This window comes from Triturus cristatus, chromosome 8, assembly GCF_964204655.1.
Source record: "Triturus cristatus chromosome 8, aTriCri1.1, whole genome shotgun sequence".
Lineage (NCBI taxonomy): Eukaryota > Metazoa > Chordata > Amphibia > Caudata > Salamandridae > Triturus > Triturus cristatus.
Window position 1 is genome coordinate 1,107,509,757 of NC_140591.1, and position 68,120 is coordinate 1,107,577,876.

Sequence of the window (68,120 nt, forward strand, 5' to 3'; positions counted from 1 at the left end):
TGGACTACACCAAGGATTTACCAGAAAGTCAGAGGTGGCCCGCAGCTGGGACCTGGGATGCAGATTGCATCATGAGAGTAGAAGAAGAGTTATGGAAAAAGACAGCCAGACAGTCACAGAAATATGCCATTGAATTATGGCGTAAAGAATTGCATAGACGCACAGAGAAAGCGCTCAGAAAAGAAGAGAAAAGTAGGGAGGATTCAGACAAAGCCCGAGAAAACGTATTAGTTGAGGAAGGTATCCGAGTAAAAGCAGAACAAGTAGACAGACAACGAAACACTCTCATGAAAGAGAAAATGTAGACCAGCTCGGAAGGATGCCATTGAGTTTTGGCGCAAGGAGTCACATAGGAGGACAGAGTAAGTGTTTCACGAAGCAGAGAGAAGTAGACAGGAGTCTGGAAAAGCCAAGGAAAAGATGTTACAGGAGGAAGTGGAGCTGGTAAAATGAGCGCAGGCTGACAGAAAAAGAAATACTGACGTTGCTGGAATTTATCCCGTCCTTTCAGAGGACCTAGCAAGAGTGGCCCCAGTAGAAAGACCAGTTAGAGTGCCACCGCAAGTACCACGATACATATAATAATGATATAGTAGCCCAAAGGTTCTTGAGCCACCCACCAAATGAACAGCGCATAGCTGGTGTTTACATGGTCCAACATTTGACTACGTTGTCAATAGGAAATTGAGAGGGGTGTAGCTAGAGAAGGAGCAACACCTGTGATTTGATGACACCCCTAATGTACAAAGTGTTAACGAAAAAATAATTAGTGAAAAGTTTAGCTTGAAAAAAGAATTGTGGGTATTTCGAATTTGCAAATTGTTCAAGAATACAGGTTTGTGTTCTTGGTGGTCCAGTGAGCCAATGTGCTGGGTCAAGTCGGTAAGATTATGACCCCCTGAGTGCAAATTGTATGTAAAAATAATTTTTCAATTGGGCGAATTATTGCAGTTTTTATGGAATTGAGTAGTCTTTTTGTCTTTGACAGCTTCAGAGTGAGGAGAAGGTGGGGGCTGTGTAGAGCAGAATGTGATACAGAAATCGGAGACAGATTCTGACCTTGTAGCCAGTGTAGGTGGGGGCCGGTGAGAGGAGCAGAACAGAGGCACTGCTTAGAAAGCTTCTCTGACATCGCATCTGTGTAATGCCTGCAGCCGGAGAGCCTTGGGGGCCAGGAGTAGGAAAAACAAAAAAAGATGGCTGGCAGCCCAGGCTCAGGCCGCGCTGAGGGGCTATTTTTAGCTTCTCTGATAAGACAAGGGAGCTGAGAAATGTAAGTCGAGAAAGATTCCCTTGTTCTATTCTATGCAAAACCAGTGCCCCGAGGAAATGTCTATGGAGAAGATTTGTTTTATTTTTTAGCAAATGTTATATTGCTTCTGGCCAGAAAGTAAAATGTTGCTCTTGCTTGGAATTTTAAGGGCTATATGCCTATATAAAAACGATTTTCAAATTCAGACATTTTTGAATTGTGGCCACAAGCTGCCACCAGTTGCATTGGATAAATGATCCAGTGGTTACGGGTCTGTGAGGAAAGATGGGAGATGCATCTTCGACTAGGACATGAGGGTACATTGTGTACAAAGATGCATAGCTCATTTTTATAAAAAAAAAAGACAGGTTCGTGTGTTCTTCATTTTTGATTATTGTTGCTGATCCTGTGTGTCAGACTTGACACGGTGATTTCAGCTGCCAGCTGGTCATCATTGGGATGACCCACTGTCAGTTGGGGGTGTATAGGGCAGGTAAATCAATTATTGGTTATAAGCCTGACAAATTAAGCAGGCCAGAATGTTCGCCTCTGAGCTGTAGGTACTGTAATTGCGCATCGCTGCTCATTTATATATGTTCGTGTAATTGTCTATGCTTTCTGTGCTTGGTATACTGATGGCTTGGCATATGTATTTTATATATGTTTTGTTTTTGTGTTGTATTGACCAGTATGTTTGGCATTGATACAAGTTCTCCTGGGCGTTACAGAGATGGACGTGACGACGTAAATCTTTGCGCAGCGCTTGGCTGGAACTTGTTCACAATTACTAAATTTCACAGACATGATATTTCCTTTATCATGCTGTCAAAATAGCAGACAACACGTTATCAGTGTATGTCTAATTGGTATTGGAGATGAATGAAAGAAGAAAAAAGTTATGCAAGACTAAAATATGTATCACATGCCTGCCTTTCTCTTATAGACAGGCAGCCTCGGTCATATGTTTCCAGATTGGACATTAAGGAACCATTATGATCTATGCACTCGCATCTTAACTCTTGAAAGGCCTGTTTTAAATAAGGACTGCCACCCCAGAGTGACAAATGAGGCTCGGTATTTAGGGTAATGAGAAAATATCTGACAGGATTTCCTTTTTAAAGTTTGCTTTAGTAAGCTCATTCTTGTAAGTGGTGGCCCCAAAAGTTGACTTGTTTTTAAATTAGGCTATTTATTGTATAGGTGGAAATTATTGCAAAATGACTGATTTCTTTAGCAGATAAATTATTAATTATCAACATTAACAACTGTTCTTAAACTTGGTTTTCCGAATATTTAGGTAATTTAGCATTCCTATTAGGGCCTCCTAGCATTAATATTGACTTCAGGTTGGTGTAGGTTCATGTAATAGGGACATTTGCATATGAGATGTCATTTGGCCAGCTTATGAGCTAACACAATGAGGTTTGTACATTAATTTGAAGGATTTCTCGCCGTTTCAAATACGCTGTGTATCTCCTATAATTTTGCTTACGCCCAGTAGCTACACACAGGGATTAATAGTGTTGACAAGACACAGGGTTTGATAGTGTTTGACAGCAGTGAAATCTGTTTCAGATTTCCTCCTGTCAAAAAGGGGGGAAGGAGGAGAATATTGGCTTTCTGCTGGCCCCTGAGGAGGTTCGCTTCCCGCTAGCCCCTTAAGAAATTAAGCCCCTTAGAAATTAGCCCCCTTAGAAATTAAGCAGAGGAAATAGGTATGGTGCTTTCCCCTTTTTCTCATGTTTTATTGTGATCTTTCAGGGGAATTAGTTGTGGGCACCGGAACGTATTCAATTGATTTCTGGTTTTTCACAGCCCAAGACACAAAAGGAGGTACGTGCATTCATTGGCCTCACTTCATATTGCAGGGAGTGGATTCCCCAGTATGCTTACATAGCCAAGCCCCTAATACAGTTGACGACACAGGAGGCAGTTTCTACTAAAGTCCTCTCTTGGAAACAAGAACACACTGTGGCATTTGAAGAATTAAAGAGAGCTTTATGTCAAGCACCAGTTTTAGCAAACCCTGATTACAACAAATCGTTTATGATTTTTGTGACAGAGCGGGATGGAACAGCACTATCTGTCCTAACACAAGATCATGCAGGAAAACACAAGCCCTGTGCTTATTTTTCTAGTACATTAGACCCAGTAGCACAGGCTTTGCCTGCGTGCCTAAAATCAGTTGCAGCAACGGCCTTAGCCATAAGACAAAGTGACTCGATAGTGCTGGGCCACCCTCTGACAGTACAAGTACCACACGCAGTAGAGGTTCTCTTGAACCGGACACAAACACAACACCTGACTGTAGCTAGACTGACAGGTTATGAGTTAACGTTATTTCAAACACACATAAAGATCAGACGATGCAACATACTGAATCCCGCTACCCTTTTGCCCTCCAGTACAGAAAGCGTTTCACCACACGACTGTGTTGAAGTAATACATACCGTGACTAAACCAAGACAAGACTTGACAGACGTTGCACTCCCAGACCCCGACCTAACACTATAAGTTGACGGCTCATGCATGAGGACAGGGGCGGGAGAATTAGTGGCAGCATATGCAGTGACTACTGATACTGTAATAATAGAGACTAAAAGAATAGACATATTGTCAGCACAAGCAGCAGAGCTCATCGCCCTGACACAAGCGTGCATAAGAGCTAAGCACCTGAGAGTAAACATTTACACCGATTCTGTGGCGAGAAAGAGGTTTCTTGACCTCTCATGGGGCCCAGATACAGCATGGCCCCCTTATTCAAGCCCTACTGGAAGCAATACATTTACCAACAGCCATAGCTATCCTAAAATGTAAAGCACATACTAGAGCCACAGATACCATTTCCCAAGGCAATGATCTGGCAGACCGAACAGCTAAACAGACAGCTCAGACCCCACTAGACATGACAAAATCACAGATACTATCACTGTCCAAAGCCATGACAGTTAGGGATCCTTCCAGGGATGTATAAGACATTCAGACACATGCTACTCTAGACGAATTAAAGAAATGGTCGGAACAAGGAGGGGTACTGACTGATCAGGGTTGGATGAATAAGGGCAAATCCACATGGTTTCTTCCTGATTCGATGGTACAAGTGATTATAAATACCGCACATAGTCCTGCACACTTAGGAGAGAAAGCAATGATAGATAGCTTACAGAATATATGGTTCAACAAGCACCTGCGTGCAGCAGCGAAACAAAAGGTCAGAACATGTATGATCTGTTGCCAATTCAATCCAGGTAAAGGCATTCCGATGGAACAAGGTGGATTCCATCCACCTGACCACCCTTTTGAAGTGCTCCAAATGGATTATATCCAAATAAACAGATGTAGAGGTTACAAATATGTCCTGGTACTAATGAAGCAGGTGTCCCTTGTGTTAGGGTATACCTGGAAATTCCATTGTGTGCGACATCCTGAAGCAGCAGGCCTTGTAGAAAGACATAATCAGACATTAAAAATTTGCGCAGACAAAGGTGTAGATTGGATGGTAGCCCTGCCGGTTGCCCTCTTTTACATGCGAATGGTAGCCCATTCTAGAACAGGCTTATCTCCCTATGAAGTGGTCTTTGGTAGACTACCAAATTTGTGGGGCACTCCAATGCCTAAAAGATTACTGATGTTGATAGTAACATGCTGACAGATTACCTGGCTTCCTTGATGTCTGCACTACTCTCTTGTTGTTCGCAGGTTGCTGCCGCCTTCCCTGACAACACCCAGGTCAAGGGACACTCCATCGCTGATCCGGAACTTTGATAGATCAAGCCCTATTAAGCCGAGGTGGGACGGAAAGGATGGATACATCATTGCAAACGTTACTTTGGGAATAACTGTACTTTCCAAAAGAACACTGACTGCTTGGACTTTGAGCCCCCTTTTCTAGAGGAGACTCCCCAGCAGGAGTTAAACTCAGATCTAAAAAGTCAGAACCCGTTTGATCAATTAAGTCCACTAGGTGGTGAAGCGGTTGAACATGTATTCTGGCTTGCATAAGATCTTGGACAATAACATTGATAAAAAGAGCAAGATAAAAAGCAAATACTGTAAAATATTACGTGGTAGATGTATAGTGACTGTAATTTTTCTATCTCTTCTGTGCATCACGATAATATGTATCAGCTTAATACTACATGCTATTTTTCCTCCTATTGCCTCACTCTTATGCTCCTCCACTAATGATACCATAAAGCACACATTTAGTGATCTGCCATCCCATGAGCTATCATATCGACTTGCCTTACGCAACAATACCTTTATTCAGATGCTGCACCATTCACATCAGACTAGCAATGCTACAGACTGCTGGGTCTGTGGCCGATTTCCCCCGTATCAGAAGGTAAAGGGAGTGTTGCCTCTTTTTCCTTTTCCGTTCTCCCATAATGGTTCTTGCGGAGCATGGTTTGCCTTAATGACATCCATCAACGGTGATACCATCTGTATACAAAGCAATAACAAGGCTCCACAAAGCATTGAAAATGGAAAAATAATGCTGCAAGAACAGATCGACTGTCTCATGAAAATAGACGTTACATAGGGGGTTCACTAGGGTACAAGGAGGGAATGAGGAAAATAAAAATCTATGAGGCCTATGTGTCCCCATGTGCCCCCCCCCAACGCTTATGTGCACATACATGTAACCTATGTATTTCCCCTCCATGGCCTTTCTATCATGATGCCTATGCTATAACGTGGCCTGCCATCATCCAGTCTCCCATGAGAGAAACGACAAATCTGTATTGAGGCCTACACGTTTTTCATCATGTTTTCCTGCATTTTCATGAAGCCCATGTTTATGGCTCAGCCAGAGCCGAAAAGAGGTTTCATGCCTCAGAACGCTCTGAAAGCTGCAGCTACGTATCCTTGGCCTCGCACACTTGGGCCTCAGCCAAAGGGGCCCTGTCACAAGGTACCGAGACAGTATTGAGCACGGTTATCTGCTTACTCCTACAGAGCCGCATTCTTGCCTGGTGAAGGAGGAATGAACGCGACCCATCTGCAAGGAGGGAGCCCAGCCTTACTGTCTCTCTTTGTGAGATTGCAAAGCTCACGTCAGTAAAAAGCCCATAGCCCCCATGTAAGGCCTCTGCAGTAAATGAAGTAAATGAAGAAATAGATGCCACATCGGCTCTTGGTGATGAGCAACCTATGTCACAAATCAGTCCCTGCTCCAGACATCGGATATCAGATAATACAAGATGTGCTGGTCGTTCTGACACTGAAGGCCTCACTCACTGAAGGCCTCACTTCCAGACTTGTCCGGTTGCATAGCAACCCTCCCCACGTCAGTTACACGTCATGCTTGAGTTGAGCACAAGTAAGGCAAAGTTCCAGTACAATTCCAGCAGATCACGCAACCCCCTCCAGGTATCCACCCACACATGGCAAATTACCCATTATCATCAAGTGGACGCCCACATGGACGCCCACCTTCACGCCTACTTACACGCCCACATGCTCTTATCTCATTCTCTCTTGCTCTTTTGCTTACGTACAATTGAGAGATGTATATATACTGTACTCTGTGAATAATGTTTTGAGAATATTGAGAATACTTTTGAGTCCCCTTCCAGATCCTTTTTGGTGATGGTAATATTCTCCCTTTGACTCGAGTTATTGGAATAAAGCCCTTTATGAACCTGATACCACAGACTCAGCCTCTTGCTTTATGCATGATCTTATTTATATACTAAAAATTCTGAGAGCGTAATATTTTATTTACCACAGGGTAGTGTAGTGGGTCATGTGGGGGGTAGTGTTTTAGGGTTTAGGGTAGCGCTGTGGTGTTTGGGTAGGTTACGGGGTCGTGCTGGGGGTAGTGTTTTAGGGTTTAGGGTAGTGCAGGGGTGTTTGGGTAGTGTAGAGGGTACTGCTGGGGGTAGGGTCTTAGGGTTACGGGTAGCACTGTGGTATTTGGATAGTGTAGGGGGTCGTACTGGGCATAGTGTTTTAGGGTTTAGGGTAGTGCAGTGGTGTTTGTGTAGTGTAGTGGGTCGAGCTGGGGGAGAGTTTTAGGGTTTAGGGTAGTGCAGCAGTGTTTGTGTAGTATAGGGGGTCGCAATTTAGGGTTTAGGGTAGTGCAGTGGTCTTTGGGTAGTGTAGTGGGTCGTGTGGGGGGTAGTGTTTTAGGGTTTAGGGTAGTACAGTGGTCTTTGGGTAGTGTAGGGGGTCGTGCTGGGGGTAGTGTTTTAGGGTTTAGGGTAGTTCAGTGGTGTGTGGGTAGTGTAGGGGGTCAAGCTGGGGGTAGTGTTTTAGGGTTTAGGATTGTGCAGCAGTGTTTGTGTAGTGTAGGGGTCGTGTTTTAGGGTTTAGGGTAGTGCAGTGGTCTTTGGGTAGTGTAGAGGGTCGTGTGGGGGTAGCGTTTTTGGGTTTAGGGTTTAGGGTAGTGCAGTTGTCTTTGGGTAGTGTAGGGTGTCGTGCTGGGTGTAGTGTTTTAGGGTTTAGGGTAGTGCAGTGGTGTTTGGGTAGTGTAGGGGTCGTGCTGGCGGTAGTGTTTTAGGGTTTAGCGTAGTGCAGCTGTGTTTGTGTGGTGTAGGGGGTCATGTGGGGACAGTGTTTTATGGTTTAGGGTAGGGGAGTGGTCTTTGGGTAGTGTAGGGATAGTGCTGGTGGTAGTGTTTTATTGTTTAGGGTAGTGCAGTGGTCCTTAGGTAGTGTAGGGGTAGTGCTGGGGGTAGTGTTTTAGGGTTTAGGGTAGTGCAGTGGTGTTTGGGTAGGTTACAGGGTCGTGCTGGGGATAGTGTTTTAGGGTTTAGGGTAGTGCAGTGGTGTTTGGGTAGTGTAAAGGGTACTGCTGGGGGTAGTGTTTTAGGGTTTTGGGAAGCGCTGTGGTGTTTGAATAGTGTAGGGGTCGTACTGGGCGTAGTGTTTTAGATGTTAGGGTTTAGGGTCGTGCAGTGGTGTTTGTGTAGTGTAGGGGGTCGTGCTGGGGAAGTGTTTTAGGGTTTAGGGTAGTGCAGCAGTGTTTGTGTAGTGTAGGGGGTCACGATTTAGGGTTTAGGGTAGTGCAGTGGTCTTTGGGTAGTGTAGGTTGTCATATGGAGGGTAGTGCTTTAGGGTTTAGTGTAGTACAGTGGTCTGTGGGTAGTGTAGGGAGTCGTTCTGGGGTAGTGTATTAGGGTTTAGGTTAGTGCAATGGTGTTTGGGTAGTGTAGGGGGTCGTGCTGGGGGTAGTGTTTTAGGGTTTAGGGTAGTGCAGTGATGTTTGGGTAGTGTAGGGGGTCGTGCTGGTGGTAGTGTTTTATGGTTTAGGGCAGTGCAGTGGTGTTTATTTAGTGTAGGGGGACGTGCTAGGGAAGTGATTTCGGGTTTAGGGCAGTGCAGTGGTGTTTGTGTAGTGTAGGGGGTCATGCTGGGGGTAGAATTTTAGGGTTTAGGGTAGAGCAGTTTTGTTTGGGTATTGTAGGGACCGTGCTGGGGGTAGTGTTTTAGGATTTAGGGTAGTGCAGTGGTGTTAGGGTAGTGTAGTGGGTCGTGCTGGGGTAGTGTTTTAGGGTTTAGGGTAGTGCAGTGGTGTTTGGGTAGTGCAGGGGGTCATGCTGGGGATAGATTTAGGGTTTAGGGTAGTGCAGTGGTGTTTGGGTAGTGTAGGGGGTCATGCTGGGAGTAGTGTTTTGGGGTTCACGGTAGTGCAGTGGTGTTTGGGCAGTGTAGGGGGTCATGCTGGGATTAGTGTTTTAGGGTTTAGGGTAGTGCAGTGGTGTTTGGGTAGTGTAGGGGGTCATACTGGGGGTAGGTTTAGGGTTTAGGTAGTGCAGTAGTGTTTGGGTAATGTAGGGAGTGGTGCTGGGGAGTGTTTTAGGGTTTAGGGTAGTGCAGTGGTGTTTGTGTAGTGTAGGGGGTCGTGTTTTAGGGTTTAGGATAGTGCAGTGGTCTCTGGGTAGTGTAGGGGGTCATCTGTGGGATAGTGTTTTAGGTTTTATAGTAGTGCAGTGGTCGTTTGGTAGTGTAGGGGGTCATGCTGGGGGTAGTGTTTTGGGGTTTAGGATAGTGCAGTGGTGTTCTGGTAGTATAGGGGGTCGTGCTGTGGGTAGTGTTTTAGGTTTTGCAGTAGTACAGTGGTGTTAGGGTCATGTAGGGGGTCGTGCTGGGGTTAGTGTTTTAGGGTGTAGGGTAGTGCATTGGTGTTTGGGTAGTGTAGGGGGTCATGCGGGGGGTAGATTTAGGGTTTAGGGTAGTGCAGTGGTATTTGGATAGTGTAGGGGGTCATTCTGGGGATAGTGTTTTAGGGCTTAGGGTAGTGCAGTGGTGTTTGGGTAGTGTAGGGGTAGTGCTGGGGTTAGATTTAGGGATTAGGGTAGTGCAGTGGTGTTTGGGAAATGTAGGGAGTGGTGCTGGGGTAATATATTTGGGTTTAGGGTAGTGCAGTGGTGTTTGTGTAGTGTAGGGGGTCATGCTGGGGGTAGTGTTTTAGAGATTAGGGTAGTGCAGTGCTATTTGTGTAGTGTAGCGGGTCGTGTTTTAGGGTAGTGCAGTGGTCTTTGGGTAGTGTAGAGGGTCATGCTGGGGGTAGTGTTCTAGGGTTTAGGGTAGTCCAGTGGTGTTTGGGTAGTGTAGGGGGTCATGCTGGGGTAGTGTTTTAGGGTTTAGGTTTGTGCAGCAGTGTTTGTGTAGTATAGGGGGTCGTGTTTTAGGGTTTAGGATAGTGCAGTGGTCTTTGGATAGTGTAGGGGTCATGTGGAGGTAGTGTTTTAGGGTTTAGGGTAGTGCAGTGGTGTTTTGGTAGTATACGGGGTCGTGCTGTGGGTAGTGTTTTAGGGTTTACGGTAGTACAGTGGTGTTAGGGTAGTGTAGGGGTTCGTGCTGGGGGTAGTGTTTTAGGGTTTAGGGTAGTGTAGTGGTGTTTGGGTAGTGTAGGCGTTCGTGCGGGGGGAGATTTACGGTTTAGGGTAGTGCAGTGGTATTTGGATAGTGTACGGGTCGTGCTGGGGGTAGTGTTTTAGGGTTTAGGGTAGTGCAGTGGTGTTTGTGTAGTGTAGGGGGTCACGATTTAGGGTTTAGGGTTGTGCAGTGGTCTTTGGGTAGTGTAGGTGGTCGTGTGGAGGGTAGTGTTTTAGGGTTTAGTGTAGTACAGTGGTCTTTGGGTAGTGTAGGGAGTCGTTCTGGGAAAGTGTATTAGGGTTTAGGTTAGTGCAATGGTGTTTGGGTAGTGTAGGGGGTCGTGCTGGGGGTAGTGTTTTAGGGTTTAGGGCAGAGGTCTTCAATCTATGGGGCGCGACCCCCAGGGGGGCCGTGGAGTCATGGGATGGGGGTCGCGCTCTTCCTTTGCTAAAAGAGAACGTTCCAGACAGGGTCGTTAAAATGCCTTCCCTGGAGCGGTATTCAGGGACTCTGCCATGCTGGGAAACAGAAACCAGGCAGACAGTTAAACTCACCTTTCTGCCAGTGTACTGCTGGCCTGAAAGAAATGCAAATGTGCACAACGAGTTAATCTGCAAATCCTTTACATTTGCAGATTAACTCGTTGTGCACATTTGCATTTCTTTCAGGCCAGCAGTACACTGGCAGAAAGCTGTGTTTAACTGTCTGCCTGGCTTTGATTTCTCAGAAAAGGAGAGTGCTGTTGAAGTTCATTTATTGAATCACGTGAAACTTTTTGAGTGGTGGTGCACAGAGTTAACTGAGCTGTGAAGTGCTTGCTTTTAATTGTCATTGTATTTAGATAGCTTTTACTATCCCTGAGAATGTGTTGAAGGGACAGTTATGTTAAAAAAAAAATGCATTACATAGGGTCTAGATGTTACTAAAATCTATGGGCCTCATTTACAATGAAATGGTGTAGGGCAGTTCCACAAGTATTTTTGCTGCGCTGCCCTATGCCAATTCAAAAGGGCAGGATTGGACTGTATTTATAAAATACAGTGCATACCTTTCCTTTCTGGCTGCACACAATTTGGTGCCTAGCGCCAACGCAGGCAGCCTTGCACCATGGTGCAAGGGTGTCTGCATTGTTTGCAGGATTGTTTTTGCCTTTCTGCGCAAAATAAACTCATGGAGGCTTTTTCCTCTTTCTATATGGTCCACACAAAGAAAGAGGAAACAATTGAGGAGAAATAGATATTTCTCCTCATTACGCATCTTCGGGGGCAGCGTACAGTTTTGATGCATCCTCAGGTGTACAGATGCTTGTAAATGTAGGAATGTGTCAAAACCCATGGGAAAACACCGCAACGCCCATGGAACGCCCCCACCCCCCTGTAAGGCAACACATCAACTTGCGCAGCATTGCCTTACACCATATGTAGGAGTCCATGAAATGCCACACAAAATGACTTTGCGTGGCCTCATAGATATGGGTCTGCGAAACCAGAGCGACATAAAAAATTATTCATCGCAAGGGGCTCATAAATAAGCCCCTATATTTTGAAAGCAGCCCATATATTTTGGAAGCACCATTTTATCAAAAAACATTTTGCGCATTTTGTAGCAGTCTATCTTATACTGTGTGCAATGCAAGTATAAAATAAAGGCATTTCCCACTGAGTAACAATTTTTTAAAATGTATCTATTATTCATTGAAGCTGCCTGTTATTTTATATGTAGCTACCGGATGGTGAAAGACCTGAAAAATATATGTATGTTTTAAATATGATGAATGATGTTCAGCCACCTCCAGTTACATGCAGCTGTAAATGCCAAGCTGTCAGCATCCCATGAAATATAATATGCTTTTCCTCTAATGCCGTGCAATAAAGTTGCAGCCCATGCATTACAGCTATTATACCAAGGGCCACTGGAATTATGTGATTGTGAGGCCGCAGAGATTTTAGCATGATTATAGATTTGTCGCATTTGCCATATAATCCATCATCTGCCACATAATCTGCTGATTTTAACCAAAAAAAACGTATTTATTCAAAAGGTTCAAAAGTTAATAACAAGCAGCAACAGGTGTTGACGCTTAGTAGAAGGCCATTTGTAGAGCTGTGCTGGTCACCTTTTTGTTGCTTATTGCTATATTTGGGTGATAAACTGGTACTAAAGAGGTGAAACCATAGATTGACTGTTTCTCTGGTAAACATTTATGGTTATCAATGATACAGAGTACCAGGTTTTAGAAATTTTTGTTGGGTCCTTATGCCTAAAAAATGTTGATGGGGGGTCTCGGCATTAAAAAGTTTGAAGACCACTGGTTTAGGGTTTAGGGTAGTGCAGTGGTGTTTGGGTAGTGTAGGGGGTCGTGCTGGTGGTAGTGTTTTATGGTTTAGGGCAGTGCAGTGGTGTTTATTTAGTGTAGGGGGACGTGCTAGGGAAGTGATTTAGGGTTTAGGGCAGTGCAGTGGTGTTTGTGTAGTGTAGGGGGTCATGCTGGGGGTAGTGTTTTAGGGTAGAGCTGTTTTGTTTGGGTATTGTAAGGGACCATGCTGGGGGTAGTGTTTTAGGATTTAGGGTAGTGCAGTGGTGTTAGGGTAGTGTAGTGGGTCGTGCTGGGGTAGTGTTTTAGGGTTTAGGGTAGTGCAGTGGTGTTTGGGTAGTGCAGGGGGTCATGCTGGGGATAGATTTAGGGTTTAGGGTAGTGCAGTGGTGTTTGGGTAGTGTAGGGGGTCATGCTGGGGGTAGTGTTTTGGGGTTCACGGTAGTGCAGTGGTGTTTGGGGAGTGTAGGGGGTCATGCTGGGATTAGTGTTTTAGTGTTTAGGGTAGTGCAGTGGTGCTTGGGTAGTGTAAGGGGTCATACTGGGTGTAGGTTTAGGGTTTAGGTAGTGCAGTAGTGTTTGGGTAATGTACGGAGTGGTGCTGGGGAGTGTTTTAGGGTTTAGGGTAGTGCAGTGGTGTTTGTGTAGTGTAGGGGGTCGTGTTTTAGGGTTTAGGATAGTGCAGTGGTCTTTGGGTAGTGTAGGGGGTCATCTGTGGGATAGTGTTTTAGGGTTTAGGGTAGTGCAGTGGTCTTTAGGTAGTGTAGGGGTAGTGCTGGGGGTAGTGTTTTATGGTTTAGGGTAGTGCAGTGGTCTTTAGGTAGTGTAGGGGTAGTGCTGGGGGTAGTGTTTTAGGGTTTAGGGTAGTGCAGTGGTGTTTGGGTAGGTTACGGAGTCGGGCTGCGGGTAATGTTTTAGGGTTTAGGGTAGTGCAGTGGTGTTTGGGTAGTGTAGAGGGTACTGCTGAGGATAGTGTTTTAGGGTTTCGGGTAGCACAGTGGTGTTTGGGTAGTGTAGGGGGTCGTGCTGGGTGTAGTGTTTTAGGGTTTAGGGTAGTGCTGTGGTGTTTGGGTAGTGTAGGGGGTCGTGCTGGGGGTAGTGTTTTAGGGTTTAGCGTAGTGCAGTGGTGTTTGTGTAGTGTAGGGGGTCATGTGGGGGCAGTGTTTTATGGTTTAGGGTAGTGCAGTTGTCTTTGGGTAGTGTATGGATAGTGCTGGTGGTAGTGTTTTATTGTTTAGGGTAGTGCAGTTGTCTTTAGATAGTGTACGGGTAGTGCTGGGGGTAGTGTTTTATGGTTTAGGGTAGTGCAGTGGTCTTTGGGTAGGTTACATGGTCGTGCTGGGGGTAGTGTTTTAGGGTTTAGGGTATAGCAGTTGTGTTTGGGTAGTGAAGGGGGTCGTACTGGGGGCATTCTTTTTGGGTTTAGGGTAGTGCAGTGGTGTTTTGGTAGTGTATGGGGTCATGCAGGGGTAGATTTAGGGTTTAGGGTAGTGCAGTGGTGTTTGGGTAATGTTGGGAGTGGTGCTGGGGGGAGTGTTTTGGGGTTTAGGGTAGTGCACTGGTGTTTTGGCAGTATAGGGGGTCGTGCTGTGGGTAGTGTTTTAGGGTTTACGGTAGTATAGTGGTGTTAGGGTAGTGTAGGGCGTCATGCTGGGGTTAGTGTTTTAGGGTTTAGGGTAGAGCAGTGGTGCTTGGGTAGTGTAGGGGGTCATACTGGGGGTAGGTTTAGGGTTTAGGTAGTGCAGTAGTGTTTGGGTAATGTAGGGAGTGGTGCTGGGGGAGTGTTTTAGGGTTTAGAGTAATGCAGTGGTGTTTGGGTAGTATAGGGGATCGTGCTGGGGGTAGTGTTTTAGGGTTTAGGGTTGTGCAACAATGTTTGTGTAGTGTAGGGGGTTGTGTTTTAGGGTTTAGGATAGTGCAGTGGTCTTTGGGTAGTGTAGGGGGTCATCTGTGGCATAGTGTTTTAGAGTTTAGGGTAGTGCAGTGGTCATTTGGTAGTGTAGGGGGTCATGCTGGGGGTAGTGTTTTGGGGTTTAGGGTAGTGAATTAGTGTTTTGGTTGTATAGGGGGTCGTGCTGTGGGTAGTGTTTTAGGTTTTACAGTAGTACAGTGGTGTTAGGGTAGTGTAGGGTGTCGTGCTGGGGTTAGTGTTTTAGGGTTTAGGGTAGTGCAGTGGTGTTTGGGTGGTGTAGGGGGTCGTGCTGGGGGTAGTGTTTTAGGGTTTAGGGTAGTGCAGTGGTGTTTGGGTAGTGTAGGGGGTCATGCAGGGGTAGATTTAGGGTTTAGGGTAGTGCAGTAGTATTTGGATAGTGTAGGGGGTCATGCTGGGGGTGGTGTTTTAGGGTTTAGGGTAGTGCAGTGGTGTTTGGGTAGGTTACGGGGTCTTGCTGGGGGTAGTGTTTTAGCGTTTAGGGTAGTGCAGTGGTGTTTGGGTAGTGTAGGGGGTAATGCTGGGGTTAGATTTAGGGATTGGGGTAGTGCAGTGCTGTTTAGGTAATGGGGAGTGGTGCAGGGGGAAAATTTTCGGTTTTAAGGTAGTGCAGTGGTGTTTGTGTAGTGTAGGGGGGTCTCGCTGGGGGTAGTGTTTTAGGGATTAGGGTAGTGCAGTGCTGTTTGTGTAGTGTAGGGGGTCGTGTTTTAGGGTAGCGCAGTGGTCTTTGTGTAGTGTAGAGGGTCATGCTGGGGGTAGTGTTTTAGGGTTTAGGGTAGTGCAGTGGTGTTTGGGTAGTGTAGGGGGGTCATGCTGGGGGTAGTGTTTTAGGGTTTAGGGTAGTGCAGTGGTGTTTGTGTAGTGTAGAGGATAGTGTTTTAGGGTTTAGGTTAGTGCACTGGTGTTTGTGTAGTGTAGGGGTTGTGTTTTAGGGTAGTGCAGTGGTCTTTGGGTAGTGTAGTGTGTTGTGTGGGGGTAGTGTTTTAGGGTTTAGGAGAGTACAGTGGTCTTTGGGTAGTGTAGAGGGTTGTGCTGGGGATAGTGTTTTAGGGTTTAGGGTAGTGCAGTGGTGTTTGGGTAATGGAGGGAGTGGTGCTGGGGTAGTGTTTTAGTGTTTACGGTAGTGCAGTGGTGTTTGGGTAGTGTATGGGGTCATGCTGGGGGTAGTGTTTTAGGGTTTAGGGTAGTGCAGTGGTGTTTGTGTAGTGTAGAGGATAGTGTTTTAGGGTTTAGGTTAGTGCACTGGTGTTTGTGTAGTGTAGGGGTTGTGTTTTAGGGTAGTGGAGTGGTCTTTGGGTAGTGTAGTGTGTCGTGTGGGGGTAGTGTTTTAGGGTTTAGGAGAGTACAGTGGTCTTTGGGTAGTGTAGAGGGTTGTGCTGGGGATAGTGTTTTAGGGTTTAGGGTAGTGCAGTGGTGTTTGGGTAGTGTAGGTGGTCATACTGGGGGTAGTGTTTTAGGGTTTAGGGTTGTGCAGCGGTGTTTGTGTAGTGTAGGGAGTAGTGTTTTACGGTTTAGGGTAGTGCAGTGGTCTTTGGGTAGTGTAGTGGATCGTGTGGGTAGTAGTGTTTTAGGGTTTAGGGTTTAGGGTAGTGCAGTTGTCTTTGGGTAGTGTAGGGTGTCGTGCTGGTGTAGTGTTTTAGAGATTAGGGTAGTGCAGTGGTGTTTGGGTAGTGTAGGGGGGCATGCTGGGGGTAGTGTTTTAGGGTTTAGGGTAGTGCAGTGGTGTTTTTGTAGTGTAGGGGTCGAGTGGGGGGTAGTGTTTTATGGTTTAGGGTAGTGCAGTGGTCTTTGGGTCGTGTAGGGGTAGTGCTGGGGGTGGTGTTTTATGGTTTAGGGAAGTGCAGTGGTCTTTTGGAAGTGTAGGGGTAGTGCTGGGAGTAGTGTTTTAGGGTTTAGGGTAGTGCAGTGGTGTTTGGGTAGTGTAGAGGGTACTGCTGGGGGTAGTGTTTTAGAGTTTTGGGGAGCACTGTGGTATTTGGGTAGTGTAGGGGGTCGTACTGGGCATAGTGTTTTAGGGTTTAGGGTAGTGCAGTGGTGTTTGTGTAGTGTAGGGGGTCATGCTGGGGGAGTGTTTTAGGGTTTAGGGTAGTGCAGCAGTGTTTGTGTAGTGTAGGGGGTTGCAATTAAGGGTTTAGGGTAGTGCAGTGGTCTTTGGGTAGTGTAGTGGGTCGTGTGGGGGGTAGTGTTTTAGGGTTTAGGGTAGTACAGTGACCTTTGGGTAGTGTAGGGGTCGTGCTGGGGGTAGTGTTTTAGGGATTAGGGTAGTTCAGTGGTGTGTGGGTAATGTAGGGGTCAAGCTGGGGGTAGTGTTTTAGGGTCTCGGGTAGCACTGTGGTGTTTGGGTAGTGTAAGGGGTCGTACTGGGTGTAGTGTTTTAGGGTTTAGGGTAGTACAGTGGTGTTTGTGTAGTGTGGGGGGTCATGCTGGGGGAGTGTTTTAGGGTTTAGGGTAGTGCAGCAGTGTTTGTGTAGTGTAGGGGGTCGCAATTTAGGGTTTAGGGTAGTGCAGTGCTCTGTGGGTAGTGTAGTGGGTCGTGTGGGAGTAGTGTTTTAGGGTTTAGGGTTGTGCAGTGGTGTTTGAGTAGGTTACGGGGTCATGCTGGGGGTAGTGTTAAAGGGTTTAGGGTAGTGCAGTGGTGTTTGGGTAGTGTAGAGGGTACTGCTGGGGGTAGTGTCTTAGGGTAACGGGTAGCACTGTGGTATTTGGATAGTGTAGGGGGTCGTACTGGGTGTAGTGTTTTAGGGTTTAGGGTAGTGCAGTGGTGTTTGTGTAGTGTAGGGGGTTGTGCTGGAGGAGAGTATTAGGGTTTAGGGTAGTGCAGCAGTGTTTGTGTAGTGTAGGGGGTCGCAATTTAGGGTTTAGGGTAGTGCAGTGGTCTTTGGGTAGTGTAGTGGGTCGTGCTGAGGGTAGTGTTTTAGGGTTTAGGATTTTGCAGCGGTGTTTGTGTAGTGTAGGGGTCGTGTTTTAGGGTTTAGGGTAGTGCACTGGTCTTTGGGTAGTGTAGAGGGTCGTGTGGGGGTAGTGTTGTTGGGTTTAGGGTTTAGGGTAGTGCAGTTGTCTTTGGGTAGTGTAGGGTATTGTGCTGGGTGTAGTGTTTTAGGGTTTAGGGTAGTGCAGTGGTGTTTGGGTAGTGTAGGGGGTTGTGCTGGCGGTAGTGTTTTAGGGTTTAGCGTAGTGCAGTAGTGTTTGTGTGGTGTAGGGGGTCATGTGGGGACAGTGTTTTATGGTTTAGGGTAGTGCAGTGGTCTTTGGGTAGTGTAGGGATAGTGCTGGTGGTAGTGTTTTATTGTTTAGGGTAGTGCAGTGGTCTTTAGGTAGTGTAGGGGTAGTGCTGGGGGTAGTGTTTTAGGGTTTAGGGTAGTGCAGTGGTGTTTGGGTAGTGTAGGGGGACGTGCTAGGGAAGTGATTTAGGGTTTAGGGCAGTGCAGTGGTGTTTGTGTAGTGTAGGGGGTCATGCTGGGGGTAGTGTTTTAGGGTTTAGGGTAGAGCAGTTTTGTTTGGGTATTGTAGGGGACCGTGCTGGGGGGGTAGTGTTTTAGGATTTAGGGTAGTGCAGTGGTGTTTGTGTAGTGTAGGAGGTCGTGCTGGAGGAGAGTATTAGGGTTTAGGGTAGTGCAGCAGTGTTTGTGTAGTGTAGGGGGTCGCAATTTGGGGTTTAGGGTAGTGCAGTGGTCTTTGGGTAGTGTAGTGGGTCGTGCTGGGGGTAGTGTTTTAGGGTTTAGGATTGTGCAGCGGTTTTTGTGTAGTGTAGGGGTCGTGTTTTAGGGTTTACGGTAGTGCAGTGGTCTTTGGGTAGTGTAGAGGGTCGTGTGGGGGTAGTGTTTTGGGGTTTAGGGTTTAGGGTAGTGCAGTTGTCTTTGGGTAGTGTAGGGTGTTGTGCTGGGTGTAGTGTTTTAGGGTTTAGGGTAGTGCAGTGGTGTTTGGGTAGTGTAGGGTGTCGTGCTGGCGGTAGTGTTTTAGGGTTTAGCGTAGTGCAGTGGTGTTTGTGTGGTGTAGGGGGTCATGTGGGGACAGTGTTTTAGGGTTTAGGGTAGTGCAGTGGTCTTTGGGTAGTGTAGTGATAGTGCTGGTGGTAGTGTTTTATTGTTTAGGGTAGTGCAGTGGTCTTTAGGTAGTGTAGGGGTAGTGCTGGGGGTAGTGTTTTAGGGTTTAGGGTAGTGCAGTGGTGTTTGGGTAGGTTACAGGGTTGTGCTGGGGATAGTGTTTTAGGGTTTAGGGTGGTGCAGTGGTGTTTGGGTAGTGTAAAGGGTACTGCTGGGAGGAGTGTTTTAGGGTTTTGGGAAGTGCTGTGGTGTTTGGGTAGTGTAGGGGTCGTACTGGGCGTAGTGTTTTAGATTTTAGGGTTTAGGGTAGTGCAGTGGTGTTTGTGTAGTGTAGGGGGTCGTGCTGGGGGAGTGTTTTATGGTTTAGGGTAGTGCAGCAGTGTTTGTGTAGTGTAGGGGGTCACGATTTAGGGTTTAGAGTAGTGCAGTGGTCTTTGGGTAGTGTAGGTGGTCGTGTGGAGGGTAGTGTTTTAGGGTTTACTGTAGTACAGTGGTCTTTGGGTAGTGTAGGGAGTCGTTCTAGGGTAGTGTATTAGGGATTAGGTCAGTGCAATGGTGTTTGGGTAGTGTAGGGGGTCGTGCTGGGGTAGTGTTTTAGGGTTTAGGGATTAGGGTAGTGCAGTGGTGTTTGGGTAGTGTAGGGGGTTGTGCTGGTGGTAGTGTTTTATGGTTTAGGGTAGTACAGTGGTGTTTATTTAGTGTAGGGGGACGTGCTAGGGAAGTGATTTAGGGTTTAGGGCAATGCAGTGGTGTTTTGTGTAGTATAGGGGGTCATGCTGGGGGTAGTGTTTTAGGGTTTATGGTAGAACAGTTTTTTTTGGGTATTGTAGGGGACCGTGCTGGGGGTAGTGTTTTAGGATTTAGGGTAGTGCAGTGGTGTTAGGGTAGTATAGTGGGTCATGCTGGGGTAGTGTTTTAGGGTTTAGGGTACTGCAGTGGTGTTTGGGTAGTGCAGGGGGTCGTGCTGGGGATAGATTTAGGGTTTAGGGTAGTGCAGTGATGTGTGGGTAGTGTAGGGGGTCATGCTGGGATTAGTGTTTTAGGGTTTAGGGTTGTGCAGCGGTGTTTGTGTAGTGTAGGGAGTCGTGTTTTAGGGTTTAGGGTAGTGCAGTGGTCTTTGGGTAGTGTAGTGGATCGTGTGGGTAATATTGTTTTAGGGTTTAGGGTTTAGGGTAGTGCAGTTGTCTTTGGGTAGTGTAGGGTATCGTGCTGGTGTAGTGTTTTAGGGATTAGGGTAGTGCAGTGGTGTTTGGGTAGTATAGGGGGTCATGCAGGGGGTAGTGTTTTAGGGTTTAGGGTGGTGCAGTGGTGTTTTTGTAGTGTAGGGGGTCGAGTGGGGGGGTAGTGTTTTATGGTTTAGGGTAGTGCACTGGTCTTTGGGTAGTATAGGGGTAGTGCTGGGGGTAGTGTTTTATGGTTTAGGGAAGTGCAGTGCTCTTTTGGTAGTGATGGGGTAGTGCTGGGGGTAGTGTTTTAGGGTTTAGGGTAGTGCAGTGGTGTTTGGGTAGTGTAGGGGGTCATCTGTGGGATAGTGTTTTAGGGTTTAGGGTAGTGCAGTGGTCTTTAGGTAGTGTAGGGGTAGTGCTGGGGGTAGTGTTTTATGGTTTAGGGTAGTGCAGTGGTCTTTAGGTAGTGTAGGGGTAGTGCTGGGGGTAGTGTTTTAGGGTTTAGGGTAGTGCAGTGGTGTTTGGGCAGGTTACGGAGTCGGGCTGCGGGTAATGTTTTAGGGTTTAGGGTAGTGCAGTGGTGTTTGGGTAGTGTAGAGGGTACTGCTGAGGATAGTGTTTTAGGGTTTCGGGTAGCACAGTGGTGTTTGGGTAGTGTAGGGGGTCGTGCTGGGTGTAGTGTTTTAGGGTTTAGGGTAGTGCTGTGGTGTTTGGGTAGTGTAGGTGGTCGTGCTGGGGGTAGTGTCTTAGGGTTTAGCGTAGTGCAGTGGTGTTTGTGTAGTGTAGGGGGTCATGTGGGGGCAGTGTTTTATGGTTTAGGGTAGTGCAGTTGTCTTTGGGTAGTGTATGGATAGTGCTGGTGGAAGTGTTTTATTGTTTATGGTAGTGCAGTTGTCTTTAGGTAGTGTACGGGTAGTGCTGGGGGTAGTGTTTTATGGTTTAGGGTAGTGCAGTGGTCTTTGGGTAGGTTACAGGGTCGTGCTGGGGGTAGTGTTTTAGGGTTTAGGGTATAGCAGTTGTGTTTGGGTAGTGAAGGGGGTCGTGCTGGGGGCATTCTTTTTGGGTTTAGGGTAGTGCAGTGGTGTTTTGGTAGTGTATGGGGTCATGCAGGGGTAGATTTAGGGTTTAGGGTAGTGCAGTGGTGTTTGGGTAATGTTGGGAGTGGTGCTGGGGGGAGTGTTTTGGGGTTTAGGGTAGTGCACTGGTGTTTTGACAGTATAGGGGGTCGTGCTGTGGGTAGTGTTTTAGGGTTTACGGTAGTATAGTGGTGTTAGGGTAGTGTAGGGCGTCATGCTGGGGTTAGTGTTTTAGGGTTTAGGGTAGAGCAGTGGTGCTTGGGTAGTGTAGGGGGTCATACTGGGGGTAGGTTTAGGGTTTAGGTAGTGCAGTAGTGTTTGGGTAATGTAGGGAGTGGTGCTGGGGGAGTGTTTTAGGGTTTAGAGTAATGCAGTGGTGTTTGGGTAGTATAGGGGATCGTGCTGGGGGTAGTGTTTTAGGGTTTAGGGTTGTACAACAGTGTTTGTGTAGTGTAGGGGGTTGTGTTTTAGGGTTTAGGATAGTGCAGTGGTCTTGGGTAGTGTAGGGGGTCATCTGTGGCATAGTGTTTTAGAGTTTAGGGTTTAGGGTAGTGCAGTGGTCATTTGGTAGTGTAGGGGGTGTGAGAAGTTGGCCTGGTATATGCTGTTCACTAGTTCTAGTGACCACCTTGTACCATGCCAAGCAACCCTTATGGTGTGGTTGTAAGTCAACCTTTTCGGACTAGCTGCCCTAGTGGTAGCGTAGGCTAAGCAGTCTTTGAGGCTAAACTCGTGATGCGTGTTAAGCAAGCTGTTTTACCAATAGTAACCCCCTTTTATACCAATGAAAGGACACCACACAGATATATATTCAAAATATATATGTATTTATTTCTCAAAGTAACCCCTAGTCTCTTTATGAGCACAGGAGCACAAATCGTCAAACAAGATTACAGTAGAATACACAGAAGTTGCACTTTATATGGATAGGCCCTGGTGGCCACTCAAACCATATACTAAAATAGTGGTATAAGTACCACGAACAGAAAAGGGAAAAGGCCTAGGGCCTCTAGAATCGCTGGGCCTACAAGGAGCTAACGTCAGTTAGTGACCAGGAGGTCCACGGGTGGCGTGTGCAGAGCAAATAGTCACACGCGGGCTCCCATAGGTTTCAATGGGTGCGTAAAAAGTACAAAGTTACTGCAAAAGGAATCTTCCGGATGACCTAGGAACTTAAGATTTGGAACACAGGCACTAGAGATGTATTACTACACATGGGCACCGGAGTACCAGCTTTACCTCACCCACAGGAAGCGGGTGCATAGGCCTCAAAGTGCGTCGGGTTTCTTCTATCTGTTCCGTTGAGCCTGGGACAAAGATGCTGCAGGCGGTCGGTCGGGAAGAGATGCAGTGGATCCAAGAGTGGATCGGAGATGTTGAAGACCTGTAAGCAGAGGGGACAGTGTTCACAGTCACTAGCCAGTGACCAGCGTGGCACCAGGTGGGTACCAGGCGATGTCGGGTGCAAACAGGTGATGAGGGGTAGCTTGTCTCCGCAGCCACGTGGTCCCTGAAGGTCGACGACGTCCAGGAGTCGGCTCACGAGCTGTCCCACGCAGGCTCTCGCTGTCGGCGGTGTCGGCGACTTGATCGAAGCAAACAAGCCTTGGCAAAAGCAATTGCAGGAGGATTCGGAAATCAGCTGTTGGTTCTGACCAGCAAGGTCAGAGGGATTGCTCCTTTGGAGGGGAGCAAGGGCCAGTCTGGAGCAACCAGACCAGCGGTGTTTGTCGTAGATTTCGTCGCCAAGATGGCCACTAGCCAGCGGGCCAGCAACCGGTTAGGCGCGTCGAGTGGCAAAATGCAGAAGGGCCCCACGCAGATCGTGGAGATGCTGGAGGGCTCACCTTTGGTGCAGATGCTGCTCGAGGGTTGGGCTTCTCAGGACCCAAAGCACAACTTGGAGGGAGCCTCGGTTGTTGCACTGGTCAGCTTGTCGTAGTCGTTCCAAGATGGCTGGCTCCACGTGTCTCGGTGCCTCCACGGGTCTCCTCTTTTCAGGGACTGTGGATCGGGCAGTGAGAGGTCTGGAGGTCCAGGTCTTGTCAGTCTCTGGGCTCGGGCTCCGGCGGGAGGCGGCGGCAAAGCAGACGGTGATTCGCTGGATGGTGCTTGCGTTAGCAAGGTGGTCACTCCCTGACCACAGGGGAGATTTTCTTCAGTCTTCTGTGCAGCAGAATGTCGAAGTTCCCGTCTTCTTCTTAGTTTCAAGTTGATTCCAGGATGTCTGAAGTCTTAGGACACAGCTCCTACCTTTAAGCGGATTCTAGGGGCCGGACTACCTGCTAGGTCCCTCCCTATGGGTGGGACCAGGAAGGGGGGTGGTTACACCCCCAATCCTTTGTCCAGCTCGCCCCAGGCCCGGGACTGGTGTGCCCCAGGACCGGTTTGAACTGGCATATGCACCGAGGCTCCTTGTGAGCCACAGGCATGTCTGGTTTCTTTCAAGCCCTACCTGACCAATACACAAAATCCTGTCTGGGGTGGTGCACGCCCCTCCCCTGGCAGGAAACCCTTTGTCCACACCTCCCAAGCGGGAAGGACTCCCAGCAGCAGGAGGGCAGACTTGTGTCTGTGGTGGCAGCATCCATTTTGTGGAGCTGAGGCTATGTCTGATTTTACCCGGGTTTCAGGTACTGTACATGTCGTGTCCCTCTAGAAGGGTGGAATGCTAACCCCGTCGCCAGAATTGGCGAGGGGTTAGTATTCCAATTCGTATGACACCTTACTCGACATGTTTTGATAAAGCCAAACCAAAGATAGCATTTAACCGCGAGGTTCATAATGCACTTAAGAGTATATGGTATGACGATATCTGGAAACAGTAGAAGGAAGTTGTTCCGACCACTGCAGACAGGCTCAGCTCATGCCAGAGCACCATCTCACATGGAACCAAGCACTCTGCCTTCAGGATTGTTAAGGCCTGCCATAGGAGTGACTCATAGGTTACCAGGTGTCCCATTTAAGGTTAGGTATAGGTATACTACACCTAAGTAAGAGGTGATTACACCAACTTACCCCAGCTGAGTGATCAGCCAGTTGTGTCAGATTGTTAGGCCAAGCCTGGGGTGGCATAATACATGCTGCAGCCCCTGGCAGGCCTTGGGTACACCAATGCCCTGGGTACCTAGTGTACACTGGTACAGGGGCTGACAGGGTGATCCACTTCCAATTGGTTATGCACCTAGGGTGCATAGTTTTAATTTAGTAGAGAGAACAGCAGGCTGGGGGTCTGATTGGCAGGCCCACAGCCTCAATATGTCAAAAACCAGTGAAGCAAAAAGCAAAAATTTGGGGTGACCATAGGATAGCAGACCCTACTCTCCTACACAACCCCCCCCCAAACGCTGGGACATTAAACTAGCCTTGACCAGTCTCGTCTTCATGTCCTAAGTGGAAGTACCTGGAGAGACCATCTGCATTCCCATGGTCAGTACCTGGCCGGTGCTCCACTGTAAAGTCCATCCCCTGTAGGGAAATGGACCACCTAAGCAGTTTGGGGTTTTCACCCTTCATCTGATTTAGCCACAAGAGGGGCTTATGGTCGGTCTGAATCTTGAAGTGAGTGCCAAACAAGTATGGCCTCAGCTTCTTCAGGGCCCACACCACAGCAAAGGCCTCCCTCTCAATAGCTGACCAATTCTTCTCTCTGGGGGTCAACCTTCTGCTAATAAAAGCAATGGGTTGGTCTTGACCATCTACATTAAGTTGTGACAGCACAGCTCCCACACCCAACTCAGAAGCATCTGTTTGGACAATAAACTCTTTGGAGTAGTCAGGACTTTTCAGGATAGGTGCAGAGCACATGGCCTCCTTCAGGTCATCAAATGCCTTTTGACAGCTTACTGTCCACTGAACCTTTTTGGGCATCTTCTTGGATGTCAGATCATTAAGAGGAGTCACAATGGACCCATAGTTCTTAACAAACTTCCTGTAATACCCAGTCAAGCCCAAGAAAGCTCGAACTTGAGTCTGGGTGGTTGGAGGGGACCAATCCTTGATGGACTGTATCTTACTCTCCAGTGGTTGAACTTGGCCCCCACCTACAAGGTGGCCCAAATACACAACCTTACTCTGCCCTATCTGGCACTTAGTAGCCTTGATAGTGAGGCCTGCCCTTTGCAGAGCCTCAAGAGCCTTCTTCAGGTGGATCAGGTGATCCTCCCAGGTGGAACTAAAGACAGCAATGTCATCAAGATATGCTGCGCAAAAGTCATCCAACCCAGTAAGGACTTGGTTCACCAGCCTTTGGAAGGTGGCAGGTGCATTCTTCAGACCAAAGGGCATCACCACAAACTGATAATGCCCACCTGGGGTTGAGAATGCTGTTTTGGCCTTAGACTCCTCAGCTAACCTGATTTGCCAATAGCCAGCTGTCAAATCAAATGTGCTCAAAAACTTTGCAGAAGCTAGTTTGTCTATGAGCTCATCTGCCCTTGGAATAGGGTGTGCATCTGTCCTGGTGACAGCATTGAGTCCTCTGTAGTCCACACAGAACCTCATCTCTCTCTTGCCATCTTTGGTGTGAGGTTTGGGGACCAGAACCACGGGGCTAGCCCAGGGGCTCTCTGAGGGTTCAATGACACCTAATTCCAGCATTTTATGTACCTCAGCCTTTATACAGTCCCTGACGTGGTCAGGTTGTCTGTAAAGTTTGTTCTTTACAGGCAGACTGTCACCAGTGTCCACAACATGGGTACACCAGTCAGTTTGACTAGGTATCAAGGAAAACATATGTGAAAATGATTGTAGAACCTGTCTACATTCAGTCTGCTGATGGGCAGTGAGGTTGCCTCCAAGGGTCACTCCTTCAACTGAGCCATCTTCAGGGTTCTGAGACAACAGGTCTGGGAGAGGGTCACTCTCTTCCTCCTGTCCCTCATCTGTAGCCATGAGCAAGCCCATGTCTGCCCTGTCAACATATGCTTTAAGCCTGTTAACATGGAGTACCCTGTGGGGACTCCTGGGAGTTCCTAGATCCACCAAGTAGGTGACCTCTCCCTTCTTTTCCAGGATAGTATGGGGTCCAGACCATTTGTCTTGGAGTGCTGCTGGGGCCACTGGCTCCAACACCCATACCTTCTGTCCTGGCTGATACTCAACCAAGACAGCCTTTTGGTCATGCCAAGCTTTCTGTAAGGCCTGGCTTGCCTCAAGGTTTTTAGATGCCTTCTCCATATACTCAGCCATCCTGGAGCGGAGACCAAGTACATAGTCCACTATGTCTAGCTTAGGCTTTCTGAGAGGTAACTCCCATCCTTCCTTCACCAAACACAGTGGGCCTCTCACAGGGTGCCCAAACAACAATTCAAAGGGGCTGTAGCCAACTCCTTTTTGTGGGACCTCTCTGTAAGCAAACAGAAGGCAGGGTAGAAGGATATCCCATCTTCGCCTGAGCTTTTCAGGTAATCCTTTGATCATACCCTTTAGGGTCTTGTTGAATCTCTCAACAAGCCCATTGCATTGTGGGTGATAAGGGGTGGTGAACTTGTAGTTGACACCACATTCCTTCCACATAGCTGTTAAGTATCCTGACATAAAGTTGGTACCTCTGTCAGATACTACCTCCTTAGGAAACCCCACTCTGGAGAATACTCCCAGCAGGGCCCTGGCCACAACAGGAGCTGTAGTGGTCCTAAGGGGAATTGCCTCTGGATACCTGGTGGCATGATCCACTACCACCAGTATAAATCTGTGCCCAGATGCAGTGGGAGGATCCATGGGACCCACTATGTCTATTCCCACTCTTTCAAAGGGAACCCCCACCACAGGTAGTGGTATCAGGGGGGCCTTTGTTGTGCCACCTGATTTGCCACTGGCTTGGCAGGTAACACAGGAGCGACAAAACTCCTTTGTATCTTCATTCATATGGGGCCAGTGAAAGTGAGGGACAAGCCTGTCCCAAGTCTTGTTCTGGCCTAAGTGTCCTGCTAAAGGAATGTCATGGGCCAAGGTAAGAAGGAAGCCCCTAAATTGCAGAGGTATGACCAACCTCCTGGTTGCACCAGGCTTGGGGTCTCTAGCCTCTGAATAAAGGAGCCCTTCATCCCAATACACTTTATGGGTACCTTGAGCATTCCCAGCAGCCTCAGCAGCAGCCAGCTGTCTGAGGGGTTCAAGAGAGGGACAGGATAACTGAGCCTGCCTCAAGTCAGCCCTTGAAGGTCCCCCTGTCCCCAGAAACTCAACCTGATCAGGTTCAAGCTCTTCAGGGACAGTTCCTTCAGGGTCCTCTAGATCAGCTTCCTGGGAAGGCTGATCATCACTCTGAGGCAGGGGGGAAGGCACAGCCTTGACCCTCCTGTTCTTCTTCTTGGTAGGTGCTTGGTCCATTGTTCCAGGATCCAAGACCTGTGGTTCAGTGAGGCACTTTTTGGCCTGTGACCTGGTCACAGCAAGGACATGTGATGATATACCTAACATCTCTGCATGAGTCCTGTACTCCACTTCTGACCATAGAGAACTCTCTAGGTCATTGCCCAACAAACATTCTACTGGGAGGTCTGCACTAACCACAACCCTTTTGAGGCCAGTTACCCCTCCCCATGAGAAGTTAACAACTGCCACACTATGTGAAGTAGTGGCATTGCTGGCATTGGTCACCAGGTAGTTCTCACCTGGTATGTACTGTCCAGGATCCACAAAGCCTGGTGTCACCATAGTGACACTGGCACATGTGTCCCTGTAGGCTTGAGCCACTTTGTCATTAATTAAAGGAGTCTGTCTGTACTTGCCCAGGTTACTGGGGCTCACAGTCAGGGACAAATCAATGTCCCCATCACAGATCAAGACTGCCTGTGTAAGGGTTCTGTCTAAGTCAGAATCTCCTTCAGTTCCCATAGTGATTCCCACTACACCCTTTGTCTGGGGACCAACACTGCTAACAGTAGTACTGGGAGCAGGTGCCTTAGGGGCAACAGTGTTGGGGGCTCCACCCTTTTTGCAATCACTAGTCCAGTGAGTTGTATTTTTACAATGATTGCACCAGGGTTTCTTCTGACCTTCTTTCTTCTTTTTGGACTGTTGGGACCCACCCTCCTTAGTAGTAGTTTGGGGCCCTGTTGAAGACTTCTGGTCTTTAGGTTTCTGATCTCCACCCTTTTGGTCTGTTTTCTTCTGATCACCCCCTTGGCCCTGGTTCTGGTTCTTTTGCTTAACCCTGGTTCTGACCCATTTGTCTGCCTTCTTTCCCAATTCTTGGGGAGAGGTCAGATCAGAGTCAACCAAGTGTTGATGCAGTTGCTGGTTTTGACAGTTATTTAAAATCTGCTCTCTCATCATCAAATTATACAATCCTGTAAAATCAGATACCTTACTTCCCAGCAACCAACCCTCCAAAGCCTTAGTGGCACATTCAATGTATTCAGACCAGTCCTGAGTCTGTGTCTTTTGGGTGTCTCTGAACATTAACCTGTACTGTTCAGTGGTTAAGCCTAACCCATCTACCAGAACACTCTTCAGGACTCTGTAGTTTCTGACATCCTCTTCTCTAACAGTGAGGAGTCTGTCTCTGCCTCTTCCTTCAAAGGAGAGCCAGAGGATTGCTGCCCACTGATCTTCAGGAACCTGCTGTACTTTGCAGGCTCTCTCAAGAGCAGTTATCCACTTGTGGATGTCATCCCCACTTTTGTAGGGGGGCACAACCTTAGACAGGTTTCTATTGTCGAAAACCCTATCTTTGTCCTTAGGGACAATGCTGCCACCAGTGGGTATAGACCCACTCTCTTTATGCTGTCTAGCCTTGCTAAGTTTCTCTTCCATCAGGGCTACTTCTAGCTCCTGCTTCCTGATCCTCAGCTGGGCCTCTTGCATCTTGGCCTCATGTTCCCTCCTCTGAGGGGTGGTCATCCTTCTCCTGGAGTGACCTTGAGAGCCTCTAGAGCCATGGGAAGCATTGGAGTCACCTGAGCGATTCCTTTGCCTTCCAAGCCCTGTGTTAAGTCCACTGGGGAGATCCAGTGGGTTGAACCCACTGTCAGTCCCCAATAGCCTTGGTTTAGCTGGGCCAAGTATAATACTTGGCACTGGGCTAGTTCTCCCTTCATCCTCACTACTGTCAGTATCCTTTTCACTCTCATCCTCTGTGGTAGGCATCCCATCTAAGGGGTGACTATTGGGAAGGGGTACTTCAGTGGCATCTTTAGAAGGGGGGCCTCCTGTTCCTGTCCCTAAGGGGGCTAACTGGGAAGCTTTCTTGAGTGCTCTCTGATTCTCATCATTCTGTAAGAGCTCTCTGAGCTCAGCAGAGTTTGGGTTCTTGGGCTGTTTAAGGCCTCTAAGAGTTGCCAAATGCCTGAGCTCATTCTGATTAAGGGTAGCAAAGCTGGATGGTGCCCTCTGGGGGTCACTCTCAACAGAGATGGGTACAGTGGACCCCTCTGCCCCGGCCATTGCTCTTAAGTGTGGGTGGATGTGTTGCAATCTACCTACACTTGGGTTTACCTACTAAACCTATCTAGTAGTTGTAGTCAGGGTGTGCTACTCCCTTTGCTCTACAACAACTAAGTTCAGTAGAACTTAAGTATATCTAATCTTGTTTTATATGTACCTACAGGTACCTATGTGATCTTTCAATTGGTAACCAAGAGATTACAATGGTAAAACACAGCAAGCTCAAATCCAACCGCTGCTCACCAATGTGAGAAGTTGGCCTGGTATATGCTGTTCACTAGTTCTAGTGACCACCTTGTACCATGCCAAGCAACCCTTATGGTGTGGTTGTAAGTCAACCTTTTCGGACTAGCTGCCCTAGTGGTAGCGTAGGCTAAGCAGTCTTTGAGGCTAAACTCGTGATGCGTGTTAAGCAAGCTGTTTTACCAATAGTAACCCCCTTTTATACCAATGAAAGGACACCACACAGATATATATTCAAAATATATATGTATTTATTTCTCAAAGTAACCCCTAGTCTCTTTATGAGCACAGGAGCACAAATCGTCAAACAAGATTACAGTAGAATACACAGAAGTTGCACTTTATATGGATAGGCCCTGGTGGCCACTCAAACCATATACTAAAATAGTGGTATAAGTACCACGAACAGAAAAGGGAAAAGGCCTAGGGCCTCTAGAATCGCTGGGCCTACAAGGAGCTAACGTCAGTTAGTGACCAGGAGGTCCACGGGTGGCGTGTGCAGAGCAAATAGTCACACGCGGGCTCCCATAGGTTTCAATGGGTGCGTAAAAAGTACAAAGTTACTGCAAAAGGAATCTTCCGGATGACCTAGGAACTTAAGATTTGGAACACAGGCACTAGAGATGTATTACTACACATGGGCACCGGAGTACCAGCTTTACCTCACCCACAGGAAGCGGGTGCATAGGCCTCAAAGTGCGTCGGGTTTCTTCTATCTGTTCCGTTGAGCCTGGGACAAAGATGCTGCAGGCGGTCGGTCGGGAAGAGATGCAGTGGATCCAAGAGTGGATCGGAGATGTTGAAGACCTGTAAGCAGAGGGGACAGTGTTCACAGTCACTAGCCAGTGACCAGCGTGGCACCAGGTGGGTACCAGGCGATGTCGGGTGCAAACAGGTGATGAGGGGTAGCTTGTCTCCGCAGCCACGTGGTCCCTGAAGGTCGACGACGTCCAGGAGTCGGCTCACGAGCTGTCCCACGCAGGCTCTCGCTGTCGGCGGTGTCGGCGACTTGATCGAAGCAAACAAGCCTTGGCAAAAGCAATTGCAGGAGGATTCGGAAATCAGCTGTTGGTTCTGACCAGCAAGGTCAGAGGGATTGCTCCTTTGGAGGGGAGCAAGGGCCAGTCTGGAGCAACCAGACCAGCGGTGTTTGTCGTAGATTTCGTCGCCAAGATGGCCACTAGCCAGCGGGCCAGCAACCGGTTAGGCGCGTCGAGTGGCAAAATGCAGAAGGGCCCCACGCAGATCGTGGAGATGCTGGAGGGCTCACCTTTGGTGCAGATGCTGCTCGAGGGTTGGGCTTCTCAGGACCCAAAGCACAACTTGGAGGGAGCCTCGGTTGTTGCACTGGTCAGCTTGTCGTAGTCGTTCCAAGATGGCTGGCTCCACGTGTCTCGGTGCCTCCACGGGTCTCCTCTTTTCAGGGACTGTGGATCGGGCAGTGAGAGGTCTGGAGGTCCAGGTCTTGTCAGTCTCTGGGCTCGGGCTCCGGCGGGAGGCGGCGGCAAAGCAGACGGTGATTCGCTGGATGGTGCTTGCGTTAGCAAGGTGGTCACTCCCTGACCACAGGGGAGATTTTCTTCAGTCTTCTGTGCAGCAGAATGTCGAAGTTCCCGTCTTCTTCTTAGTTTCAAGTTGATTCCAGGATGTCTGAAGTCTTAGGACACAGCTCCTACCTTTAAGCGGATTCTAGGGGCCGGACTACCTGCTAGGTCCCTCCCTATGGGTGGGACCAGGAAGGGGGGTGGTTACACCCCCAATCCTTTGTCCAGCTCGCCCCAGGCCCGGGACTGGTGTGCCCCAGGACCGGTTTGAACTGGCATATGCACCGAGGCTCCTTGTGAGCCACAGGCATGTCTGGTTTCTTTCAAGCCCTACCTGACCAATACACAAAATCCTGTCTGGGGTGGTGCACGCCCCTCCCCTGGCAGGAAACCCTTTGTCCACACCTCCCAAGCGGGAAGGACTCCCAGCAGCAGGAGGGCAGACTTGTGTCTGTGGTGGCAGCATCCATTTTGTGGAGCTGAGGCTATGTCTGATTTTACCCGGGTTTCAGGTACTGTACATGTCGTGTCCCTCTAGAAGGGTGGAATGCTAACCCCGTCGCCAGAATTGGCGAGGGGTTAGTATTCCAATTCGTATGACACCTTACTCGACATGTTTTGATAAAGCCAAACCAAAGATAGCATTTAACCGCGAGGTTCATAATGCACTTAAGAGTATATGGTATGACGATATCTGGAAACAGTAGAAGGAAGTTGTTCCGACCACTGCAGACAGGCTCAGCTCATGCCAGAGCACCATCTCACATGGAACCAAGCACTCTGCCTTCAGGATTGTTAAGGCCTGCCATAGGAGTGACTCATAGGTTACCAGGTGTCCCATTTAAGGTTAGGTATAGGTATACTACACCTAAGTAAGAGGTGATTACACCAACTTACCCCAGCTGAGTGATCAGCCAGTTGTGTCAGATTGTTAGGCCAAGCCTGGGGTGGCATAATACATGCTGCAGCCCCTGGCAGGCCTTGGGTACACCAATGCCCTGGGTACCTAGTGTACACTGGTACAGGGGCTGACAGGGTGATCCACTTCCAATTGGTTATGCACCTAGGGTGCATAGTTTTAATTTAGTAGAGAGAACAGCAGGCTGGGGGTCTGATTGGCAGGCCCACAGCCTCAATATGTCAAAAACCAGTGAAGCAAAAAGCAAAAATTTGGGGTGACCATAGGATAGCAGACCCTACTCTCCTACAGGGGGTCATGCTGGGGGTAGTGTTTTGGGGTTTAGGGTAGTGAATTAGTGTTTTGGTTGTATAGGGGGTCGTGCTGTGGGTAGTGTTTTAGGTTTTACAGTAGTACAGTGGTGTTAGGGTAGTGTAGGGTGTCGTGCTGGGGTTAGTGTTTTAGGGTTTAGGGTAGTGCAGTGGTGTTTGGGTGGTGTAGGGGGTCGTGCTGGGGGTAGTGTTTTAGGGTTTAGGGTAGTGCAGTGGTGTTTGGGTAGTGTAGGGGGTCATGCAGGGGTAGATTTAGGGTTTAGGGTAGTGCAGTAGTATTTGGATAGTGTAGGGGGTCATGCTGGGGGTGGTGTTTTAGGGTTTAGGGTAGTGCAGTGGTGTTTGGGTAGGTTACGGGGTCATGCTGGGGGTAGTGTTTTAGCGTTTAGGGTGCAGTGGTGTTTGGGTAGTGTAGGGGGTAATGCTGGGGTTAGATTTAGGGATTAGGGTAGTGCAGTGCTGTTTAGGTAATGTAGGGAGTGGTGCTGGGGGAATATTTTCGGTTTTAAGGTAGTGCAGTGGTGTTTGTGTAGTGTAGGGGGTCATGCTGGGGGTAGTGTTTTAGGGATTAGGGTAGTGCAGTGCTGTTTGTGTAGTGTAGGGGGTCGTGTTTTAGGGTAGCGCAGTGGTCTTTGTGTAGTGTAGAGGGTCATGCTAGGGGTAGTGTTTTAGGGTTTAGGGTAGTGCAGTGGTGTTTGGGTAGTGTAGGGGGGTCATGCTGGGGGTAGTATTTTAGGGTTTAGGGTAGTGCAGTGGTGTTTGTGTAGTGTAGAGGATAGTGTTTTAGGGTTTAGGTTAGTGCACTGGTGTTTGTGTAGTGTAGGGGTTCTGTTTTAGGGTAGTGCAGTGGTCTTTGGGTAGTGTAGTGTGTCGTGTGGGGGTAGTGTTTTAGGGTTTAGGAGAGTACAGTGGTGTTTGTGTAGTGTGGGGGGTCATGCTGGGGGAGTGTTTTAGGGTTTAGGGTAGTGCAGCAGTGTTTGTGTAGTGTAGGGGGTCGCAATTTAGGGTTTAGGGTAGTGCAGTGCTCTGTGGGTAGTGTAGTGGGTCGTGTGGGGGTAGTGTTTTAGGGTTTAGGGTTGTGCAGTGGTGTTTGAGTAGGTTACGGGGTCATGCTGGGGGTAGTGTTAAAGGGTTTAAGGTAGTGCAGTGGTGTTTGGGTAGTGTAGAGGGTACTGCTGGGGGTAGTGTTTCAGGGTAACGGGTAGCACTGTGGTATTTGGATAGGGTAGGGGGTCGTACTGGGTGTAGTGTTTTAGGGTTTAGGGTAGTGCAGTGGTGTTTGTGTAGTGTAGGGGGTCGTGCTGGAGGAGAGTATTAGGGTTTAGGGTAGTGCAGCAGTGTTTGTGTAGTGTAGGGGGTCGCAATTTAGGGTTTAGGGTAGTGCAGTGGTATTTGGGTAGTGTAGTGGGTCGTGCTGAGGGTAGTGTTTTAGGGTTTAGGATTGTGCAGCGGTGTTTGTGTAGTGTAGGGGTCGTGTTTTAGGGTTTAGGGTAGTGCACTGGTCTTTGGGTAGTGTAGAGGGTCGTGTGGGGGTAGTGTTTTTGGGTTTAGGGTTTAGGGTAGTGCAGTTGTCTTTGGGTAGTGTAGGGTATTGTGCTGGGTGTAGTGTTTTAGGGTTTAGGGTAGTGCAGTGGTGTTTGGGTAGTGTAGGGGGTTGTGCTGGCGGTAGTGTTTTAGGGTTTAGCGTAGTGCAGTAGTGTTTGTGTGGTGTAGGGGGTCATGTGGGGACAGTGTTTTATGGTTTAGGGTAGTGCAGTGGTCTTTGGGTAGTGTAGGGATAGTGCTGGTGGTAGTGTTTTATTGTTTAGGGTAGTGCAGTGGTCTTTAGGTAGTGTAGGGGTAGTGCTGGGGGTAGTGTTTTAGGGTTTAGGGTAGTGCAGTGGTGTTTGGGTAGGTTACAGGGTCGTGCTGGGGATAGTGTTTTAGGGTTTAGGGTAGTGCAGTGGTGTTTGGGTAGTCTAAAGGGTACTGCTGGGAGTAGTGTTTTAGGGTTTTGGGAAGTGCTGTGGTGTTTGGGTAGTGTAGGGGTCGTACTGGGCGTAGTGTTTTAGATTTTAGGGTTTAGTGTAGTGCAGTGGTGTTTGTGTAGTGTAGGGGGTCGTGCTGGGGGAGTGTTTTATGGTTTAGGGTAGTGCAGCAGTGTTTGTGTAGTGTAGGGGGTCACGATTTAGGGTTTAGAGTAGTGCAGTGGTCTTTGGGTAGTGTAGGTGGTCGTGTGGAGGGTAGTGTTTTAGGGTTTAGTGTAGTACAGTGGTCTTTGGGTAGTGTAGGGAGTCGTTCTAGGGTAGTGTATTAGGGATTAGGTTAGTGCAATGGTGTTTGGGTAGTGTAGGGGGTCGTGCTGGGGTAGTGTTTTAGGGTTTAGGGATTAGGGTAGTGCAGTGGTGTTTGGGTAGTGTAGGGGGTTGTGCTGGTGGTAGTGTTTTATGGTTTAGGGTAGTACAGTGGTGTTTATTTAGTGTAGGGGGACGTGCTAGGGAAGTGATTTAGGGTTTAGGGCAATGCAGTGGTGTTTGTGTAGTATAGGGGGTCATGCTGGGGGTAGTGTTTTAGGGTTTAGGGTAGAACAGTTTTGTTTGGGTATTGTAGGGGACCGTGCTGGGGGTAGTGTTTTAGGATTTAGGGTAGTGCAGTGGTGTTAGGGTAGTATAGTGGGTCATGCTGGGGTAGTGTTTTAGGGTTTAGGGTACTGCAGTGGTGTTTGGGTAGTGCAGGGGGTCGTGCTGGGGATAGATTTAGGGTTTAGGGTAGTGCAGTGGTGTTTTTGTAGTGTAGGGGGTCGAGTGGGCGGTAGTGTTTTATGGTTTAGGGTAGTGCAGTGGTCTTTGGGTGATGTGTGGGTAGTGTAGGGGGTCATGCTGGGATTAGTGTTTTAGGGTTTAGGGTTGTGCAGCGGTGTTTGTGTAGTGTAGGGAGTCGTGTTTTAGGGTTTAGGGTAGTGCAGTGGTCTTTGGGTAGTGTAGTGGATCGTGTGGGTAATATTGTTTTAGGGTTTAGGGTTTAGGGTAGTGCAGTTGTCTTTGGGTAGTGTAGGGTAACGTGCAGGTGTAGTGTTTTAGGGATTAGGGTAGTGCAGTGGTGTTTGGGTAGTATAGGGGGTCATGCAGGGGGTAGTGTTTTAGGGTTTAGGGTGGTGCAGTGGTGTTTTTGTAGTGTAGGGGGTCGAGTGGGGGGGTAGTGTTTTATGGTTTAGGGTAGTGCACTGGTCTTTGGGTAGTATAGGGGTAGTGCTGGGGGTAGTGTTTTATGGTTTAGGGAAGTGCAGTGCTCTTTTGGTAGTGTAGGGGTAGTGCTGGGGGTAGTGTTTTAGGGTTTAGGGTAGTGCAGTGGTGTTTGGGTAGTATAGGGGGTCATCTGTGGGATAGTGTTTTAGGGTTTAGGGTAGTGCAGTGGTCTTTAGGTAGTGTAGGGGTAGTGCTGGGGGTAGTGTTTTATGGTTTAGGGTAGTGCAGTGGTCTTTAGGTAGTGTAGGGGTAGTGCTGGGGGTAGTGTTTTAGGGTTTAGGGTAGTGCAGTGGTGTTTGGGCAGGTTACGGAGTCGGGCTGCGGGTAATGTTTTAGGGTTTAGGGTAGTGCAGTGGTGTTTGGGTAGTGTAGAGGGTACTGCTGAGGATAGTGTTTTAGGGTTTCGGGTAGCACAGTGGTGTTTGGGTAGTGTAGGGGGTCGTGCTGGGTGTAGTGTTTTAGGGTTTAGGGTAGTGCTGTGGTGTTTGGGTAGTGTAGGGGGTCGTGCTGGGGGTAGTGTCTTAGGGTTTAGCGTAGTGCAGTGGTGTTTGTGTAGTGTAGGGGGTCATGTGGGGGCAGTGTTTTATGGTTTAGGGTAGTGCAGTTGTCTTTGGGTAGTGTATGGATAGTGCTGGTGGTAGTGTTTTATTGTTTAGGGTAGTGCAGTTGTCTTTAGGTAGTGTACGGGTAGTGCTGGGGGTAGTGTTTTATGGTTTAGGGTAGTGCAGTGGTCTTTGGGTAGGTTACAGGGTCGTGCTGGGGGTAGTGTTTTAGGGTTTAGGGTATAGCAGTTGTGTTTGGGTAGTGAAGGGGGTCGTGCTGGGGGCATTCTTTTTGGGTTTAGGGTAGTGCAGTGGTGTTTTGGTAGTGTATGGGGTCATGCAGGGGTAGATTTAGGGTTTAGGGTAGTGCAGTGGTGTTTGGGTAATGTTGGGAGTGGTGCTGGGGGGAGTGTTTTGGGGTTTAGGGTAGTGCACTGGTGTTTTGACAGTATAGGGGGTCGTGCTGTGGGTAGTGTTTTAGGGTTTACGGTAGTATAGTGGTGTTAGGGTAGTGTAGGGCGTCATGCTGGGGTTAGTGTTTTAGGGTTTAGGGTAGAGCAGTGGTGCTTGGGTAGTGTAGGGGGTCATACTGGGGGTAGGTTTAGGGTTTAGGTAGTGCAGTAGTGTTTGGGTAATGTAGGGAGTGGTGCTGGGGGAGTGTTTTAGGGTTTAGAGTAATGCAGTGGTGTTTGGGTAGTATAGGGGATCGTGCTGGGGGGTAGTGTTTTAGGGTTTAGGGTTGTGCAACAGTGTTTGTGTAGTGTAGGGGGTTGTGTTTTAGGGTTTAGGATAGTGCAGTGGTCTTTGGGTAGTGTAGGGGGTCATCTGTGGCATAGTGTTTTAGAGTTTAGGGTTTAGGGTAGTGCAGTGGTCATTTGGTAGTGTAGGGGGTCATGCTGGGGGTAGTGTTTTGGGGTTTAGGGTAGTGAATTAGTGTTTTGGTTGTATAGGGGGTCGTGCTGTGGGTAGTGTTTTAGGTTTTACAGTAGTACAGTGGTGTTAGGGTAGTGTAGGGTGTCGTGCTGGGGTTAGTGTTTTAGGGTTTAGGGTAGTGCAGTGGTGTTTGGGTGGTGTAGGGGGTCGTGCTGGGGGTAGTGTTTTAGGGTTTAGGGTAGTGCAGTGGTGTTTGGGTAGTGTAGGGGGTCATGCAGGGGTAGATTTAGGGTTTAGGTTAGTGCAGTAGTATTTGGATAGTGTAGGGGGTCATGCTGGGGGTGGTGTTTTAGGGTTTAGGGTAGTGCAGTGGTGTATGGGTAGGTTACGGGGTCATGCTGGGGGTAGTGTTTTAGCGTTTAGGGTAGTGCAGTGGTGTTTGGGTAGTGTAGGGGGTAATGCTGGGGTTAGATTTAGGGATTAGTGTAGTGCAGTGCTGTTTAGGTAATGTAGGGAGTGGTGCTGGGGGAATATTTTCGGTTTTAAGGTAGTGCAGTGGTGTTTGTGTAGTGTAGGGGGTCATGCTGGGGGTAGTGTTTTAGGGATTAGGGTAGTGCAGTGCTGTTTGTGTAGTGTAGGGGGTCGTGTTTTAGGGTAGCGCAGTGGTCTTTGTGTAGTGTAGAGGGTCATGCTAGGGGTAGTGTTTTAGGGTTTAGGGTAGTGCAGTGGTGTTTGGGTAGTGTAGGGGGGTCATGCTGGGGGTAGTATTTTAGGGTTTAGGGTAGTGCAGTGGTGTTTGTGTAGTGTAGAGGATAGTGTTTTAGGGTTTAGGTTAGTGCACTGGTGTTTGTGTAGTGTAGGGGTTGTGTTTTAGGGTAGTGCAGTGGTCTTTGGGTAGTGTAGTGTGTCGTGTAGGGGTAGTGTTTTAGGGTTTAGGAGAGTACAGTGGTCTTTGGGTAGTGTAGAGGGTTGTGCTGGGGATAGTATTTTAGGGTTTAGGGTAGTGCAGTGGTGTTTGGGTAATGTAGGGAGTGGTGCTGGGGTAGTGTTTTAGTGTTTACGGTAGTGCAGTGGTGTTTGGGTAGTGTATGGGGTCATGCTGGGGGTAGTGTTTTAGGGTTTAGGGTAGTGCAGTGGTGTTTGTGTAGTGTAGAGGATAGTGTTTTAGGGTTTAGGTTAGTGCACTGGTGTTTGTGTGGTGTAGGGGTTGTGTTTTAGGGTAGTGCAGTGGTCTTTGGGTAGTGTAGTGTGTCGTGTGGGGGTAGTGTTTTAGGGTTTAGGAGAGTACAGTGGTCTTTGGGTAGTGTAGAGGGTTGTGCTGGGGATAGTGTTTTAAGGTTTAGGGTAGTGCAGTGGTGTTTGGGTAGTGTAGGTGGTCATACTGGGGGTAGTGTTTTAGGGTTTAGGGTTGTGCAGCGGTGTTTGTGTAGTGTAGGGAGTAGTGTTTTACGGTTTAGGGTAGTGCAGTGGTCTCTGGGTAGTGTAGTGGATCGTGTGGGTAGTAGTGTTTTAGGGTTTAGGGTTTAGGGTAGTGCAGTTGTCTTTGGGTAGTGTAGGGTGTCGTGCTGGTGTAGTGTTTTAGAGATTAGGGTAGTGCAGTGGTGTTTGGGTAGTGTAGGGGGTCATGCTGGGGGTAGTGTTTTAGGGTTTAGGGTATTGCAGTGGTGTTTTTGTAGTGTAGGGGGTCGAGTGGGGGGTAGTGTATTATGGTTTAGGGTAGTGCAGTGGTCTTTGGGTAGTGTAGGGGTAGTGCTGGGGGTAGTGTTTTATGGTTTAGGGAAGTGCAGTGGTCTTTTGGAGGTGTCGGGCTAGTGCTGGGAGTAGTGTTTTAGGGTTTAGGGTAGTGCAGTGGTGTTTGGGTAGTGTAGAGGGTACTGCTGGGGGTAGTGTTTTAGAGTTTTGGGTAGCACTGTGGTATTTGGGTAGTGTAGGGGGTCGTACTGGGCGTAGTGTTTTAGGGTTTAGGATAGTGCAGTGGTGTTTGTGTAGTGTAGGGGGTCATGCTGGGGGAGTGTTTTAGGGTTTAGGGTAGTGCAGCAGTGTTTGTGTAGTGTAGGGGGTGGCAATTTAGGGTTTAGGGTAGTGCAGTGGTCTTTGGGTAGTGTAGTGGGTCGTGTGGGGGGTAGTGTTTTAGGGTTTAGGGTAGTACAGTGACCTTTGGGTAGTGTAGGGGTCGTGCTGGGGGTAGTGTTTTGGGGATTAGGGTAGTTCAGTGGTGTGTGGGTAATGTAGGGGTCAAGCTGGGGGTAGTGTTTTAGGGTCTCGGGTAGCACTGTGGTGTTTGGGTAGTGTAGGGGGTCGTACTGGGCGTAGTGTTTTAGGGTTTAGGGTAGTACAGTGGTGTTTGTGTAGTGTGGGGGGTCATGCTGGGGGAGTGTTTTAGGGTTTAGGGTAGTGCAGCAGTGTTTGTGTAGTGTAGGGGGTCGCAATTTAGGGTTTAGGGTAGTGCAGTGCTCTGTGGGTAGTGTAGTGGGTCTTGTGGGGGTAGTGTTTTAGGGTTTAGGGTTGTGCAGTGGTGTTTGAGTAGGTTACGGGGTCATGCTGGGGGTAGTGTTAAAGGGTTTAGGGTAGTGCAGTGGTGTTTGGGTAGTGTAGAGGGTACTGCTGGGGGTAGTGTCTTAGGGTAACGGGTAGCACTGTGGTATTTGGATAGTGTAGGGGGTCGTACTGGGTGTAGTGTTTTAGGGTTTAGGGTAGTGCAGTGGTGTTTGTGTAGTGTAGGGGGTCGTGCTGGAGGAGAGTATGAGGGTTTAGGGTAGTGCAGCAGTGTTTGTGTAGTGTAGGGGGTCGCAATTTAGGGTTTAGGGTAGTGCAGTGGTCTTTGGGTAGTGTAGTGGGTCGTGCTGAGGGTAGTGTTTTAGGGTTTAGGATTGTGCAGCGGTGTTTGTGTAGTGTAGGGGTCGCGTTTTAGGGTTTAGGGTAGTGCACTGGTCTTTGGGTAGTGTAGAGGGTCGAGTGGGGGTAGTGTTTTTGGGTTTAGGGTTTAGGGTAGTGCAGTTGTCTTTGGGTAGTGTAGGGTATTGTGCCGGGTGTAGTGTTTTAGGGTTTAGGGTAGTGCAGTGGTGTTTGGGTAGTGTAGGGGGTTGTGCTGGCGGTAGTGTTTTAGGGTTTAGCATAGTGCAGTAGTGTTTGTGTGGTGTAGGGGGTCATGTGGGGACAGTGTTTTATGGTTTAGGGTAGAGCAGTGGTCTTTGGGTAGTGTAGGGATAGTGCTGGTGGTAGTGTTTTATTGTTTAGGGTAGTGCAGTGGTCTTTAGGTAGTGTAGGGGTAGTGCTGGGGGTAGTGTTTTAGGGTTTAGGGTAGTGCAGTGGTGTTTGGGTAGTGTAGGGGGACGTGCTAGGGAAGTGATTTAGGGTTTAGGGCAGTGCAGTGGTGTTTGTGTAGTGTAGGGGGTCATGCTGGGGGTAGTGTTTTAGGGTTTAGGGTAGAGCAGTTTTGTTTGGGTATTGTAGGGGACCGTGCTGGGGGGTAGTGTTTTAGGATTTAGGGTAGTGCAGTGGTGTTTGTGTAGTGTAGGAGGTCGTGCTGGAGGAGAGTATTAGGGTTTAGGGTAGTGCAGCAGTGTTTGTGTAGTGTAGGGGGTCGCAATTTGGGGTTTAGGGTAGTGCAGTGGTCTTTGGGTAGTGTAGTGGGTCGTGCTGGGGGTAGTGTTTTAGGGTTTAGGATTGTGCAGCGGTTTTTGTGTAGTGTAGGGGTCGTGTTTTAGGGTTTAGGGTAGTGCAGTGGTCTTTGGGTAGTGTAGAGGGTCGTGTGGGGGTAGTGTTTTGGGGTTTAGGGTTTAGGGTAGTGCAGTTGTCTTTGGGTAGTGTAGGGTGTTGTGCTGGGTGTAGTGTTTTAGGGTTTAGGGTAGTGCAGTGGTGTTTGGGTAGTGTAGGGTGTCGTGCTGGCGGTAGTGTTTTAGGGTTTAGCGTAGTGCAGGGGTGTTTGTGTGGTGTAGGGGGTCATGTGGGGACAGTGTTTTAGGGTTTAGGGTAGTGCAGTGGTCTTTGGGTAGTGTAGTGATAGTGCTGGTGGTAGTGTTTTATTGTTTAGGGTAGTGCAGTTGTCTTTAGGTAGTGTAGGGGTAGTGCTGGGGGTAGTGTTTTAGGGTTTAGGGTAGTGCAGTGATGTTTGGGTAGGTTACAGGGTCGTGCTGGGGATAGTGTTTTAGGGTTTAGGGTAGTGCAGTGGTGTTTGGGTAGTGTAAAGGGTACTGCTGGGAGTAGTGTTTTAGGGTTTTGGGAAGTGCTGTGGTGTTTGGGTAGTGTAGGGGTCGTACTGGGCGTAGTGTTTTAGATTTTAGGGTTTAGGGTAGTGCAGTGGTGTTTGTGTAGTGTAGTGGGTCGTGCTGGGGGAGTGTTTTATGGTTTAGGGTAGTGCAGCAGTGTTTGTGTAGTGTAGGGGGTCACGATTTAGGGTTTAGAGTAGTGCAGTGGTCTTTGGGTAGTGTAGGTGGTCGTGTGGAGGGTAGTGTTTTAGGGTTTAGTGTAGTACAGTGGTCTTTGGGTAGTGTAGGGAGTCGTTCTAGGGTTGTGTATTAGGGATTAGGTTAGTGCAATGGTGTTTGGGTAGTGTAGGGGGTCGTGCTGGGGGTAGTGTTTTAGGGTTTAGGGATTAGGGTAGTGCAGTGGTGTTTGGGTAGTGTAGGGGGTTGTGCTGGTGGTAGTGTTTTATGGTTTAGGGCAGTACAGTGGTGTTTATTTAGTGTAGGGGGACGTGCTAGGGAAGTGATTTAGGGTTTAGGGCAATGCAGTGGTGTTTGTGTAGTATAGGGGGTCATGCTGGGGGTAGTGTTTTAGGGTTTAGGGTAGAACAGTTTTGTTTGGGTATTGTAGGGGACCGTGCTGGGGGTAGTGTTTTAGGATTTAGGGTAGTGCAGTGGTGTTAGGGTAGTATAGTGGGTCATGCTGGGGTAGTGTTTTAGGGTTTAGGGTACTGCAGTGGTGTTTGGGTAGTGCAGGGGGTCGTGCTGGGGATAGATTTAGGGTTTAGGGTAGTGCAGTGATGTGTGGGTAGTGTAGGGGGTCATGCTGGGATTAGTGTTTTAGGGTTTAGGGTTGTGCAGCGGTGTTTGTGTAGTGTAGGGAGTCGTGTTTTAGGGTTTAGGGTAGTGCAGTGGTCTTTGGGTAGTATAGTGGATCGTGTGGGTAGTATTGTTTTAAGGTTTAGGGTTTAGGGTAGTGCAGTTGTCTTTGGGTAGTGTAGGGTATCGTGCTGGTGTAGTGTTTTAGGGATTAGGGTAGTGCAGTGGTGTTTGGGTAGTATAGGGTGTCATGCAGGGGGTAGTGTTTTAGGGTTTAGGGTAGTGCAGTGGTGTTTTTGTAGTGTAGGGGGTCGAGTGGGGGGGTAGTGTTTTATGGTTTAGGGTAGTGCACTGGTCTTTCGGTAGTATAGGGGTAGTGCTGGGGGTAGTGTTTTATGGTTTAGGGAAGTGCAGTGCTCTTTTGGTAGTGTAGGGGTAGTGCTGGGGGTAGTGTTTTAGGGTTTAGGGTAGTGCAGTGGTGTTTGGGTAGTGTAGAGGGTACTGCTGGGGGTAGTGTTTTAGAGTTTTGGGTAGCACTGTGGTATTTGGGTAGTGTAGGGGGTCGTACTGGGCATAGTGTTTTAGGGTTTAGGGTAGTGCAGTGGTGTTTGTGTAGTGTAGGGGGTAATGCTGGGGGAGTGTTTTAGGGTTTAGGGTAGTGCAGCAGTGTTTGTGTAGTGTAGAGGGTTGCAATTTAGGGTTTAGGGTAGTGCAATGGTGTAGGAAGGTGGATATCTGACTATGGTTACCCCCAAATTTTTGCCTAGTGTCTAGCTGGTTTTTCGACTTAGTTGGCCTGAGATCCTGCTATTCAGGATCTCAGCCTGGCTGTTCTCTCTTTAAAATGGACTCCATGTACCCTAGGTACATACCCAATTGGTTGGATCACCCTGTCAGCCCCTGTACCAGTGTACACTAGGTACCCAGGGCATTGGTGTACCCAAGGCCTGCCAGGGGCTGAAGCATGTATTGTGCCACCCCAGGCTTGGCCTAACAATTTGACACAACTGGCTGATCACTCAGCTGGGGTAATTTGGTGTAATCACCTCTTACTAAGGTGTAGTATACCTATACCTAACCTTAAATGGGACACCTGGTAACCTATAAGTCACTCCTATGGCAGGCCTTAACAATCCTGAAGGCAGAGTGCTTGGTTCCATGTGAGATGGTGCTCTGGCATGAGCTGAGCCTGTCTGCAGTGGTCGGAACAACTTCCTTCTACTGTTTCCAGATATCGTCATACCATATACTCTTAAGTGCATTATGAACCTCGCGGTTAAATGCTATCTTTGGTTTGGCTTTATCAAAACATGTCGAGTAAGGTGTCATACGAATTGGAATACTAACCCCTCGCCAATTCTGGCGACGGGGTTAGCATTCCACCCTTCTAGAGGGACACGACATGTACAGTACCTGAAACCCGGGTAAAATCAGACATAGCCTCAGCTCCACAAAATGGATGCTGCCACCACAGACACAAGTCTGCCCTCCTGCTGCTGGGAGTCCTTCCAGCTTGGGAGGTGTGGACAAAGGGTTTCCTGCCAGGGGAGGTGCATGCACCACCCCAGACAGGATTTTGTGTATTGGTCAGGTAGGGCTTGAAAGAAACCAGATGTGCCTGTGGCTCACAAGGAGCCTCGGTGCATATGCCAGTTCAAACCGGTCCTGGGGCACACCAGTCCCGGGCCTGGGGCGAGCTGGACAAAGGATTGGGGGTGTAACCACCCCCCTTCCTGGTCCCACCCATAGGGAGGGACCTAGCAGGTAGTCCGGCCCCTAGAATCCGCTTAAAGGTAGGAGCTGTGTCCAAAGACTTCAGACATCCTGGAATCAACTTGAAACTAAGAAGAAGACGGGAACTTCGACATTCTGCTGCACAGAAGACTGAAGGAAATCTCCCCTGTGGTCAGGGAGTGACCACCTTGCTAACGCAAGCACCATCCAGCGAATCAACGTCTGCTTTGCCGCCGCCTCCCGCCGGAGCCCGAGCCCAGAGACTGACAAGACCTGGACCTACAGACCTCTCACCGCCCGATCCACAGTCCCTGAAAAGAGGAGACCCGTGGAGGCACCGAGACACGTGGAGCCAGCCATCTTGAAACGACCACGACAAGCTGACAAGTGCAACAACCGAGGCTCCCTCCAAGTTGTGCTTTGGGATCTGAGAAGCCCAACCCTCGAGCAGCATCTGCACCAAAGGTGAGCCCTCCAGCATCTCCATGATCTGCGTGGGGCCCTTCTGCATTTTGCCACTCGACGCGCCTAACCGGTTGCTGGCCCGCTGGCTAGTAGCCATCTTGGCGACGAACTTCACAAAATACACTGCTGGTCTGGTTGCTCCAGACTGGCCCTTGCTCCCCTCCAAAGGAGCAGTTCTTCTGACCTTGCTGGTCAGAACCATCAGCTTATTTCATCTCCTACAACAATTGCTTTTGCCAAGGCTTGTTTGCTTCGATCATGTCACCGACACCGCCGACAGCGAGAGCCTGCGTGGGACAGCTTGTGAACCGACTCCTGGACGTCGTCGACCTCCAGGGACCACGTGGCTGCAGAGACAAGCTACACCTTTCTTCCTGTTTGCACCCGACATTGCCTGGTACCCACCTGGTGCCCCGCTGGTCACTGGCTAGTGACTGTGAACACTGTCCCCTCTGCTTACAGGTCTTCAACATCTCCGATCCACTCTTGGATCCACTGCATCTCTCCCGGACCGACCGCCTGCAGCATCTTTGTCTTCAAGCTCCACGGAACAGATAGAAGAAACCCGACGCACTTCGAGGCCTATGCACCTGCTTCCTGTGGGTGAGGTAAAGCTGGCACACCTGTGCCCAAGTGTAGTATTATATCTCTAGTGCCTGTGTTCCAAATCTTGAGTTCCTAGTCCATCCGGAAGATCCTTTTTGCAGTAACTTTGTACTTTTTACGCACCCATTGAAACCTATGGGAGCACGCGTGTGACTATTTGCTCTGCACACGCCACCCGTGGACCTCCTGGTCACTAGCTGAAGTTAGCTCCTTGTAGGCCCAGCGATTCTAGAGGCCCTAGGCCTTTTTCCTTTTCTGTTCGTGGTACTTATACCACTATTTTAGTATATGGTTTGAGCGGCCACCAGGGCCTATCCATATAAAGTGCAACTTCTGTGTATTCTACTGTAATCTTGTTTGACGATTTGTGCTCCTGTGCTCATAAAGAGACTAGGGGTTACTTTGAGAAATAAATACATATATATTTTGAATATATATCTGTGTGGTGTCCTTTCATTGGTATAAAAGGGGGTTGCATTTGGTAAAACAGCTGGCTTAACACGCTTCACGAGTTTAGCCTCAAAGACTGCTTAGCCTACGCTACCACTAGGGCAGCTAGTCCGAAAAGGTTGACTTACAACCACACCATAAGGGTTGCTTGGCATGGTACAAGGTGATCACTTTAACTAGTGAGCATCATATACCAGGCCAACTTCTCACAAGTGGTCTTTGGGTAGTGTAGTGGGTCGTGTGGGGGATAGTGTTTTAGGGTTTAGGGTAGTACAGTGGCCTTTGGGTAGTGTAGGGGGTCGTGCTGGGGGTACTGTTTTAGGGTTTAGGGTAGTTCAGTGGTGTGTGGGTAATGTAGGGGGCAAGCTGGGGGTAGTGTTTTAGGGTCTCGGGTAGCACTGTGGTGTTTGGGTAGTGTAGGGGGTCGTACTGGGCATAGTGTTTTAGGGTTTAGGGTAGTGCAGTGGTGTTTGTGTAGTGTAGGGGTCGTGCAGGGGGAGTGTTTTAGGGTTTAGGGTAGTGCAGCAGTGTCTGTGTAGTGTAGGGGGTCGCAATTTAGGGTTTAGGGTAGTGCAGTGGTCTTTGGGTAGTGTAGTGGGTCATGTGGGGGGTAGTGCTTTAGGGTTTAGGGTAGTGCAGTCGTGTTTGGGTAGGTTATGGGGTCGTGCTGGGGGTAGTGCTTTAGGGTTTAGGGTAGCGCAGGGGTGTTTGGGTAGTCTAGATGGTACTGCTGGGGGTAGTGTCTTAGGGTTACGGGTAGCACTGTGGTATTTGGATGGTGTAGGGGGTCATACTGGGCGTAGTGTTTTAGGGTTTAGGGTAGTGCAGTGGTGTGTGTGTAGGGTAGAGGTCGTGCTGGGGGAGAGTATTAGGGATTAGGGTAGAGCAGCAGTGTTTGTGTAGTGTAGGGGGTGGCAATTTAGGGTTTAGGGTAGTGCAGTGGTCTTTGGGTAGTGTAGTGGGTCATGTGGGGGGTAGTGTTTTAGGGTTTAGGGTAGTACAGTGGTCTTTGGGTAGTGTAGGGGGTCGTGCTGGGGGTAATGTTTTAGGGTTTAGGGTAGTTCAGTGGTGAGTGGGTAGTGTAGGGGGTCAAGCTGGGGGTAGTGTTTTAGGGTTTAGGATTGTGCAGCGGTGTTTGTGTAGTGTAGGGGTCGTTTTTTAGGGTTTAGGGTAGTGCAGTCGTCTTTGGGTAGTGTAGAGGGTCGTGTGGGGGTAGTGTTTTGGGGTTTAGGATTTAGGGTAATGCAGTTGTCTTTGGGTAGTGTAGGGTGTCGTGCTGGGTATAGTGTTTTTGGGTTTAGGGTAGTGCAGTGGTGTTTGTGTGGTGTAGGGGGTCATGTGGAGACAGTGTTTTTTGGTTTAGGGTAGTGCAGTGGTCTGTGGGTAGTGTAGGGATTGTGCTGGTGGTAGTGTTTTATTGTTTAGGGTAGTGCAGTGGTCTTTAGGTAGTGTAGGGGTAGTGCTGGGGGTAGTGTTTTAGGGTTTAGGGTAGTGCAGTGGTGTTCGGGTAGGTTACAGGGCCTGCTGGGGATAGTGTTTTTAGGGTTTAGGGTAGTGCAGTGGTGTTTGGGTAGTGTAAAGGGTACTGTTGGGGGTTGTGTTTTAGGGTTTTGGGAAGCGCTGTGCTGTTTGGATAGTGTAGGGGTCGTACTGGGCATAGTGTTTTAGATTTTAGGGTTTAGGGTAGTGCAGTGGTGTTTGTGTAGTGTAGGGGGTCATGCTGGAGGAGTGTTTTAGGGTTTAGTGTAGTGCAGCAGTGTTTGTGTAGTGTAGGGGGTCACGATTTATGGTTTAGGGTAGTGCAGTGGTCTTTGGGTAGTGTAGGTGGTCATGTGGAGGGTAGTGTTTTAGGGTTTAGTGTAGTACAGTGGTCTTTGGGTAGTGTAGGGAGTCGTTCTGGGGTAGTGTATTAGGGTTTAGGTTAGTGCAATGGTGTTTGGGTAGTATAGGGGGTCGTGCTGGGGGTAGTGTTTTAGGGTTTAGGGTTTAGGGTAGTGCAGTGGTGTTTGGGTAGTGTAGGGGGTCGTGCTGGTGGTAGTGTTTTATGGTTTAGGGCAGTGCAGTGGTGTTTATTTAGTGTAGGGGGACGTGCTATGGAAGTGATTTAGGGTTTAGGGCAGTGCAGTGGTGTTTGTGTAGTGTAGGGGGTCACAATTTAGGGTTTCGGGTAGTGCAGTGGTCTTTGGGTAGTGTAGGTGGTCATGTGGAGGGTAATGTTTTAGGGTTTAGTGTAGTACAGTGGTCTTTGAGTAGTGTAGGGAGTCGTTCTGGGGTAGTGTATTAGGGTTTAGGTTAGTGCAATGGTGTTTGGGTAGTGTAGGGGTCGTGCTGGGGGTAGTGTTTTAGGGTTTAGGGTTTAGGGTAGTGCAGTGGTGTTTGGATAGTGTAGGGGGTCGTGCTGGTGGTAGTGTTTTATGGTTTAGGGCAGTGCAGTGGTGTTTATTTAATGTAGGGGGACGTGCTAGGGAAGTGATTTAGGGTTTAGGGCAGTGCAGTGGTGTTTGTGTAGTGTAGGGGGTCATGCTGGGGGTAGTGTTTTAGGGTTTAGGGTAGAGCAGTTTTGTTTGGGTATTGTAGGGGACCGTGCTGGGGGTAGTGTTTTAGGCTTTAGGGTAGTGCAGTGGGGTTTGGGCTGTGTAGGGGGTCATGCTGGGATTAGTGTTTTAGGGTTTAGGGTAGTGCAGTGGTGCTTGGGTAGTGTAGGGGGTCATACTGGGGGTAGGTTTAGGGTTTAGGTGGTGCAGTAGTGTTTGGGTAATGTAGGAAGTGGTGCTGGGGAGTGTTTTAGGGTTTAGTGTAGTGCAGTTGTGTTTGTGTAGTGTAGGGGGTCGTGTTTTAGGGTTTAGGATAGTGCAGTGGTCTTTGGGTAGTGTAGGGGGTCATCTGTGGGATAGTGTTTTAGGGTTTAGGGTAGTGCAGTGGTCGATTGGTAGTGTAGGGGGTCGTGCTGAGGGTAGTGTTTTGGGGTTTAGGATAGTGCAGTGGTGTTCTGGTAGTATAGGGGGCTGTGCTGTGGGTAGTGTTTTAGGTTTTACAGTAGTACAGTGGTGTTAGGGTCATGTAGGGGGTCGTGCTGGGGTTAGTGTTTTAGGATTTAGGGTAGTTCAGTGGTGTTTGGGTAGTGTAGGGGGTCATGCTGGGGTAGTGTTTTAGGGTTTAGGGTTGTTCAGCGGTGATTGTGTAGTGTAGGGGGTCGTGTTTTAGGGTTTAGGATAGTGCAGTGGTCTTTGGGTAGTGTAGGGGGTCATCTGTGGGATAGTGTTTTACGGTTTAGGGTAGTGCAGTGGTCGTTTGGTAGTGTAGGGGGTCGTGCTGGGGGTAGTGTTTTGGGGTTTAGGATAGTGCAGTGGTGTTCTGGTAATATAGGGGGTCGTGCTGTGGGTAGTGTTTTAGGTTTTACAGTCGTACAGTGGTGTTAGGGTCATGTAGGGAGTCGTGCTGGGTTAGTGGTTTAGGGTTTATGGTAGTGCAGTGGTTTTTGGGTAGTGTAGGGGGCCATGCGGGGGTAGATTTAGGGTTTAGGGTAGTGAAGTGGTATTTGGATAGTGTAGGGGGTCATGCTGGGTGTATTGTTTTAGGGCTTAGGGTAGTGCAGTAGTGTTTGGGTAGGTTACGGGGTCGTGCTGGGGGTAGTGTTTTAGCGTTTAGGGTAGTGCAGTGGTGTTTGGGTAGTGTAGGGGTAGTGCTGGGGTTAGATTTAGGGATTAGGGTAGTGCAGTGGTATTTGGGTAATGTAGGGAGTGGTGCTGGGGTAATATTTTCGGGTTTAGGGTAGTGCAGTGGTGTTTGTGTAGTGTAGGGGGTCATGCTGGAGGTAGTGTTTTAGGGATTAGGGTAGTGCAGTGCTATTTGTGTAGTGTAGGGGGTCGTGTTTTAGGGTAGTGCAGTGGTCTTTGGGTAGTGTAGCGGGTCATGCTGGGGGTAGTGTTTTAGGTTTTAGGGTAGTCCAGTGGTGTTTGGGTAGTGTAGGGGGTCATGCTGGGGTAGTGTTTTAGGGTTTAGGGTTGTGACGCGGTGTTTGTGTAGTGTAGGGGGTTGTGTTTTAGGGTTTAGGATAGTGCACTGGTCTTTGGATAGTGTAGGGGGTCATGTGGGGGGTAGTGTTTTAGGGTTTAGGGTAGTGCAGTGGTTGTTGGCTAGTGTAGGGGTCGTGCTGGGGGTAGTGTTTTAGGGTTTAGGGTAGTGCAGTGGTGTTTTGGTAGTATAGGGGGTCGTGCTGTGGGTAGTGTTTTACGGTTTACAGTAGTACAGTGGTGTTAGGGTAGTGTAGGTGGTCGTGCTGGGGTTAGTGTTTTAGGGTTTAGGGTAGTGTAGTGGTGTTTGGGTAGTGTATGCGGTCGTGAGGGGGGGAGATTTACGGTTTAGGGTAGTGCAGTGGTGTTTGTGTAGTCTAGGGGGTCACGATTTAGGGTTTTGGGTAGTGCAGTGGTCTTTGGGTAGTGTAGGTGGTCGTGTGGAGGGTAGTGTTTTAGGTTTTAGTGTAGTACAGTGGTCTTTAGGTAGTGTAGGGAGTCGTTCTGGGGTAGTGTATTAGGGTTTAGGTTAGTGCAATGGTGTTTGGGTAGTGTAGGGGGTCGTGCTGGGGGTAGTGTTTTAGGGTTTAGGGTTTAGGGTAGTGCAGTGGTGTTTGGGTAGTGTAGGGGGTCGTGATGGTGGTAGTGTTTTATGGTTTAGGGCAGTGCAGTGGTGTTTATTTAGTGTAGGGGGAAGTGCTAGGGAAGTGATTTAGGGTTTAGGGCAGTGCAGTGGTGTTTGTGTAGTGTAGGGGGTCATGCTGGGGGTAGTGGTTTAGGGTTTAGGGTAGAGCAGTTTTGTTTGGGTATTGTAGGGGACCGTGCTGGGGGTAGTGTTTTAGGATTTAGGGTAGTGCAGTGGTGTTAGGGTAGTGTAGTGTGTCGTGCTGGGGTAGTGTTTTAGGGTTTAGGGTAGTGCAGTGGTGTTTGGGTAGTGCAGGGGGTCGTGCTGGGGATAGATTTAGGGTTTAGGATAGTGCAGTGGCGTTTGGGTAGTGTAGGGGGTCATGCTGGGGGTAGTGTTTTGGGGTTCACGGTAGTGCAGTGGTGTTTGGGCAGTGTAGGGGGTCATGCTGGGATTAGTGTTTTAGGGTTTAGGGTAGTGCAGTAGTGCTTGGGTAGTGTAGGGGGTCACACTGGGGGTAGGTTTAGGGCTTAGGTAGTGCAGTAGTGTTTGGGTAATGTAGGGAGAGGTGTTGGGGAGTGTTTTAGGGTTTAGGGTAGTGCAGTGGTGTTTGTGTAGTGTAGGGGGTCGTGTTTTAGGGTTTAGGATAGTGCAGTGGTCTTTGGGTAGTGTAGGGGGTCATCTGTGGGATAGTGTTTTAGGGTTTAGGGTAGTGCAGTGGTCGTTTGGTAGTGTAGGGGGTCGTGCTGGGGGTAGTGTTTTGTAGGGGTGGGCGGAATTTGCGGAATTAACCTTCGCAAATTATCGCGAGAATGTTTAAAATTATCGCAAACAAGCAGAAATATCGCGAAGATGCGGAAGTTTTTTTCCGGCATGTTCGCGAGATTTTCTGCATGGTTGCGGGTCGCCAACTTACCCATGTGGTTGCTTGCGGGCGCGGCCATCTTGTTTTGAGTTGTTCTCGCGGTGCATGATCGCGAGAAGAAAGACGTGATCGCGCGACGCATGACGTCACTGCGGGCGCGAACTGTCGCGAGACAGCGCAAATAGCTAAAAACAATACAACATCTCATGGAGAACGCGACCGGATCAAGAAAACTTGTCGGCGAACGCAGGGATTCAGGTAAGGCGATCGCGCACGCGCGAGAATGTATTATTTTACAGCGCGAGCAAGAAACAAATTATCGCCAAGCTGCGGAAACCGGAATTTTTGACATTTTCGCGCTCTCCGCGGAACGCAAAAATGTCAAATTATCGCAATTTCCGCGAACGGAACGAGATTTTTGCCCAGGCCTAGTGTTTTGGGGTTTAGGATAGTGCAGTGGTGTTCTGGTAGTATAGGGGGTCGTTCTGTGGGTAGTGTTTTAGGTTTTACAGTAGTACAGTGGTGTTAGGGTCATGTAGGGGGTCGTGCTGGGGTTAGTGTTTTAGGGTTTAGGGCAGTTCAGTGATGTGTGGGTAGTGTAGGGGGTCGGGCTGGGGTAGTGTTTTAGGGTTTAGGGTTGTGCAGCGGTGTTTGTGTAGTGTAGGGGGTCGTGTTTTAGGGTTTAGGATAGTGCAGTGGTCTTTGGGTAGTGTAGGGGGTCATCTGTGGGATAGTGTTTTAGGGTTTAGGGTAGTGCAGTGGTCGTTTGGTAGTGTAGGGGGTCGTGCTGGGGGTAGTGTTTTGGGGTTTAGGATATTGCAGTGGTGTTCTGGTAGTATAGGGGGTCGTGCTGTGGATAGTGTTTTAGGTTTTACAGTAGTACAGTGGTGTTAGGGTCATGTAGGGGGTCGTGCTGGGTTTCGTGTTTTAGGGTTTAGGGTAGTTCAGTGATGTGTGGGTAGTGTAGGGGGTCGGGCTGGGGTAGTGTTTTACGGTTTAGGGTTTGCAGCGGTGTTTGTGTAGTGTAGGGGGTCGTGTTTTAGGGTTTAGGATAGTGCAGTGGTCTTTGGGTAGTGTAGGGGGTCATCTGTGGGATACTGTTTTAGGGTTTAGGGTAGTGCAGTGGTCGTTTGGTAGTGTAGGGGGTCGTGCTGGGGGTAGTGTTTTGGGGTTTAGGATATTGCAGTGGTGTTCTGGTAGTATAGGGGGTCGTGCTGTGGGTAGTGTTTTAGGTTTTACAGTAGTACAGTGGTGTTAGGGTCATGTAGGGGGTCATGCTGGGTTTCGTGTTTTAGGGTTTAGGGTAGTTCAGTGGTGTTTGGGTAGTGTAGGGGGTCATGCTGGGGTAGTGTTTTAGGGTTTAGGGTAGTGCAGTGGTGTTTGGGTAGTGTGGGGGGTCATGCGGGGGTAGATTTAGGGTTTAGGGTAGTGCAGTGGTATTTGGATAGTGTAGGGGGTCATGCTGGGGGTAGTGTTTTAGGGCTTAGGGTAGTGCAGTGGTGTTTGGGTAGGTTAAGGGGTCGTGCTGGGGGTAGTGTTTTAGCGTTTAGGGTAGTGCAGTGGTGTTTTGTAGTGTAGGGGGTCATGCTGGGGGTATTGTTTTAGGGATTAGGGTAGTGCAGTGCTATTTGTGTAGTGTAGGGGGTCGTGTTTTAGGATAGTGCAGTGGTCTTTGGGTAGTGTAGCGGGTCATGCTGGGGGTAGTGTTTTAGGGTTTAGGGTAGTCCAGTGGTGTTTGGGTAGTGTATTGGGTCATGCTGGGGTAGTGTTTTAGGGTTTAGGGTTGTGCAGCAGTGTTTGTGTAGTGTAGGGGGTCGTGTTTTAGGGTTTAGGATAGTGCAGTGGTCTTTGGATAGTGTAGGGATCATGTGGGGGGCAGTGTTTTAGGGTTTAGGGTAGTGCAGTGGTTGTTGGCTAGTGTAGGGGTCATGCTGGGGGTAGTGTTTTAGGGTTTAGGGTAGTACAGTGGTGTTTTGGTAGTATAGGGGGTCATGCTGTGGGTAGTGTTTTAGGGTTGACGATAGTACAGTGGTGTTAGGGTAGTGTAGGGGGTCATGCTGGGGTTAGTGTTTTAGGGTTTAGGGTAGTGCAGTGGTGTTTGGGTAGTGTAGGGGTTCGTGCTGGGGGTAGTGTTTTAGGGTTTAGTGTAGTGTAGTGGTGTTTGGGTAGTGTAGGCGGTCGTGCGGGGGGAGATTTACGGTTTAGGGTAGTGCAGTGGTATTTGGATAGTGTACGGGTCGTGCTGGGGGTGGTGTTATAGGGTTTAGGGTAGTGCAGTGGTGTTTAGGTAGGTTACAGGGTCGTGCTGGGGGAGTGTTTTAGGGTTTAGGGTAGTGCAGTGGTGTTTGGGAAGTGTAGGGGGTCATGCTGGGGGTAGTATTTTAGGGATTAGGGTAGTGCAGTGCTGTTTGTATACTGTAGGGGGTCTTGTTTTAGGGTTTAGGGTAGTGCAGTGGTCTTTGGGTAGTGTAGCGGGTCATGCTGGTGGTAGTGTTTTATGGTTTAGTGTAGTGTAGTGTAGTGTAGTGTAGTGTAGGGGGTTGTGCTGGTAGTAGTGTTTTATGGTTTAAGGCATTGCAGTGGTGTTTATTTAGTGTAGGGGGACTTGCTGGGGGTAGCGTTTTAGGGTTTAGGGTAGAGCAGTGGTGTTTGGGTAGTGTAGGGGGTCGTGTTGGGGGCAGTGTTTTAGGGTTAAGGGTAGTGCAGTGGTGTTTTGGTAGTGTACGGGGTCGTGCTGTGGGTAGTGTTTTAGGGTTTAGGGTAGTGCATTGGTGTTAGGGTAGTGTAGTGGGTCGTGCTGAGGGTAGAGTTTTAGGGTTTAGGGTAGTGCAGTGGTGTTTGGGTAGTGTAGTGGGTCATACTGGGGGTAGGTTTGTTCTTTAGGGTAGTGCAGTGGTGTTTGGGAAATGTAGGGAGTGGTGCTGGGGGGAGTGTTTTAGGGTTTAGGGTAGTGCAGTGGTGTTTGGGTAGTGAAGGGGGTCATGCTGTGGTTAGTATTTTACGGTTTAGGGTTGTGCAGCAGTGTTTGTGTAGTGTAGGGGTCATGTTTTATGGTTTAGGATAGTGCAGTGGTCTTTGGGTAGTGTAGGTGGTCAGGTGGAGGGTAGTGTTTTAGGTAGTGCAGTGGTCTTTGGGTAGTGCAGGGGGTCATGCTGGGGGTAGTGTTTAAGGGTTTAGCGTAGTGCAGTGGTGTTTTGGTAGTATAGGGGGTTGTGCTGTGGGTAGTGTTTTAGGGTTTACAGTAGTAGAGTGGTGTTAGGGTAGTGTAGGGTGTCGTGCTGGGGGTAGTGTTTAAGGGTTTAGGGTAGTGCAGTGGTTTTTTGGTAGTGTAGGGGGTTGTGCAGGGGGTAGATTTAGGGTTTAGAGTAGTGCATTGGTGTTTGTGTAGTGTAGGGGGTCGTGATGGGGTAGTGTTTTAAGGTTTAGGGTAGTGCAGTGGTGTTTGGGTAGTGTAGGGGGTCGTGCTGGTGGTAGTGTTTTATGGTTTAGGACAGTGCATTCGTGTTTATTTAGTGTAGGGGAAGTGTTTTAGGGTTAATGGCAGTGCAGTGGTGTTTGTGGAGTGTAGTGGGTCATGCTGGGGGGTAGTGTTTTAGGGTTTAGGGTTAAAAGTAGTGCAGTGGTGTTTTTGGTAGTGTAGGGGGTCATGCTGGGGTTAGGTTTAGGGTTTAGGGTAGTGCAGTGTTATTTGGGTAATGTTGGGAGTGGTGCTGGGGGGAGTGTTTTAGGGTTTAGGATAGTGCAGTGGTGTTTGGGTAGTGTAGGGGGTCGTGCTGGGGTAGTGTGTTAGGGTTTAGGGTAGTGCAGTGGTGTCTGTGTAGTATAGAGGATAGTCTTTTAGGGTTTAGGGTAGTGCAGTGGTGTTTGGGTAGAATAGGGGTTCGTGCAGGGGCTAGATTTAGGGTTTAGGGTAGTGCAGTGGTGTTTGGGTAGTGTAGGGGGTCGTGCTTGGGGTCGTGTTTTAGGGTTTACAGTAGTGCAGTGGTGTTTGGGTAGTGTAGGGGGGTCATGCTGGGGGTAGTGTTTTAGGGTTTGGGGTAGTACAGAGGTGCTTGGTTAGTGTAGGGAGTCATGCTGGGGGTAGATTTAGGGTCCAGGTTAGTGCAATGGTGCTTGGGTAACGTTGGGAGTGGTGCTGGGGGGAGTGTTTTAGGGTTTAGGGTAGTACAGTGGTGTTTGGGTAGTGAAGGGGTCTTGCTGGGGGGAGTATTTTACGGTTTAGGGTAGTGCAGTTGTGTCTGAGTAGTGTAGGGGGTCGTGCTTGGGGGTAGTGTTATAGGGTTTAGGGTTGTGCAGCGGTGTTTGTGAAGTGTAGGGGGTCATGTTTTAGGGTTTCAGATAGTGCAGTGGTTTTTGGGTAGTGTAGGTTGTCATGTGGGGGGTAGTGTTTTAGGGTTTTGGGTAGTGCAGTGGTCATTGGGTAATGCACAGGGTAGTGCTGGTGGTAGTGTTTTAGAGTTTAGGGTAGTGCAGTGGTGTTTTGGTAGTATAGGGGGTCGTGCTGTGGGTAGTGTTTTAGGTTTTACAGTACTAGAGTGGTGTTAGGGTAGTGTAGGGTGTCGTGCTGGGGTAGTATTTTAGGGTTTAGGGTAGTGCAGTGGTGTTTTGGTAGTTTAGGGGGTTGTGCTGGGGGTAGATTTAGTGTTTAGGGTAGTGCAGTGGTCTTTGGGTAGTGTAGTGGGACATGTGGGGGGTAGTGGTTTAGGGTAGTAAAGTGGTCTTTGGGTAGTGTAGGGGTCGTGCTGGAGGTAGTGTTTTAGGGTTTAGGGTAGTGCAGTGGTGTTTCGGTAGTGTAGGGGGTCATGCTGGGGGCAGTGTTTTAGGGTTGTGCAGCGGTGTTTGTGTAGTGTAGGGGGTCGTGTTTTAGGGTATAGGGTAGTGCAGTGGTCTTTGGGTAGTGTAGTGGGTCGTGTGGGGGGTAGTGTTTTACGGTTTAGGGTTTAGGGTAGTGCAGTTGTCTTAGGGTTGTGTAGGGTGTCGTGCTGGGGTAGTGTTTTAGGGTTTAGGGTAGTGCAGTGGTGTTTGGGTAGTGTAGGAGTCGTGCTGGGGGTAGAGTTTTAGGGTTTAGGGTAGTGCATTGGTGTTTGTGTAGAATAAGGGGGTCGTGTGGGGGGTAGAGTTTTTTGGTTTAGGGTAGTGCAGTGGTCTTTGGGTAGGGAGGGTTAGTGCTGGGGGTAGTGTTTTATGGTTTAAAGGAGTGCAGTGGTATTTAGATAGTGTAGGGGTAGTGCTGGGGGAGAGTTTTAGGGTTTAGGGTAGTGCAGTGGTGTTTGGGTAGTGTAGAGGATACTGCTGGGGGTAGTGTTTAGGGTTTAGGGTAGCGCAGTTGTGTTTGGGTAGTGTACTGGAGGTAGATTTAGTGTTTAGGGTACTGCAGTGGTGTTTGGATAGTGTAGGAGGTCGTGGTGGGGGTAGAGTTTTAGGGTTTAGGGTAGTGCAGTGGTGTTTGGGTATTGTAGGGGGTCGTGCTGGTGTTAGTGTTTTATGGTTTACGGCAGTGCAGTGGTGTTTATTTAGTGTAGGGGGATGTGCTGGGGAAGCATTTTACGGTTTAGGGCAGTGCAGTGGTGTTTGTGTAGTGTAGGGGGTCATGCTGGGGGTAGTGTTTTAGGGTTTAGGTTAGAGCAGTGGTGTTTGGGTAATGTAGGGGGTCGTGCTGGGGGCAGTGTTTTACGGTTAAGACTCAGAGTAGTGCAGTGGTGTTTGTGTAGTGTAGGGGGTCATGCTGGGGTTAGATTTAGGGTTCAGGGTAGTGCAGTGTTGTTTGGGTAATGTCGGGAGTGGTGCTGGGGGTAGTGTTCTAGGGTTTAGGGTAGTGCAGTGGTGTCTGTGTAGTATAGAGGATAGTGTTTTAGGGTTTAGGGTAGTGCAGTGGTGTTTGGGTAGTATCGGGGTTCATGCTGGGGCTAGATTTAGGGTTTAGGGTAGTGCAGTGGTGTTTGGGTAGTGTAGGGGTAGTGCTGGGGGTAGTGTTTTATGGTTTAGGGAAGTGCAATGGTCTTTGGGTAGTGTAGGGGTAGTGCTGGGGGTAGTGTTTTATGGTTTAGGGAAGTGCAGTGGTCTTTTGGAAGTGTAGGGGTAGTGCTGGGGGTAGTGTTTTAGGGTTTAGGGTAGTGCAGTGGTGTTTGGGTAGTGTAGAGGGTACTGCTGGGGGTAGTGTTTTAGAGTTTTGGGTAGCACTGTGGTATTTGGGTAGTGTAGGGTGTCGTACCGGGCGTAGTTTTTTAGGGTTTAGGGTAGTGCAGTGGTGTTTTGGTAGTATAGGGGGTCGTGCTGTGGGTAGTGTTTTAGGTTTTACAGTACTAGAGTGGTGTTAGGGTAGTGTAGGGTGTCGTGCTGGGGTAGTATTTTAGGGTTTAGGGTAGTGCAGTGGTGTTTTGGTAGTGTAGGGGGTTGTGCTGGGGGTAGATTTAGTGTTTAGGGTAGTGCAGTGGTCTTTGGGTAGTGTAGTGGGTCATGTGGGGGGTAGTGGTTTAGGGTAGTAAAGTGGTCTTTGGGTAGTGTAGGGGTCATGCTGGAGGTAGTGTTTTAGGGTTTAGGGTAGTGCAGTGGTGTTTCGGTAGTGTAGGGGGTCATGCTGGGGGCAGTGTTTTAGGGTTGTGCAGCGGTGTTTGTGTAGTGTAGGGGGTCGTGTTTTAGGGTATAGGGTAGTGCAGTGGTCTTTGGGTAGTGTAGTGGGTCGTGTGGGGGGTAGTGTTTTACGGTTTAGGGTTTAGGGTAGAGCAGTTGTCTTAGGGTAGTGTAGGGTGTCGTGCTGGGGTAGTGTTTTAGGGTTTAGGGTAGTGCAGTGGTGTTTGGGTAGTGTAGGAGTCGTGCTGGGGGTAGAGTTTTAGGGTTTAGGGTAGTGCATTGGTGTTTGTGTAGAATAAGGTGGTTGTGTGGGGGGTAGAGTTTTTTGGTTTAGGGTAGTGCAGTGGTCTTTGGGTAGGGTAGGGTTAGTGCTGGGGGTAGTGTTTTATGGTTTAGAGGAGTGCAGTGGTCTTTAGATAGTGTAGGGGTAGTGCTGGGGGGAGAGTTTTAGGGTTTAGGGTAGTGCAGTGGTGTTTAGGTAGTGTAGAGGGTACTGCTGGGGGTAGTGTTTAGGGTTTAGGGTAGCGCAGTTGTGTTTGGGTAGTGTACTGGAGGTAGATTTAGTGTTTAGGGTACTGCAGTGGTGTTTGGATAGTGTAGGAGGTCGTGGTGGGGGTAGAGTTTTAGGGTTTAGGGTAGTGCAGTGGTGTTTGGGTATTGTAGGGGGTCGTGCTGGTGATAGTGTTTTATGGTTTACGGCAGTGCAGTGGTGTTTATTTAGTGTAGGGGGATGTGCTGGGGAAGCATTTTAAGGTTTAGGGCAGTGCAGTGGTGTTTGTGTAGTGTAGGGGGTCATGCTGGGGGTAGTGTTTTAGGGTTTAGGTTAGAGCAGTGGTGTTTGGGTAATGTAGGGGGTCGTGCTGGGGGCAGTGTTTTACGGTTAAGACTCAGAGTAGTGCAGTGGTGTTTGTGTAGTGTAGGGGGTCATGCTGGGGTTAGATTTAGGGTTCAGGGTAGTGCAGTGTTGTTTGGGTAATGTCGGGAGTGGTGCTGGGGGTAGTGTTCTAGGGTTTAGGGTAGTGCAGTGGTGTCTGTGTAGTATAGAGGATAGTGTTTTAGGGTTTAGGGTAGTGCAGTGGTGTTTGGGTAGTATCGGGGTTCATGCTGGGGCTAGATTTAGGGTTTAGGGTAGTGCAGTGGTGTTTGGGTAGTGTAGGGGTAGTGCTGGGGGTAGTGTTTTATGGTTTAGGGAAGTGCAATGGTCTTTGGGTAGTGTAGGGGTAGTGCGGGGGGTAGTGTTTTATGGTTTAGGGAAGTGCAGTGGTCTTTTGGAAGTGTAGGGGTAGTGCTGGGGGTAGTGTTTTAGGGTTTAGGGTAGTGCAGTGGTGTTTGGGTAGTGTAGAGGGTACTGCTGGGGGTAGTGTTTTAGAGTTTTGGGTAGCACTGTGGTATTTGGGTAGTGTAGGGGGTCGTACTAGGCGTAGTGTTTTAGGGTTTAGGGTAGTGCAGTGGTGTTTGTTTAGTGTAGGGGGTCATGCTGGGGGAGTGTTTTAGGGTTTAGGGTAGTGCAGCAGTGTTTGTGTAGGGTAGGGGGTCGCAATTTAGGGTTTAGGGTAGTGCAGTGGTGTTTGGGTAGTGTAGAGGGTACTGCTGGGGGTAGTGTTTTAGAGTTTTGGGTGGCACTGTGGTATTTGGGTATTGTAGGGGGTCGTACCGGGCATAGTGTTTTAGGGTTTAGGGTAGTGCAGTGGTGTTTTTGTAGTGTAGGGGGTCGAGTGGGGGGTAGTGTTTTATGGTTTAGGGTAGTGCAATGGTCTTTGGGTAGTGTAGGGGTAGTGCTGGGGGTAGTGTTTTATATTTTAGGGAAGTGTAGTGGTCTTTTGGAAGAGTACGGGTAGTGCTGGGGGTAGTGTTTTAGGGTTTAGGGTAGTGCAGTGGTGTTGGGTAGTGTAGGGGGTCGTACCGGGCGTAGTGTTTTAGGGTTTAGGGTAGTGCAGTGGTGTTTGTGTAGTGTAGGGGGTCATGCTGGGGGAGTGTATTAGGGTTTAGGGTAGTGCAGCAGTGTTTGTGTAGTGTAGGGGGTCGCAATTTAGGGTTTAGGGTAGTGCAGTGGTCTTTGGGTAGTGTAGTGGGTCGTGTGGGGGGTAGTGTTTTAGGGTTTAAGGTAATACAGTGGCCTTTGGGTAGTGTAGGGGTTGTGCTGGGGGTAGTGTTTTAGGGATTAGGGTAGTTCAGTGGTATGTGGGTAATGTAGGGGGAAAGCTGGGGTAGTGTTTTAGGGTCTCGGGTAGCACTATGGTGTTTGGGTAGTGTAGGGGGTCGTACTGGGCGTAGTGTTTTAGGGTTTAGGGTAGTGAAGTGGTGTTTGTGTAGTGTAGGGGGTCGAGTGGGGGGTAGTGTTTTATGGTTTAGGGTAGTGCAATGGTCTTTGGGTAGTGTAGGGGTAGTGCTGGGGGTAGTGTTTTATGGTTTAGGGAAGTGCAGTGGTCTTTTGGAAGTGTAGGGGTAGTGCTGGGGGTAGTGTTTTAGGGTTTAGGGTAGTGCAGTGGTGTTTGGGTAGTGTAGAGGGTACTGCTGGGGGTAGTGTTTTAGAGTTTTGGGTAGCACTGTGGTATTTGGGTAGTATAGGGGGTCGTACCGGGGGTAGTGTTTTAGGGTTTACAGTAGTACAGTGGTGTTAGGGTCATGTAGGGGGTCGTGCTGGGGTTAGTGTTTTAGGGTTTAGGGTAGTGCAGTGGTGTTTGGGTAGTGTATGGGGTCATGCGGGGGTAGATTTAGGGTTTAGGGTAGTGCAGTGGTATTTGGATAGTGTAGGGGGTCATTCTGGGGGTAGTGTTTTAGGGCTTAGGGTAGTGCAGTGGTGTTTGGGTAGGTTACGGGGTCGTGCTGGGGGTAGTGTTTTAGCGTTTAGGGTTGTGCAGTGGTGTTTGGGTAGTGTAGGGGTAGTGCTGGGGTTAGATTTAGGGATTAGGGTAGTGCAGTGGTGTTTGGGAAATGTAGGGAGTGGTGCTGGGGTAATATTTTTGGGTTTAGGGTAGTGCACTGGTGTTTGTGTAGTGTAGGGGGTCATGCTGGGGGTAGTGTTTTAGAAATTAGGGTAGTGCAGTGCTATTTGTGTAGTGTAGGGGGTCGTGTTTTAGGGTAGTGCAGTGGTCTTTGGGTAGTGTAGAGGGTCATGCTGGGGGTAGTGTTTTAGGGTTTAGGGTAGTGCAGTGGTGTTTGTGTAGTGTAGGGGGTCATGCTGGGGGAGTGTTTTAGGGTTTAGGGTAGTGCAGCAGTGTTTGTGAAGTGTAGGGGGTCGCAATTTAGGGTTTAGGGTAGTGCAGTGGTCTTTGGGGAGTGTAGTGGGTCGTGTGGGGGGTAGTGTTTTATTGTTTAAGGTAGTACAGTGGCCTTTGGGTAGTGTAGGGGTTGTGCTGGGGGTAGTGTTTTAGGGATTAAGGTAGTTCAGTGGTGTGTGGGTAATGTAGGGGGCAAGCTGGGGGTAGTGTTTTAGGGTCTCGGGTAGCACTATGGTGTTTGGGTAGTGTAGGGGGTCGTACTGGGCATAGTGTTTTAGGGTTTAGGGTAGTGCAGTGGTGTTTGTGTAGTGTAGGGGGTCATGCTGGGGGAGTGTTTTAGGGTTTAGGGTAGTGCAGCAGTGTTTGTGTAGTGTAAGGGGTCGCAATTTAGGGTTTAGGGTAGTGCAGTGGTCTTTGGGTAGTGTAGTGGGTCGTGTGGGGGTAGTGTTTTAGGGTTTAGGGTAGTGCAGTGGTGTTTGAGTAGGTTACGGGGTCGTGCTGGGGGTAGTGTTAAAGGGTTTAGGGTAGTGCAGTGGTGTTTGGGTAGTGTAGAGGGTACTGCTGGGGGTAGTTTCTTAGGGTAACGGGTAGCACTGTGGTATTTGGATAGTGTAGGGGGTCATACTGGGCGTAGTGTTTTAGGGTTTAGGGTAGTGCAGTGGTGTTTGTGTAGTGTAGGGGTTCGTGCTGGAGGAGAGTATTAGGGTTTAGGGTAGTGCAGCAGTGTTTGTGTAGTGGGTCGCAATTTAGGGTTTAGGGTAGTGCAGTGGTCTTTGGGTAATGTAGTGGGTCGTGCTGGGGGTAGTGTTTTAGGGTTTAGGATTGTGCAGCGGTGTTTGTGTAGTGTAGTGGTCGTGTTTTAGGGTTTAGGGTAGTGCAGTGGTCTTTGGGTAGTGTAGAGGGTCGTGAGGGGGTAGTGTTTTTGGGTTTAGGGTTTAGGGTAGTGCAGTTGTCTTTGGGTAGTGTAGGGTGTTGTGCTGGGTGTAGTGTTTTAGGGCTTAGGGTAGTGCAGTTGTGTTTGGGTAGTGTAGGGGGTCGTGCTGGCGGTAGTGTTTTAGGGTTTAGCGTAGTGCAGTGATGTTTGTGTGGTGTAGGGGGTCATGTGGGGACAGTGTTTTATGGTTTAGGGTAGTGCAGTGGTCTTTGGGTAGTGTAGTGATAGTGCTGGTGGTAGTGTTTTATTGTTTAGGGTAGTGCAGTGGTCTTTAGGTAGTGTAGGGGTAGTGCTGGGGTAGTCTTTTAGGGTTTAGGGTAGTGCAGTGGTGTTTGGGTAGGTTACAGGGTCGTGCTGGGGATAGTGTTTTAGGGTTTAGGGTAGTGCAGTGGTGTTTGGGTAGTGTAAAGGGTACTGCTGGGGGTAGTGTTTTAGGGTTTTGGGAAGTGCTGTGGTGTTTGGGTAGTGTAGGGGTCGTACTGGGCGTAGTGTTTTAGATTTTAGGGTTTAGGGTAGTGCAGTGGTGTTTGTGTCGTGTAGGGGGTTGTGCTGGGGGAGTGGTTTATGGTTTAGGGTAGTGCAGCAGTGTTTGTGTAGTGTAGGGGGTCACGATTTAGGGTTTAGGGTAGTGCAGTGGTCTTTGGGTAGTGTAGGTGGTTGTGTGGAGGGTAGTGTTTTAGGGTTTAGTGTAGTACAGTGGTCTTTGGGTAGTATAGGGAGTCGTTCTGGGGCAGTGTATTAGGGTTTAGGTTAGTGCAATGGTGTTTGGGTAGTGTAGGGGGTCGTGCTGGGGGTAGTGTTTTAGGGTTTAGGGTTTAGGGTAGTGCAGTGGTGTTTGGGTAGTGTAGGGAGTCGTGCTGGTTGTAGTGTTTTATGGTTTAGGGCAGTGCAGTGGTGTTTATTTAGTGTAGGGGGACGTGCTAGGGAAGTGATTTAGGCTTTGGGGCAGTGCAGTGGTGTTTGTGTAGTGTAGGGGGTCATGCTGGGGGTAGTGTTATAGGGTTTAGGGTAGAGCAGTTTTGTTTGGGTATTGTAGGGGACCGTGCTGGGGTAGTATTTTAGGATTTAGGGTAGTGCGGTGGTGTTAGGGTAGTGTAGTGGGTCGTGCTGGGGTAGTGTTTTAGGGTTTAGGGTAGTGCAGTGGTGTTTGGGTAGTGCAGGGGGTCGTGCTGGGGATAGATTTAGGGTTTAGGGTAGTGCAGTGGTGTGTAGGTAGTGTAGGGGGTCATGCTGGGGGTAGTGTTTTGGGGTTCACGGTAGTGCAGTGGTGTTTGGGCACTGTAGGGGGTCATGCTGGGATTAGTGTTTTAGGGCTTAGGGTTGTGCAGCTGTGTTTGTGTAGTGTAGGGAGTCGTGTTTTAGGGTTTAGGGTAGTGCAGTGGTCTTTGGGTAGTGTAGTGGATCGTGTGGGTAGTAGTGTTTTAGGGTTTAGGGTTTAGGGTAGTGCAGTTGTCTTTGGGTAGTGTAGGGTGTCGTGCTGGTGTAGTGTTTTAGGGATTAGGGTAGTGCAGTGGTGTTTGGGTAGTGTAGGGGGTCATGCTGGGGGTAGTGTTTTAGGGTTTAGGGTAGTGCAGTGGTGTTTTTGTAGTGTCAGGGGTCGAGTGGGGGGTAGTGTTTTATGGTTCAGTGTAGTGCAGTGGTCTTTGGGTAGTGTAGGGGTAGTGCTGGGGGTAGTGTTTTATGGTTTAGGGAAGTGCAGTGCTCTTTTGGTAGTGTAGGGGTAGTGCTGGGGGTCGTGTTTTAGGGTTCAGGGTAGTGCAGTGGTGTTTGGGTAGTGTAGAGGGTACTGCTGGGGTAGTGTTTTGGAGTTTTGGGTAGCACTGTGGTCTTTGGGTAGTGTAGGGGGTCGTACTGGGCGTAGTGTTTTAGGGTTTAGGGTAGTGCAGTGGTGTTTGTGTAGTGTAGGGGGTCATGCTGGGGGAGTGTATTAGGGTTTAGGGTAGTGCAGCAGTGTTTGTGTAGTGTAGGGGGTCGCAATTTAGGGTTTAGGGTAGTGCAGTGGTCTTTGGGTAGTGTAGTGGGTCGTGTGGGGGATAGTGTTTTAGGGTTTAGGGTAGTTCAGTGGTGTGTGGGTAATGTAGGGGGCAAGCTGGGGGTAGTGTTTTAGGGTCTCGGGTAACACTGTGGTGTTTGGGTAGTGTAGGGGGTCATACTGGGCGTAGTGTTTTAGGGTTTAGGGTAGTGCAGTGGTGTTTGTGTAGTGTAGGTGGTCGTGCAGGGCAAGTGTTTTAGGGTTTAGGGTAGTGCAGCAGTGTTTGTGTAGTGTAGGGGGTCGCAATTTAGGGTTTAGGGTAGTGCAGTGGTGTTTGGGTAGTGTAGTGGGTCATGTGGGGGGTGGTGTTTTAGGGTTTAGGGTAGTGCAGTGGTGTTTGGGTAGGTTACGGGGTCGTGCTGGGGGTAGTGTTTTAGGGTTTAGGGTAGTGCAGGGGTGTTTGGGTAGTGTAGAGGGTACTGCTGGGGGTAGTGTCTTAGGGTTACGGGTAGCACTGTGGTATTTGGATAGTGTAGGGGGTCGTACTGGGCGTAGTGTTTTAGGGTTTAGGGTAGTGCAGTGGTGTTTGTGTAGTGTTGGGGGTGGCAATTTAGGGTTTAGGGTAGTGCAGTGGTCTTTGGGTAGTGTAGTGGGTCATGTGGGGGGTAGTGTTTTAGGGTTTAGGGTAGTACAGTGGTCTTTGGGTAGTGTAGGAGGTCGTGCTGGGGGTAATGTTTTAGGGTTTAGGGTAGTTCAGTGGTGTGTGGGTAGTGTAGGGGGTCAAGCTGGGGGTAGTGTTTTAGGGTTTAGGATTGTGCAGCGGTGTTTGTGTAGTGTAGGGGTCGTGTTTTAGGGTTTAGGGTAGTGCAGTGGTCTTTGGGTAGTGTAGAGGGTCGTGTGGTGGTAGTGTTTTTGGGGTTAGGGTAGTGCAGTTGTCTTTGGGCAGTGTAGGGTGTCGTGCTGGGTGTAGTGTTTTAGGGTTAGGGTAGTGCAGTGGTGTTTGGGTAGTGTAGGGGGTCTTGCTGGCGGTAGTGTTTTAGGGTTTATCGTAGTGCAGTGGTGTTTGTGTGGTGTAGGGGGTCATGTGGAGACAGTGTTTTATGGTTTAGGGTAGTGCAGTGGTCTGTGGGTAGTGTAGGAATTGTGCTGGTGGTAGTGTTTTATTGTTTAGGGTAGTGCAGTGGTCTTTAGGTAGTGTAGGGGTAGTGCTGGGGGTAATATTTTAGGGTTTAGGGTAGTTCAGTGGTGTGTAGGTAGTGTAGGGGGTCAAGCTGGGGATAGTGTTTTAGGGTTTAGGATTGTGCAGCGGTGTTTGTGTAGTGTAGGGGTCGTGTTTTAGGGTTTAGGGTAGTGCGGTGGTCTTTGGGTAGTGTAGAGGGTCGTGTGGTGGTAGTGTTTTTGGGTTTAGGGTTTAGGGTAGTGCAGTTGTCTTTGGGCAGTGTAGGGTGTCGTGCTGGGTGTAGTGTTTTAGGGTTAGGGTAGTGCAGTGGTGTTTGGGTAGTGTAGGGGGTCTTGCTGGCGGTAGTGTTTTAGGGTTTAGCGTAGTGCAGTGGTGTTTGTGTGGTGTAGGGGGTCATGTGGAGACAGTGTTTTATGGTTTAGGGTAGTGCAGTGGTCTGTGGGTAGTGTAGGAATTGTGCTGGTGGTAGTGTTTTATTGTTTAGGGTAGTGCAGTGGTCTTTAGGTAGTGTAGGGGTAGTGCTGGGGGTAGTGTTTTAGGGTTTAGGGTAGTGCAGTGGTGTTTGGGTAGGTTACAGGGTCGTGCTGGGGATAGTGTTTTAGGGTTTAGGGTAGTGCAGTGGTGTTTGGGTAGTGTAAAGGGTACTGCTGGGGTAGTGTTTTAGTGTTTTGGGAAGCGCTGTGGTGTTTGGATAGTGTAGGGGTCGTACTGGGCGTAGTGTTTTAGATTTTAGGGTTTAGGGTAGTGCAGTGGTGTTTGTGTAGTGTAGGGGGTCGTGCTGGGGGAGTGTTTTCGGGTTTAGGGTAGTGCAGCAGTGTTTGTGTAGTGTAGGGGGTCACGATTTAGGGTTTAGGGTAGTGCAGTGGTCTTTGGGTAGTGTAGGTTGTCATGTGGAGGGTAGTGCTTTAGGGTTTAGTGTAGTACAGTGGTCTTTGGGTAGTGTAGGGAGTCGTTCTGGGGTAGTGTATTAGGGTTTAGGTTAGTGCAATGGTGTTTGGGTAGTGTAGGGGGTCGTGCTGGGGGTAGTGTTTTAGGGTTTAGGGTAGTGCAGTGGTGTTTGGGTAGTGTAGGGGGTCGTGCTGGTGGTAGTGTTTTATGGTTTAGGGCAGTGCAGTGGTGTTTATTTAGTGTAGGGGGACGTGCTAGGGAAGTTATTTAGGATTTATGGCAGTGCAGTGGTGTTTGTGTAGTGTAGTGGGTCGTGCTGGGGTAGTGTTTTAGGGTTTAGGGTAGTGCAGTGGTGTTTGGGTAGGGCAGGGGGTCATGCTGGGGATAGATTTAGGGTTTAGGGTAGTGCAGTGGTGTTAGGGTAGTGTAGGGGGTCATGCTGGGGGTAGTGTTTTGGGGTTCATGGTAGTGCAGTGGTGTTTGGGCAGTGTAGGGGTCATGCTGGAATTAGTGTTTTAGGGTTTAGGGTAGTGCAGTGGTGCTTGGATAGTGTGGGGGGTCATAGTGGGGGTAGGTTTAGGGTTTAGGTAGTGCAGTAGTGTTTGGGTAATGTAGGGAGTGGTGCTGGGGAGTGTTTTAGGGTTTAGGGTAGTGCAGTGGTGTTTGTGTAGTGTAGGGGGTCGTGTTTTAGGGTTTAGGATAGTGCAGTGGTCTTTGGGTAGTGTAGGGGGTCATCTGTGGGATAGTGTTTTAGGGTTTAGGGTAGTGCAGTGGTCGTTTGGTAGTGTAGGGGATCGTGCTGGGGGTAGTGTTTTGGGGTTTAGGATAGTGCAGTGGTGTTCTGGTAGTATAGGGGGTCGTGCTGTGGATAGTGTTTTAGGTTTTACAGTAGTACAGTGGTGTTAGGGTCATGTAGGGGGTCGTGCTGGGGTTAGTGTTTTAGGGTTTAGGGTAGTGCAGCGGTGTTTGGGTAGTGTATGGGTCGCGCGGGGGGTAGATTTAGGGTTTAGGGTAGTGCAGTGGTATTTGGATAGTGTAGGGGGTCATTCTGGGGGTAGTGTTTTAGGGCTTAGGGTAGTGCAGTGGTGTTTGGGTAGGTTACGGGGTCGTGCTGGGGGTAGTGTTTTAGCGTTTAGGGTTGTGCAGTGGTGTTTGGGTAGTGTAGGGGTAGTGCTGGGGTTAGATTTAGGGATTAGGGTAGTGCAGTGGTGTTTGGGAAATGTAGGGAGTGGTGCTGGGGTAATATTTTTGGGTTTAGGGTAGTGCACTGGTGTTTGTGTAGTGTAGGGGGTCATGCTGGGGGTAGTGTTTTAGAAATTAGGGTAGTGCAGTGCTATTTGTGTAGTGTAGGGGGTCGTGTTTTAGGGTAGTGCAGTGGTCTTTGGGTAGTGTAGAGGGTCATGCTGGGGGTAGTGTTTTAGGGTTTAGGGTAGTCCAGTGGTGTTTGGGTAGGGTAGGGGGTCATGCTGGGGTAGTGTTTTAGGGTTTAGGGTTGTGCAGCAGTGTTTGTGTAGTGTAGGGGGTCGTGTTTTATGGTTTAGGATAGTGCAGTGGTCTTTGGATAGTGTAGGGGTCATGTGGGGGTAGTGTTTTAGAGTTTAGGGTAGTGCAGTGGTGTTTTGGTAGTATAGCGGGTCGTGCTGTGGGAGGGTTTACGGTAGTACAGTGGTGTTAGGGTAGTGTAGGGGGTCGTGCTGGGGTTAGTGTTTTAGGGTTTAGGGTAGTGCAGTGGTGTTTGGGTAGTGTAGGGGTTTGTGCTGGGGGTAGTGTTTTAGGGTTTAGGGTAGTGTAGTGGTGTTTGGGTAGTGTAGGCGGTCGTGCGGGAGGGAGATTTACTGTTTAGGGTAGTGCAGTGGTATTTGGATAGTGTACGGGTCGTGCTGGGGGTAGTGTTTTAGGGTTTAGGGTAGTGCAGTGGTGTTTGTGTAGTGTAGGGGGTCACAATTTAGGGTTTAGGGTAGTGCAGTGGTCTTTGGGTAGTGTAGGTGGTCGTGTGGAGAGTAGTGTTTTAGGGTTTAGGGTAGCACAGTGGTCTTTGGGTAGTGTAGGGAGTCGTTCTGGGAAAGTGTATTAGGGTTTAGGTTAGTGCAGTGGTGTTTGTGCTGGTGGTAGTGTTTTATGGTTTAGGGCAGTGCAGTGGTGTTTATTTAGTGTAGGGGGACGTGCTAGGGAAGTGATTTAGGGTTTAGGGCAGTGCAGTGCTGTTTGTGTAGTGTATGGGGTCATGCTGGGGGTAGTGTTTTAGGGTTTAGGGTAGAGCTGTTTAGTTTGGGTATTGTAGGGGACCATGCTGGGGGTAGGGTTTTAGGATTTAGGGTAGTGCAGTGGTGTTAGGGTAGTGTAGTGGGTCGTGCTGGGATAGTGTTTTAGGGTTTAGGGTAGTGCAGTGGTGTTTGGGTAGTGCAGGGGGTCATGCTGGGGGTAGTGTTTTGGGGTTCACGGTAGTGCAGTGGTGTTTGGGCAGTGTAGGGGGTCATGCTGGGATTAGTGTTTTAGTGTTTAGGGTAGTGCAGTGGTGCTTGGGTAGTGTAGGGGGTCATACTGGGGGTAGGTTTAGGGTTTAGGTAGTGCAGTAGTGTTTGGGTAATGTAGGGAGTGGTGCTGGGGAGTGTTTTAGGGTTTAGGGTAGTGCAGTGGTGTTTGTGTAGTGTAGGGTGTCGTGTTTTAGGGTTTAGGATAGTGCAGTGGTCTTTGGGTAGTGTAGGGGGTCATCTGTGGGATAGTGTTTTAGGGTTTAGGGTAGTGCAGTGGTCGTTTGGTAGTGTAGGGGGTCGTGCTGGGGGTAGTGTTTTGGGGTTTAGGATAGTGCAGTGGTGTTCTGGTAGTATAGGGGGTCGTTCTGTGGGTAGTGTTTTAGGTTTTACAGCAGTACAGTAGTGTTAGGGTCATGTAGGGGGTCATGCTGGGGTTAGTGTTTTAGGGTTTAGGGTAGTTCAGTGA